Source organism: Urocitellus parryii, chromosome 8, assembly GCF_045843805.1.
Source record: "Urocitellus parryii isolate mUroPar1 chromosome 8, mUroPar1.hap1, whole genome shotgun sequence".
NCBI lineage: Eukaryota > Metazoa > Chordata > Mammalia > Rodentia > Sciuridae > Urocitellus > Urocitellus parryii.
Genome location: NC_135538.1, coordinates 100834566 through 100901227, shown reverse-complemented (window position 1 = coordinate 100901227; position 66662 = coordinate 100834566). Strand labels below are relative to the sequence as shown.

The window sequence follows — 66662 nt, the reverse complement described above, 5'->3', positions numbered from 1 at the left end:
TAAAGAGTCTGTTTAGCTAGAAAATGTTTATGAATTTTATATCAGAATTTATGGATATGTACAAATTTGTGCTTACGTTTATTCATTTAAGTGCATTTTTTCATTCATTAATGCATATTTATATTCCATGTCAAAATATCTTTCTAAAACCTTCAAAATCTCTACAGATGTCACTAAGCAGTCTCCCCTTGAAAGGACAACTCATGTGGAGTAAGTCAATCATAAAGAATAAGGCCATCTCAGGACTCTGTAGGGTCCATGGGTTTCAAGGACTCCTCTCTGGCCAGTATCTTAAGAAAATCAATCAAAGGATGGAAGATATCAAGGAAAAGCATACTTATTTTCCTCAAATAGCTCAAGTACTGCCAGAAAATCTCAGCCAAAGGAAGGACAGATGCATGGGAGATTGGGAGGCTGAGAGGACCAGGAAGGCTCATGAGAGTATGACTGTCTAGCTGGGAGAAAATGAAGTCCCCGTGGAGCACTGGAAAAGACAGAAAAATACCCTCCTCTTCACATGTCTCATGGGTTCCCAGCTTTTCTTTCCTCTCACCTATTCATGACCAGGCTGATCAGATGAAGCACAAAGATGGCTACCTCTTCTTCTACCTAACTGAAATCACCAACCAGAGAGTCATTAAGGTGAAGGTTTTTCTCCCTCACACACCCACATGTTAACCACTGGGGCAGTTCCTTCATCTACCTAGTTTGGATACAGACCACCCTGATTACACTTATTCATTATAATAATTTTCATGTCCCAAAGGCATAGAATGAGTAAAAATCAACTCTTTTCATGGTAACTATTTGGAAGTAATTTAAGAACCAGAGACCAAGGGAGAGATGTAGCATAGATTTCATTCCTGACTTACAGGGCATTCTTGGGCAATATGAGTGCCCTTGTGTCAGTTTCAAAGGTGTTAAAAGAGATATGTTGTTTTTCCTTACAGCATATCTTCAACCCCTCCTAGCTCATTAACCACTCCATAATGTTTCCTCATGTAAAGAATATTTACATCCCTTGGTTGCCGCAGTCCGGCTGCAGCAAAATAACTGGGGGGTGACGAGCAACTTGCATAGATTGATACAGCAGGAGTGGGAGCCGTTTATTGTAGGACAACAGAGGTATTTATACATTCCACACAGCTTATCTTAATTAACATAAACTAGATACAGCAGTCAACCAATAAGGAATCTCCACACTTAATGGCTCGCTGGCTTTACTTCACAAACCACTCCCTCTGGCAAAATGCCAGGCGCCATCCTGACTTGTTTACAGACTCTAACATTAACCACTCCCTCTGGCAAAATGCCAGGTGCCATCCAGACTTGTTTACAGACCTTAACACTTGGTTGCCTCAATTATTTGATGTGTTTCCTCCAAAAGACCAAAATGTTATTTTCAGCTCCTTTTTATGTCTTCTGCTTCAACCTCTTTAAGTAACAAATGGGAAGGCATCATTACTATACATTACTTGTGAGCCACAAAATTATGCAACTCATTCATAGACACTCTGGTAAAATAGGCTTTATGACTTGAAATTGGAAAATTGTAGGGGGTGTCCCGTTAACTTCATATCCGATTCTATGGTACTAATCAGTGTGTTCTGACTGCATGTGATACGTTAATTTAAAAAAAAAAATACACTGAACTCCTATCCCTTTAAATATTTTAATGTAGAAATTCCACCACCTATCAGAAAGAGTGGATTATTAATATATGCAAAATGCTTATGGAAGATTGATAGGTTAAAGATTCTGATCCTCATACCCTTATTATCAGTTTGCTACAATTTAAACAAACCTATCAGGTGAATATAAAAATTTACAAAGCAATAAAGTTATACCACAGAAAATTCTTCATTTCTAAACTATCAGCTTTCCTTTTTAAAAATGAATGTTTTGGGTGTATAAAAAAATGTTTCCTTCCACAAACACAAAAAAATAGCAATTTTACTAACATGTTTATTTAAGGTTCTTTTTTATCTGATAATTAAAAGCATGAAAAAAATTGGTACTTCATGCATATTTATACATATTTCTCTGATGTAAATATCCCTTATATCTGTATTTATTTTCCATGGCCAAATAGAATAAAATTCTCTTGAATCTTCCTTAAAGAGATGAGAAAAGTCAGATTTTATGTTCATCGTCTGATTTAATGAAGAGCAAAATTTAATGTCTCCGCTCCAGATCCCTCATTTAGTTTTTTGATAAACATTAATTTAAGACTTACTGCGTGTCATGCACACTATAGGCATTGTAGATACATTAACAAATTAAAAAACTGAATGCCCCTTACCTCATTGAGCTTACATTCTAACTTAGGTTACCTAACTAGAAGAGGAAGATAAGGAAACAAGAATATTTGGGTTCCAATTTTAATTTTCCAACTTATTCCATAATATTTATTTTGATTTTCTTATGTCTCAGTTTCACAGCTGTCTTTCCTATGTTAATGATGTTTGATTTGGTTTGGTTTGTTTTGGTTTGGTACTGGAGATTGTTTCACCATTGAGCTACATCCTCAGTCCTTTTTATTTTTTTTACCTTGAGAGAAGGTCTCACTATGTTTGTGAGGCTGGTCTCAAACTTGCAATTCTCCTGCCTCAGACTCTGGAGTTGTTGGGATTACAGGTATGTACTACTGCACCCAGCTAACCATTTTTAAAATATCTTTTATCCACCAAATTCCAGTTTTTTGAAATTTGAAAAAATACCATGGATCAGAAAATTATGTACAGAAAAAAAAATATATGACGCCTCTTATATAAGCCTCAAGGATCTTGAAGGAGTTGGCTGTTCTATGAAACATAATGAGGAGAAATTGCTGAGTTGTGTGCTGTTGGCTCTAACTACAAATAGAGAAATCAATAATCACTTGCTTAACTGGGAAAGAATTTAAGGAACAGGTAGAACTTAAGCTGATTCCCAAGTAATATTAAAAGTATGCAGAGTAAGAAAAGTCTAGAGATGGGAATCAAAATCATGAAACAGTTACAAAATTATGAGAAATATAACAAATGGGGGAAATTTTCTCTATCAACTAAGTAAAGGACATGGAAGAACACTGAAATTCAGGCAAGGGTGCAGTGTGACAGAGCAGTGAGGTCTCCCCCATGAAGCAGAGTTGCTAACTGCAGGATGCTGATTTTCTACTGTAAATGTCTCTTCAGACTAAGCATGTCCTGGCATTGTCAGCTTCTCCTGATGATCAGAAGCCTCCCTTTTCTATACCTAGTTAACTCCTAAAGTCTTGGAAAAGGGGAGAACCATGTGTACCTGCTGAAACTTGCCATGACCACCACTCTGGATCCTCTACCTGTATCAATTTGAAAACATCCAAAACGGAAAGAAAAACTTTTGTTTAGACCTTCCTCTCTCAGGCTACCTAGCTTGGTCTAGCTTGAAAATGAGTCACAAAGTATTCTCATAATTCATATCAAACTTGAAAGAACAAGAAAATATATATTTATATAAAATGTGCATATATGTGTGTGTGTGTAATCCCCCAAATATGTGTGTGTTTGTGTGTATATATATATATATTATATACCCACACACACATATTTGGGGGATTAAACACAGGAACTTTCATATGCTAGGCAAACACTGAGCTACATCCCTAATCCTTTTTATTTTATGTTTTAATTTTGAGACAGGGTCTCACTAAGTTGCTGAGTCTGATCTCAAACTTGAGATCCTTCTGCCTCAGTCTCTAAAGTAGCTGGGATAACATGCATGTCCAGCATTAATATATATTTGATACCTTAATATAGTAAGTGCCTGGAGAAACTATCTTTTTGCAACTCTCAGTATAATATGCTCAATGAGAATAGGTTTAAAAGAAAATCCAAAATATCAGTGACTTACATGACAAAAAAGGTGTTTTTTTTCTTTCTCTCTCTTATATAAAAGATTTTGAAGACTGAAGATACAGCTCAGTGGTAGAATGCTTGCCTAGCATTAGTCAAGGTTCAGGGTTCAATCATCACCACTTCAGTAAAGAATAAATATTTTTTAAGTTCAAAAATTAGTCCAGAGTTGTTGATATAGTGGTTCCATTCATCAGTGGCCTATGTTTCTTCTATCCTTCAGCTCTACCATCCAAACTTTGGCTTCCATCTTTAAAGTTTAATAGTCCAAGACTACTGCATCATGCCTGCACTGCAACATAGATAAGAAAAAGAGAAAATACTAAGTGTACCCTTCTCAATTGAGTCCATTCTCATTGAACAGCCTTCCAGAAGCTTGACATTTAGAGTTCACTGGTCAAATAACTTTATGACCATCAGAGACTGGGAAAGATAACCTTTTGGAAAAACTTATTCCCAGTAAAACTGAGCTCACTAAGGATAATAATAAACCACATTTTAAATTCTCAGCATAAAGTCTTTACAAACAGGAACAGAACAAATCGAACAATGGTGAGAGAATTGATAGAACAGGATCTAAATATTTCCCCCAAGATTAGTCAAGAAATCAAAGCAAGAATCAGCTATCAGGACTGCAAATTTTCTCCTGCCTTTTAAGTTGCTGAAGTGTATTATCATATACTTTGCTACAGATTATCTAAATATTAACATTCTACCTCTTTTTATATCCATTTAAGGATCAATTATAGGGCTGGGGATGTGGCTCAAGCGGTAGCGCGCTCGCCTGGCATGCGTGCAGCCCGGGTTCGATCCTCAGCACCACATACCAACAAAGATGTTGTGTCCACCGAGAACTAAAAAATAAATATTAAAAAAAAATTCTCTCTCTCTCTCTCTCTCTCTCTCTCTCTCTCTCTCTCTCTCTCTCCTCTCTCACTCTCTCTAAAAAAATTGAAAAAAAAAAAAAAACAAAAAAGGATCAATTATAGACATCATGCTCCTTTGTCCCCAAAGATTTCACTATATATTTCCTAAATGCAAAAATACAGTTTGCAAAATAATTTACTATTAATAAAATACTACTTATAATCTAAAACCTTATTTATATTTACTCCACTTATACCAATAGCATTTTTTATAGAAAAAAATCAGATTATGTCTTGCATAATTTTTTGGAGGGGGGTTACTAGGTATTGAAGCCAGGAGTGCTTTACCAGTAGCTACATAACCATTCCTTTTTATTTTGAGACAGGATCTCAGAAAGTTGCTGAGGCTAGCTCAGAACTTGAAATCCTCCTGCCTCAGCTTCCTGAGCCACTGGGATTACAGATATACACCACCATGCCAAACTCAGTTATTATATCTCTTTAACCTTCTACAATATGAAAGTTTTCAGCCTTTATGTTATTGACAGCTATTTTGTAGTATATCTCTCAAAATAACATTAGCTCTGTATTCCCTACCCACAAGGGGAGAAAAGAGTTACTTTATAGTGCAAATACATAGCAGACACAATTAAAACCAAGCAATTAATGTTAATTTCATCAAACAAAAGCTCAAACTGACATATTTGCCTTTTTATTTTTATTTTTTTAAAGCCCTCTTCACATTTCTTATTATCTCTGTCATTTTCTTTTTTTTTCTTTTTTTTAATATTTATTTTTTATTTGTAGTTGGACACAATACCTTTATTTTTTTAATTTATTTTTATGTGGTGCTGAGGATTGAACCCAGGGCCTTGCACATGCTAGGTGAGCACTCTACCACTGAGCCACAACCCAAACCCCTTTGCCTTTTTATATGATTCAATATTCCTTTCAGAAATGCTTAACTAAGGGGAGTGGGTATGGGGTAGGAATGATAGTAGAATGAATTGGATATTATTGCCCTTCGTGCATATATGATTACATGACAGGTATAACTCTACATCATGTACAACCAGAAGAATGAGAAGTTATACTCCATTTATGTATGATGTGCTAAAATGCATTCTGCTGGAATGTATAACTAGTTAGAACAAATTTAAAAATTTCCAATCATAACTAAATCTAATTTCATTTTTTATTTTTCATACTTTGCTAAAACCATTCAAGTAAAAAGCCTTCTTTTCAACTATTTTCGTTGTCTATCTTTTAAAATTGAGTGATGAACCATGTGCAATTCTAACAGAAGTAGTGGTTGAACCACCTTATTTAAGAATAAAAAGTAGGCCCTAATCTCCATCATGTGGGATTAGGCCCCAACTTCCCTAATAAGACTCCTATAGCACAAGAATTAAATTCAAGAATCAATAAATGGGATAGATTTAAACTAAAAAGTTTCTTCTGAGAAAAATAAACAATCTGTGAGGTGAATTGAAAGCCTACAGAATGGGAGAATCTTTACCACAAGCACATCAGATAGAGCACTAATCTCTAGGGTATATAAAGAACACAAAAAGCTAAAGCTAAAAACAAAACAAAACAAAAAAAAACCAGTAACCCAATCAATAAATGGGTCAGGGACCTGAACAGATGCTTTTCAGAAGATGATATACAATTAATCAACAAATATAAGCAAAAAATGTTCATCATAACTAGCAATTAGGGAAATGAGTTGTAGCTCAGCAGTAGAGTACTCATCTAGCACGTGCGAGGCCCTGGGTTCGATCCTCAAGCACCGCATAAAAAATAAAATAAAGGTATTGCTCCCAACTACAACTAAAAATAAAACATTTTTTTAAATCTACTCTAAGATTTCATCTCACTCCAGGCAGAATGGCAGCTATTATGAATACAAACAACAATAAGTGTTGGAGAGGATATGGGGATAAAGGTACACTCATACACTGGTAGTGGGACTGCAAATTGGTGCAGCCAATATGGAAAGCAGTATGGAGATTCCTTGGAAAATTGGGAATGGAACCACCATATGACCCAGCTATCCCTCTCCTTGGTCTATACCCAAAGGACTTTAAAATATCATACTACAGAGACACAGCCACATCAATGTTTATAGCAGCACAATTCACAATAGCTAAACTGTGGAACCAACCTAGATGCCCTTCAATAAATGAATGGATTAAAAAATATATGGTATATATACACAAGGGAATATTACTCAGCAATAAAAGAGAATAAAATCATGGCATTTGCAGGTAAATGGATGGAGTTAGAAAAGATAATGTTAAAAGAAGTTAGCCAATCCCAAAAAACCAAATGGTGAATGTTTTCTCTGATAAAAGGAGGTTGATTCATAGTGGGGTAAGAAGGGGGAGCATGGGAGGAATGGACGAAGTCTAGATAGGGTAGAGGGGTGGGAGAGAAAGGGAGGGGGCATGGGATTAGAAATGATGGTGGTGGGCTGGGGATGTGGCTCAAGCGGTAGCGCGCTCGCCTGGCATGCGTGCGGCCCGGGTTCGATCCTCAGCACCACATACCAACAAAGATGTTGTGTCCGCCGAGAACTAAAAAATAAATGTTAAAAAAAATAATAATAAAATAAAAGTTAAATTAAAAAAAATAATAGAAATGATGGTGGAATGTGATGGACATCATTATCCAAAGTACATGTATGAAGACACAAATTGGTGTGAATATACTTAAGTATACAAACAGAGATACAAAAAATTTCTGCTCTATATGTGTAATATAAATTGTAATCCCTTCCATTGTCATATATAAATAAAAAAGATTAATAAAGAAACAGATAAAAAATGTTTTCAAGAGAAAGATCAGTGCTACAAAGAGAATGATTCATGCCAAGTATGTTTTCCACTCATTATCACATCTGAGGTTTCCGGCTTCCCTAATTTCCTGCATTATATCTAGCCAGTTAGGTTCTCATTATTTTATATATATAAATGTAAACCCAAAATTTGAGTAGCTGAAGAGGAAATTTATTCCCCAGCCAATGTTGCAAATTTTTGAAAAAGATAATGTTGCTCACTGTATTATTTTTTTAAAGAAGTTCCTAAAGTTGGATTTTTGACTGTTTCTTAAAATGAAATTTCTGTCTCTTTCCCCAAGAATGCCCAAAGCATACTATTGCTATTATTTGCATAGAAAATAAAAGCTAAAATTTTCCCATTGTCTAATACTAAAATGTGCCAAAATTCAAAATTTCAGAGTCCTATGAAGTCTTATTTCTTATAAAACCCAAGATACATGGTAATGAAAAGAAACATTTTTATCAGCATTTATTATTTATCTTCCTTCAACATATTTCATTCATTTTGTTTCACTATATATCAGGGATTAATCTAGAATTCTGGTTTCAAGAGATCCCATTTATGCAGTTTTTAAAATATGATTTTAACACAACTTATTTGTAACTTCAAATTCTATAGGCAGAAAATGTCAACAGCTTCTAATAATGTCCTTTTAAAGATTCCATGAGTAATGATCCAGTGACAGGGACAGGTAAATCCACTGGGAAAAAAAGTCAAAGAGGTGAAAACACACATAAATCAGCAAGTGGAAACAGAGCCAGACTTGTTTTAAAAATAGTATAGATTACTCCCTAATGACAAGTGATTCTTCTCACTGACTACATAGATCAAGATGTCCCTTCACCATGCCATTCTGCCCGTTTCTCTGCTTTAAGATCATGACCAACTTCTCCTGTTAGTTGAACTAAATGAAGCCTCCAGAAATTATCCTACTAAATAAGTAGAAAATATTTCTTAACATAGTTGTAATGAACTACATATCAGTTCAACTAAATGAAGCCTCCAGAAATTATCCTACTAAATAAGTAGAAAATATTTCGTAACACAGTTGTAATGAACTACATATCAGTTCAACTAAATGAAGCCTCCAGAAATTATCCTACTAAATAAGTAGAAAATATTTCTTAATATAGTTGTAATGAACTACATATCAAATTTTATACCAAGACTTTACAATTTTATTACAATTACTATAAACTATTATATTCAAGTAATTAAGTATTAATACTAAAGCAAAGGTGGTGTTGTTGCTGCTTTTTTAATCACCTGGCTGTAATTGATATATGAGTGAATTTCTCCTCTGAACACAGCATATTTGGCTATATCAAGAAGCTAATTAATCCATAATTCTATGCACATTCCTGGTCATGCAAAGAAATAAATAATGGTTTGTTTTCTTGTTTTTCTTTTTAAATCTCCCACTGAATGAGATTATTGGTAGGCTAAAGAAAACAACAACAACAACAACAACACTATTCCTTCCCATATCCAGAAAGACCTGTTTGAAGGGCCTCTGGTTGAAGCCCCTGATGACTCTGATGGCTCCCTGCTGGGAGCTCATGAAGGCTTCAGGTCCTGTGTTCAGGTGAGTCAAGTTGAATTCAATTCACCTTCAATCATTTCATTAGTTTTAGAACTTTGCCTTTGAATATAACTAAGGGAAAACATCTATCAGCCAAATACATTTCAATAGCATTAATATTGTTTTTCAACTGCAGTTTGGAAGGGATTTCTTGATACTGTTGCAGTATATGGCACCCAAATTCCTTCTGGGTCTCTCTCTCTCTCTCTCTCTCTCTCTCTCTCTCTCTCTCTCTCTCTCTCTCTCTCTCTCTCTCCTCTGCTTCCTTTCAGTTCTAGCAATACATCCACCTTCTTGCACAATCACTCATTCTGTGATTGAGATTGTGATTAAGATCGTGCTCTGAGTAGTACTGGCTTTTTCTCCATCCATTTCTTTTAGACTAGATCAGACATCTTCATGTACAATTGGATTTCAAACTCCCATGCATTGCTTCGCTAATTAAATACATGCTCCCAAAAGACATGTATTCTCATCTCCAGATTCTACGATGCTGATAACAGGGCATGAGTTAATACATCTAACATATGCACTCAGACCATTGCCTAGCACAGAGAAACAATAAATGGTAGTAATTATTTTCACAACATAACATACTCACCACACATGGTGACACATGCCTATAATGCCAATGGTTCGGGAGGTTGAGGCAGGAGGATCACAAGTTCAAAGCCAGCCTCAGCAACTTAGTGAGACCCTGTCTCAAAATAAAAACTAAAAAGGACTGGGGATCTGGCTCAGTGTTAACTACCCCTGGGTTCAATCCCTGGCACCAAAACAAAACAAAACAAAAAGAAATGAGGTGTTCAAAACAATAAGGCATATAAATAAATGTTTGTGTACTAATGCATAGTTCATTCATGTATTTTTTTTTAATGGTTGAGATATTTTCTCCCATGTTTAAGTTATACTGATGAGAGACACATTTAATGCTGCACTAAATGAAAAGAAACATAGAATTCAGTTTTCTACTACATGCAGTTTAATAAATTCACAAACTACCATCATGGCAAATTTACACAGGAATACAATCAAATGCTATACTTCATTATTGATACATTTTTATTTTTTGAAGAAAAAGGAGATATTTCAGCAATCATCACATTTAAGAGAATCTGTGGGGTTTTGGGGGTTTTGTTTTTGTTTTTGAGATAAGCTCTTATTTATTATGTTACCCAGGCTGACCTGAAGCTCTTGAGCTGAAGTGATCTTCTCACTTCAGCCTCCCAGGTGTTAGTATTACAAGTGTGTACCACTGCACCCAGTTCAAAAGTCTAAAATTTCAATGTCTGTATATTAAGATATATGCTTGTGTCCTTGAATGCTTTTAATCAATAGTCTTGAGAAATTAAAGAGAAAGATAAGAAGGGTAACTAAATTTCAGAAGCTAATTTGATGGAAGGGAGAAGCTTAAAATTAGAAAGTGGGACAACAGAAATTTTGTCCCAACACAGCCACTGTGATTTAGGCAAGTTACTTCACTTTTTGTATACTTACTCCCTCCTCTATAAAATGATGAGCCAGCCATAATAATTCATTATGTTCATTGCAGTTCTTATGTTGAGCTTCTAAACTTATTGAGCAAAACATTTACAATTGATTGGTCAGCCCAATTCTGCTTTCTAACAGTTGAGTAAATTTAGTTGAATCCCACTTACATTGTATAATATTATATATATTCAATTTATGTTAAAAATAAATCACATTGCTCTAAAGTTACATTACATGATTTTTTCTTTTAGATATTTTAGGAAAAAATAAATTAACAGTACTAAGTCTTCTTTCATTGTGCATCCTAGATTTATTTGAGGATTATGACTTAAGATCTCTTTAAAAATTATAAAGTTGTCTTAGCAACTTAGCAAGGCCCTGTCTCAAAATGAAAAAAAAAAAAAGTTTAAAAAGGGCTAGGGTTGTGACTCAGTTGTTTATCACTCCTTGGTTAAATCCCTGGTACCAAAAACAAAGAAAAGAAGAAAAGAAAATTATGAAGTTACTCCCCAGTATTCTTTCTTCCCATGTTATATTGGTTCACTATAATTATAGATAATGGTGAAATTCGTTGTTACATATTTGTACATGCATACAATATACCAATATTACTTGGTCAGTATCATTCCCTTTATTGTCCTGTAGTCTTCCTTTTCCCCTCCATTGTCCTTTTCCTCTACTCTACAGATCTCCCTTGGATTTTCATGAGATCACCTACCACATTTCTTTTCCTTTTTCCTTGTTAGCTTCCATATATGAGAGAAAAAAATGACCCTTCACTTTCTGAGCTTGGCTTATTTCACTTAATGTGATATTCCCAAGTTCCATTCACTTTCCTGCAAATGACTTAATTTCACTCATTGTTATGGCTGAGTAGAATCCCATTGTGTTCATATACCTCATTTTCTTTATTCATTCATTGATGGACGCTTATGTTGGTTCTATAGTTGGCTGTTGTGAATTGTGCTGCTATGAACATGTGTATGCATGCATCGCTACACAAAATGTGCTTTCTTAATGATTGGTGTTAGCTAGGGAAGGTTGGACAAACATACCCTAAACCAGGGTTTCTCAAACTTAGCAGAGCTGTCAGGTTGTTAATTCTTTGTTGTGGAAGTTATCTTACCCATCCTTTGATGTTTGGCAGCATCCCTTGCCTCTACTCTCTAGAAGACAGCACCACTACCGCCTCTTGCCCAATTGGGAAATATCTGGGAAATATCTCCAGACATTTCCAAATACCTTCAAGATCCCCACACCCACACTGAAGACTACTGTACAGATGAAAAGTCAACAGATTAACACAGTTCTGTTTTCTTTCTTTTCTTCCAATTTTTATATTTTGTTTGCTTGTTTGTCTTTTTTTCCCTCCATTTTATTTATTTTTCTCCTCCTTCTATTATTCTACTATTTTACTGTCTCTGTTAATGTGAATTATTTTTGCCCTTTTCCAAACCACTAACTCATGGAAATCAGAGAAAATCAGACTCTGTGTCTTGATAAATGCCCATGGTTATAAGGCTAAGAAAGCAGATTTGAAATAAGGTTTTGGCTGAAATACCCCATATACATTCATTACTGACTCTATGCCAACTTTGGGACATTGATTAATTTCTTCCAGCCTTTGCTTCCTCATTTGAGAAACTGAAGTATTCATGCCCTTTTTGTGGAATTTGTGGTTAAAGCTGGGGATGCCGTTTCTTGAGTGAGCACAGACTTAGTATGTATGAGGCCTTGAGTTCAATTCCCAGCATATCACACACACACACACACACACACACACACACAGTGAAAATTAAATTAAACAAGATAAAGTACTTAACTGTGCTTGGCTTAGGGCACAAAACAAGGTACAGTCTCAATAAGTTGCCGCTATTATTTAATGGTGTTAGGTTACTAGAGGGAAGGAAGCTATACTTTAATCACAGTAAAGAGATTTTAAGGGTAGCATGAACCATAGTAGAAATTAAAGCATCATTATTAATTGCTATTAAAGCAGGAAGAATCTAATCAGGCTAAAGAAAATAAATATGGATTAAAAAGAGATAATGCTATTAACTCTTTGTTTCTGTTGGCACAATTAATCCACAAATTGATAGTTTAACAGAAGTGTCTGATAACTGTTTTACATAGAAACTAATGTATTTTTTCAAGTATGAGTTGGTGGTACCAGAGTATATTAAGAATCACTCCAAAAGAAATGACTTCCTTCTTCTATTGGAGACAATAGAATAACTCACCAGATGATAATAATTGTATAAAAATTTTAAAGCACTCTGATTTTAAAAGACCAGAGTTGGCAGAACACCTCTGGCCTCTCTTTCTATTCAGGGTCTTTTTTTTTTTTTATTTCAAGTTGCTTGGGAACAAGGTCACTTTGGAGCCAACACCATCAGCCTGTCTAAAATCATGTTTCTTATTTACTAGTACTGTCCCCATCTCTAGAATTAAAATGAAAAATACTTGCAAAAATAATACCAACATGAGGAAGACCCATTGCTCAAAGATACTAGGTTACGAATTAGCCATTGTCAACCTTTCATTACAGGTTTGTGAGAATGAGAAAAATTTCTAAAGTTGTAAATCCTGAGACATCTCCAAGTAGCTAATAGTTTGCTGCCTGATCCAGTTCTTTCTGTGAGCTCTATTTCCACAGAAAAAGGGCTAAGGAAAGCTGTCATTCAATGTGAAGAAAAATTCAATCACAGAATCTGGCCAGTGGAATCTGAGAACCAAAGAGGTAAAAACACCAGCAAAGGCTAAGATAGTATATTTGAGTCCAGGTCAAGGTGAGCCTTCCCATCAGCTCACAACCAAACATATTTCACGTTCTTTGGACCAAAAGCCACAAAGGTGATAAGTTATATGGCCCTGGAGATAGGGACCAACCAGCAATGGTATCAAGATTTAGAAATTCTCAGAGTGAGAATTTATGGGAGAAAGACAATACTGGCATAGTATGCAAAAAGTCCTCCTAAAAAATGAAGAACCTGGAATCTCTGAATTTATTATGGAACAGGAGGCTCTCCCTCTCCCACACATACACATACATATAATTTACTAGACACAAATCCTGATTTTTATTAAAAGGAAAAAAAAGACTTCTAAGCAAAAAAGTAAAATTTGTGGGAACTGGAACACCTAAGCACTAGATAGAATGTGGTGAATTACTTAAGGCTTTAAGTTAGAAACTATAATACCACTTAATGTAGTTTCATGGTCAGTGTCTAAAACACATCTCATCCTAGAATGTTTCATTTATTTGATTAAGACAGCATATTTCTTATGAATACTTTTTCTTCCTAATTTATCTTTCTATATGTGTAATGCATTAAAAAAATAGGCACTTGAGAAATATGTTAAAAGAACAGGGCTAAGCCACGGGTGGTGTCCCATGCTTATAATCTCAGCTACTCTGGTAGATCATGAGTTGGATGTCAATCTAAGCAACTTAGTGAGATCCCATCACAACAATAAAAAGAACTAGGGGTGTAGTTTAGTGGTAGAGCACTTAGCCTAGCATGACCTAGACTCTGGGCTCCATCCAAAGCACCACTAAAACATGAGGGGTGAGGGGAGAAAAAAGAATGAGCCCCAAGTAGGCATCAAGCTAGAAATATGACCTGACTGAAATTATATCTGAAATATGACCTAATTGAAATCCCAATTTCAACTCATTGAAAGCTTTCAGAAAGTTTTCATGCTGAAAGCTTCATATTTCACATATTGACTCAAATTCTCAAAGCAACCAGTAGGAGAGGATGAAAAACAGACTGGGCCTATGCTTAGTGGAATCTAAAAACGGTTTCTACTCCTTGTTTAGGTTGTGATGCTGGGGTTAATAAAATGTTTTATAAAACATCAGGAAAAGAACATTTTTATACTTTCTTTATAAATACTAGTGAAAGTTTTATGAAGAATCTTGACATTCCTCCACAATTAAGGAAAGACTTGGAAAGGATTCCTACTCTGTTAGACATGTGCTTAAATTCAAATCACTCAAAGATTGTTGAAACTCCCTCAAAGAAGACTGGTTTTGAGTGTGATCATTGGATAAATCTTCTGCAAAGGATTTATGTCTTTCAGAGATCAAACAAATGTTCCTCAAGAATCTCCCTTGAAAATGAAAACCTTAAAGGTCCTTCATCCATGTCCTAAATAAATAAATGTTCTTTTCTCCATTCTAGGCAGCCATCCACAGGAATCTTATTAAATATGGAAAAAAGTGACAATGACAAAAGCAAAACAATCGGAAATTGATAGACCAACAAAGCTAGTGAGTATAATTACTGTGATGTTATTTCTACAAATAGGAATCAGATAACATGCACTACTTGGAAACATGGGCTCAGTAAATGTGTACAATTCCCCAATCCAATAAGACTTATACAGATGCAGAAATAATGGAATCTTCCACATATATTGCTCAATTTGTAGCAGCAATTAATCTGAGGCATTCACAATGCAGTATCAAGCTGAGCACCTCTAGTAATTAGAATCCCAATGTCTTAGTGTGGGTAGGACCACCAGCCCACAGCTAGACAGATTGACTTCCTGCCCAGCATTACTTTATCCTTTACAGAGGTTGTCCAGGCTCTGCTTTTATCCTCCAGGGACTGGCAGTTCACCACAATCAAGTCTGCTTTTCCAATACTTCAAATTTTTATTCTCATACTGAGTTAAATCTGCCTTCTGGTAACACCTCTCTTTATCTTATTTTGTATCTTTAGAGCAAAATAGAATTATTTCACCTAAAATACTTTGAGCACTTTTAGACCAGCTTCTTCACTGTGCACTGGCAATTGAGTTGTGAACAAGACAGGTAACTTTTTCCTCAGTCTACTACTCCTTCCCCAAGACCCCCTCCAGTACTAGCAAGCAGCATTCACATACCCAAGTTCCCATTTCAATTTTTTCAACTCTTTCTCCCCTGGAATGCCTTTAATGACTTGGTTGAATCTGGCTACTATCTTTTAAAGACTTGTTTTTTTATCAATGACAATCTTAAATCAACACATCCTGACTGGATAGAACACCTGAAGTACAGTTTGACCAGCACAGAAAAATGTAGGATTACAATTTCCACATATCTGAACCAGGTTTACTACTTCAACTTGGATTTTCACTTAGTAAAAGGATTTATTCATCCGAACAATTTGTCATCCATTATATTTATATGGCTATTATGTTTAAGATATCATAAGGACCATTACTAGTAAAAAAAAAAAAATTGGGCTTTTTTTTTGTGTGTGTACCAGGAATTAAACCCAAGGGCACATAACCATTGAGACGGGGCCACATTCCCAGCCCTTTTTTCATATTTTATTTTGAGACAGGGTCTCACTAAATTGCTCAGGGCCTCACTAAGTTGCTAAGGCTGGCTTTAAACTCATTATCTTCCTGCCTCAGTTTCTTGAGTCACTGGGATTACGGCGTGCCTCACCATTTGCAGTAAAACTGGGCATTTTTCATGTCTTTTCTTGACAGTCCATGAGCCACCTTGCTCATATTTTTGAGACTTTTAGTTTTGTTTTATTACAGATTTTAGGATTTGTCCTTGAGTATTAGTTGGTCAAAATATTTTTTAAAAAATTTTCATCCTGTAATCCAATTTAGACATTGTTCTCTCCAATGTTTAGCACCTGAAATATAATGAACATGCCTTTTAATTCTTTTTCCAAGTCAACAATTTTGTAAGCAATATTAGAAAGAATAAGACTAAGACAAAGTCCTATTGGCCAACGAGCTATTAAAACTACTGACTCAAATAGTTTTTCATTAATGATCAAACTCATTGGGATAGAATTATTCAAATAGTTACAAATCTAAGATAGAAATAGTATATATAGCTGGGCGTGTTGGCTCTTGCCTGTAATCCAGCAACTTGGGAGACAGAGGCAGAAGGATCACAAGTTGGAAACTAGCCTTGGCAACTTAATGAGACCCTGTTTCAAAATTTAAAAAAAAAAAAAAAAAAAAAGGTCTGGGGATGTAATTCAGCAGTAAAGTACTCCTGGGTTTAATTCCCTGTGCCCCCACAAAAAAAGTACAAGAAAAAATAGTGTATACAATATTCTGAGTGCTTTCTTTATACTTAAGACTTGTATATATTCCATAAAAGGAATATGTTTCATATAAATAAATCAAGGCTCAGGGAAGTTAACCATTATCCTATGACCAAGAGGATGAGTGGCAGATTTCAAATTCACACACATCTGTCCTGCTCCAGATTTCATGTCCTTCATTAAAAGGGGGATTACATCTAAATACCATATCATCAAACAAACTCAGATAAGAGAGCCAATAAGAAAACTTCAAAATGTTTTCATGAGGTTCAGAGACACTGTGTCTCCAATACTCAGCATATAATTTATAACAAAAGGAAAGAACACGTGGAATGGTTCCTGTAGATCTCTTCTTTTCCTTCCAGAGTTCATATTGATGTTGGTGACACACTGACAACCTAAGCTACCGTTTTTCTGGGGAAGACTCTAGGTGAAATTTCTAATATCTACTATCTATTTCTCCCCTTCTGAAAAATGAAGTATTATTCAGTCTTTAGTGTTGAACATTGTTTACATTCTGCACACTTCATCAAATACCACTGCCCATGATTTCAAGATCAAACTTTTAATATGCTAAGACATAATTTTTTCTAGATTTATATTTTTTTTCAAAGTACGTATGAAATACAAACTATTAAAATAATATCCTCTTCCCTCAAGCTCTATGCTTTGGTCTGGATATTTGTGTCCCCCCAAAATTCTTACATTAAAATCTAAACCTGAACATGTACTAAGAGATGAGGCCTTTGGACGGTAACTATATCCCAAGGGATTAGAACATTTATAAGAGAGACTCAAGGGACCTTATTTGCCCTCTTTGCCCTTCTACTATCTGAGGAAATACAGCAGATGCCATCTATGAGGAACGAGACCTCACCAAACACTAAATCTGCTGACATTGTGTTCTTGAACTTTGAAGCCCCTGGAACTATCTGCAATACATTACTGTTGTTTATAAGTGTAAGGTATTTTGTGTTGGGGAAGGTTGGCTATGCATAAGAAATTACAATAACTTCAAACAAACAAAAAAGGAGAGGAAAAAAGAAACAGAAAATGGTCCAAAGCACAACATAAAAACTCTAAAATTGAGGGCTGGAAATGTACCTCAGAGGCAAAGCATGTGCAAGGCCCTGGGTCCAATCTCCAGTACCACAAAAAATAAAGTATAAAAAACAAAAATTTAAAAGTTTGGTTTTTTTTTTGTTTTTTTTTTTTTTTCACATTCTTCCCTAGTAGCAGCGTAATTAAAAGGAATGAATGGCCATCTTTCTTCTACCTAAACTGGAAGGTATTGCAGATCTGTAATGTATTTGGTTAAAGCAGCCCAAACAGACTGAGACACTATATTCTTATCCTTTCATTGTTTACTTTATTCTAAGGTCATATTACTAAAAATTCTTTTGTGATCAGCATTTATCAAAAAATCGGGGACAATTCTGTTAAACTCTTCCACCACATGGTTCTCAAGGAGCTAAGATTTTGCTGCCACAACTTCAGAAAAAAATTTTATTTAAAACTTTTCATTAATTACCAATTGATACTTTCATAAATGTCATGTATATTCATGAATGTCAACTTTAAGGAAGAGATTTAAATTCTCATTTTATAAATAAGAAAACTGTTACCAAAAAAAAAGGCCAAAGGACTTGTCCAAGGAAACATAGCTCATAACTGAAGGGGAAAAAAAAAAACCTGTCTTACACTAAAAAATAAATAAATAAAGTCATAAAATAAGCATTATTCTCTATTTTTATCAAAGTGCGTAAATGTGAATTTTAGGAAGTAGTTCCAATGTAATGCTAATTTCTCCCAAATGTCCCTTTACTTGTAAAATACTTCAGCTCTGATGTTTTACATTGTATGTGTTTATTCATGCTTTAAAGGTTATATTTCTGCTCTGCATCTTTCCAAGCCTTTATTTGCAAATTTTTTTTTTTTACTCACAGATATGTATTGGTCTATTGGTTGCCTTTTGAAACAAAATTGTTTAGTGTTCTCACCCTTCAAGATCACTCCTTCTTAAAGCAATAACATGCAAAATGTCCACAATGGTGGAAGCACCTGTCCTCTTGCATTAGTCATGGCAGAGGAGACACACCTCTCCCATATTTTGTGAAATATCCTTGGTACCAAAAACCACTGTTCTATGGCTGTTTGCATCATTTATTCCAGCCCTCCATCTTATATTCTTTAACCCCTTTATCTCCAGGAGATAAAAACTGAAAAGTATCCCATTGGCCACTTGGCACCCTCACAATTAATCAGAAAAGTCATCAAAATATTTAATAAAATTTTAAATTCTTCTCATAAGTTCAAGAGAACATAATTTTCTCTTGAACAATTATTATTGTCACACTTACAGGCAATTTCAACTCAATGTCACTCTGAAAATTCACAAATATAGCATTGATTAATATTATGATTAAAATATAAAATTTTTCTATTTGGTATTCGCCTCAATCTATATAATCATGAAGAATTAATCTAGAGATAATTTTACCTGTAATTAATTTATTAAATATTGTTATGCAAGTATTAATTGCTCCTATATTTGTTTCGAAAATCACTCAAACCTATTAGTATCAAAGCCCTATAGAGCTGAGGGCAAGGTGCTTGTCATTTCACCCACTCAACAGCAAGTTTTTTAAACTGATGTTAAAATATATAACAGGGCTGGAAGTGTGGCTCAAGTGGTAGCACACTCGCCTGACATGCGTGCGGCCCGGGTTCGATCCTCAGCACCACATACAAAGATATTGTGACCGCCGAAAACTAAAAAATAATAAATATTAAAATTCTCTCTCTCTTAAAAAAAAAAATATATATATATATATATCAGCCAGGCATGGTGGTGCACACTTGTAAACCCAGTGGCCTGGGAGGCTGAGGCAGAAGGATCACAAGTTTGAGGCCAGCCTCACTCAGCAACTTAGCAAGCCTTAAGCAACCTAGTAAGGCCCTGTCTCAAAATTTAAAAAATAAATTAAAAGGGCTGGAAATGTGGCTCAATGGTTAAGCACCTTTGAGTTCAACCTCTGATATATATATATCACATATACACATACATACACACATGCACACACATATGTATATTTGTTTTATATATAAAATACTAATATATATATATATATATATATATAAACAAAGATTCTGTCACAATAAAAATTAGAGTAGTAACATCTTATTGACCAACCCTACAAACATTAATGCTTCTGATGGGTAAGGGCAGAACAATACTGGAGTTAAATTGGAATGAGTCAGTGCTTTTTTTCTTCCTTTTTTTTTTCTTTTTGCCTATTTATAAGTCCAGGGCAAAAAATGACCCTGAAAAACCTTAATAACCTAAAATTACTGTTTTCCTAACTTCAGAAGGAAGAAACAAAGGCAGCATCATGATACTGTGGGAAAAGTACTGAGTATCTGTTTAGAAGACCTAAGTTGGGGCTCCTAACCTCCAGTTTCTAGCCAGAAACAAATGCAAGTTCCTAGCCTAGAAAACCTCCACTTTCCTGAAACCCAACTCAGTGTTTTGATAAGATGTTGTTTATAAAGCTGTTTACAAAGAAATTGCATCGCATATTATTTCTTTCATGAGTGTTATTTTAATCACAATCCTTCCTATTTCATAGATCAGTACACTGAGCTTCAGTCTATTAAATAAATTTTCCCATTATCTAGGATGAAAAGAGTCAGGGCCCAAGTTAGTACTTCTAAGTCGTAGCTTTTCTTACTTTGTTATCTTTGTGTTTGAGAAGATGGAAAAGGGAAACCTGGGGAGACTATGCAATAGAGAAAAAGAAAAAAATGGTCCATCCGTATGTACAAAGGGAAACCGTCATAGATGCCAAGACAAGACGAGTGAACGGGAATTAAAGAGATTCAAATAATTCACAATTACATTTTTAAAAGAAAAAAGGAATGAAAGTGCTAAAAGTTAACTGCGATTTAATGTAATCATATTTTTGCTAACCTTATAGAAAATCATAAACCGACTCCGAAAGCTGCCAGCAGAGGGCTCCACGCTAGGTGGATTTGCTTTCGCTTTTTGGTTCCTACATTTATTGGACAATATTCCGTCTGAGATTGAAAAAAAAAAAGGAGGGTATTATTAACTCTCTGCTGTTATAAACGAAAATAAATATGGATGAAAGGGCTAAATACAGTTATAACTATCTAAGATGTCTCAAGCGCTCTTCCGCCAGGAGAGCGAGCCTGTGCGTGCCCTGAAAAAGAAATTGGAGCGTAAGGCAAGGAGAAATCGTGGTGAAAATGCACATCGTCGTCTTTAACTTCCTTTCGAACTCCAGAGTTGCTTTGCCTTTGCGATTGCATTTACTGTGAACTTGCGGGAATCTTTTTCTACGTCACGTGAATGCATGTTAATAGCGAAATGTAATAGAATGGCACAGCAAGAGAGACCTGTCCAAGTTAGGAGAAATTATCTCAGTAGAGATTGAGATTTTATTTGCAATTTTTTTTAGATATTTGAATTTTTCACATGTTGAAACACGTGAAAATTAGTAGATGCAATAATAAATGAACGTTTGACATACTCGTGGTAATAACGGGTTTAAAAGTCCGAAAAAAAAAAAATCACCGAAAAAGAAATGAGCGACCTTTCAGAGTTTGCGTCTATAAAATCCCGACAGAGGGCGATGTTGCCCGTTCAATGACTTAGGGAACGCACCCGGGGAATGGTTTTCCTTGAAATTTCTAGGATTTTTCGAATAATGCCCACGTCAAAAAATTAACTAGGACTTTTATTATCGATATGTATTTCTTTGAGTGATTCTACATTTATGTGCATGACTGCATATAATTTTATATTTGTGTTTCATTTTTAATAAAATCGGATTTATTCTTTTTAATTGCCTGAAGATTTAAAATAAATATTAGTCAAATGTTTCAAGATTTTTTTACATTTTTAAAAACATACAAAAATTTAAAATTATACATACATAAGGTTATAAATAGTCATACTAACACAATACATTATATTTTAAAGTTTTATATATAAAATTATCTCTAGAGGTTGTTTTGTTTTATTAAACTTTACCGTTTATTTCAGATTAATCAATGACATAAAAAGTGATTAAAATGTGTTAAAGGTATTTAGAAAGATTTAAGATTTTTTCCAAATACTTTTTTTTTTATTTGAGCTGAGATGATCTTTAGATAATATAGAGGATTTGTTGGTTTGAAAGGGAGAAGACATTTTTTCCCCATTAATGAGTTTGTGACTGGTGGATTGGAATTTTCAAGTCTATAGCGTTTGTGTTTCAATATATTGATCTGGGACTGACTTCAGTTCTAGAAAGGTGTGTGGAACTCATTTTAAGTCCCATCACATAATGAGATTAGGAAGAATGTTTTTCCGTCTCCTAACTAGCTCTCCAAGCAAAAAGGAAAGTCTTTGCTTGTGTTCCTAGTGGAAAACCTGTGCAGATTCTGTGTACTTTAACATGTTAATATTTAAAGAAGAAGGAAGGAAGGAGAAAAGAAAGAAGGCATGAAGGAAAGAAAAGAAGGGAGGCAGAAAGAAGGAGAGAGAAAAAGAAAAAAGGAAGAAAGGAAAGAAGGATGTATAGCAGGACAGAGGAAAGAAAGGAATAAGAGAGAAGAAGGAAGAAAAGATAAAACATAAAAATTAGAACTGGAAACGTAGAAAAAGGTTTATTAAGTTCCCGTTGAAGCACCTTTATGTTTCTCTCCTTTGACTTATGGCAAAAATAATCAAAATCTGCAGAATTGTTCATTTTGTCCTACATGAAGCATCTCCTCCGTTTTTATTGAATCCATATTCACTGTGGTTGTCAGGAGCCCTCTGTTTGAGAAGTGTCTGTCTGTGCTGGACCACGGCAGCGCCCAGCAATTGCAGATTTAAAGACAATCACCCTTTGCAGATTCACTCTTATCAGGTTTAATAACTTCCACCTCAAATTGTCCCAACACTCCTTCCCTCCTGCCATTTATTTTCTGCCCCAGGGGCAAAGATCTTCCCCAGTGCCACCCTTCTGGCTGTAGGGAGTCTTCCTGCCGCACCCTGGAAGGCAGTAGAAAAACAGGGGGTGGGAAAAAAGGGATAAGTGAGTATCTATTTCCTGATAAATTAGAAACCAAGTATCTGAAAGAGCACCTATTTATGAGGTTTGGTTAACTTTGTTCTTGTTGTTATTTATGCTTTCCTTTACAAAATATATGAGCCACTTTATTAAGAAAAATATCTTTTAAAAAAATACAACAAAACCTCTTGACAGCCTAAATTTTTTTCATTATATCCTTGAAGAACATACAGCCTAAATCTTCTCAAAGATTTATATGTCGATTTCTTGACTCTTCATGATTAAAACCACTTACAAAGTGATAGACAAGAGATGTAAATATAAAATGTCCTACGCATCTGTGAAGAAGACTCAAAATTAACATTATATGAGCATGTGGATTTGTTGCTTCTAACATCTGAAAACAAAAAGTTCATAAAATGGAGACTCCAGCCAAAAAGAATGATGCATGAAATACGTTGAAAAGACATACTACAAACTCTGAATCAACAAGCAGTATAGACTAAGATATTCAGAAAATTGCTAAAGTTTCCAAATATGTTAAGCAAAATGACAAAAAAAAAAATACTTGAAATGGTCCTTGTGTAGTTAGCTTTTTTGTTCCATAGTGACAGTTAAAAAAAAAAAAAGTTGTATAATCATCAATACAGAGAGCCTTTTTAAAAATCACCAAATCCAGTTTTCAAATACTCTCCTCCTGTACACACAAAGATAAGAGATTTGTGTTTAAAAAGCTCAGTAATGCCCCCCCCCTTTAAAAATCTACATAGAAAATTAGAGGACTGATGGCCTCTGGTTTCTCATTATGAATTGTTGAAGATTTTAGTCAGTGGCTACAATGATTCATCATTTTTAATATAGAGGTTTTAAAATGTATTTATCAATCACCCTGAATAACTATTTCTCTTTTAAATGCACATTTAGGGTCTGTAGACTCTGTGTGACCCATAGGTGCTTATATAACTAAATGTGGGTATCTGAGTGTAAATGCGTGTTTATGATTTTTTATAATATATATATGTCTGTGGGTTGCATCTAACTCCTGTGTGTGCAATAGTGTTTTTCTTTCTGCTGAGGCTTACTTCTCCAGCCTATTGTTTGAGACAACAGATATAAGTTGCGATGGGAGAGGAGCGTCGGATTTGGTGTGTATCCCCCATTTCCAATTATAGATGGATCATTACAGACAGCGGAGTCCTGAGAAGCCAGACATCTGCTCCTCACATGAATGCACTCACCTCCTAGAGACCAGGCTGCCATCATGCTCTGGAAGCTCGTGGAGAATGTCAAGTACGAGGATATCTATGAGGTGAGCCGACACCCCCAGATGCATTTTAGAGCTTTGCAGACAGAGAATTTGAGCTTCTTGACACCCCAACTGATATATATTTTTAAGCGATTTAGTCGTAGATTTCCGGTTGCTTTTCTCAGCGTTCTTTAACTTTTAGAAAGACTGACTCTGGGAGACTTCGCTATTCTGAAAAAGAACTTTTAAGTTTGAAGTCTGGCAACTTTAATTTAGGAACTTTTTTTTTTTTCTTTTCTTTTTCTCTCTTCTCCTCCTCCCCCTAGGTTATGATGGGGAATGTGGTGCTACTTGATGTGGGTAAACTGTCAGAGAAAAACAGATTCAGTTGAAGGCAGGCGCTCTTCTCGTTTTGAGTATGGGAGAGAATTGGGTTTTCAAGCCTCTTTCATAACAGACTCAGGCTTTTAAGTTTTATTTTCAATAAAATTTCTGAAATTGTAACAAGCAAATCCAAGTGCAGGACTGAAAATTAGAGGGGGAGAGATAAAACAGACGGATACATGGATGGATAGATCACAGTATAAGGAGCCGTAGCCGACAATTTTTTATTATTATTATTATTATTATTATTGTTTTGTTTTCTTGTGTTTTGCTTATTTGCTGGTCAGTGGATCCAAAAAGAGATTGCAGATTCACTATGTTTGGGCACTTTTAACGAAATCTTCTGGCCAGGTTCTGTGCACTCGATTCTCCTGCGAGGCTAGCGCAACGCCTCTCGGGCTGGAGAAGTTGCGCGCCGCAGAGCCGGAGCCTGACGCCTCCGCGGGGCCCGACCGCGCTCACCCATGCCCTTTTCCATCTCGGGCTAGGGTTGACGCGGCGACAGCGAAGCTCCACGGCTAACGGGAGAGGCGGGCGTCCGGGCGGGACGCAGGGCGCGAGGCGGGACGGGGAGGGACGGCAGGCCGGGCCCGCGGAACCTTGTTCGGGGGAGGAATAGCTTGGGAGACCTCCAGTTGGGAGCGAGGGAAAAGGCCGAAGCGAAAGCTCGGAGGAGACGTCGAATGAGGGAAGAAGCAAGGCAGTAAAGCCTCCAAAAGGGCTTTTAGGGAACGGCCAACCGGAGTTAGGGAAGGGTGGGGGAGGTCGAAGCGGACGAGCGAGGCAGTGGAGATTTTAAAGAGGAAAAAGTTGGAGAGAAGAAGGCAGAAGAGAAGCACATTCCCAGGCAACAGGAACTGGGCAAAGCCCGGTTGGACCAAGCGTTTGTGTCGGGACGCAGAGGCTCCTAAAGGGCCGGGCAAGAAACCTGCAGCTCCAGGATGACTCTTGAAAGACCGGCCGGGAATCGCCTTGCGGATGTTAAAAGTGGGCGACTCGTCCAAGCCGCCGGCCGGCTTCTTTCCGAAGCCGCTTGCCCAGGGCTAACAAGACAGACTGGGGCTCCGACGAGAGTCCCGCGAGCAGCGCCCAGCGCCCGCGCCCAGTGTCCCTCAGTTCCTGCCATCCCTAAATCCTAATTTGGGTTGTGTTGTGAGAGACAGAGCGAGGGAGAAGAGAGAGGAAGAAAGAGATTCTTCTTTCTGTTGAATGATGATTGGGTTTTCCCTTTCCTCGTTATGATTGTGTATTGACTGTAGCAAAGAGACGCGCCTCTGCGCCTGGTGGGGTTTGTTTCGGTTCTGCCTCCTTTTCTTTCCTTAACAGGCGGGATAATAGTAAAGTCCAGGGCATTAGAACCATGAACACCCAAAGTAGACGTGATATTGGCAGGGCTGGGGCCACCGTGTAAATAGCTCTGGGTATAGGCAGAGGGATTAAAGTAATCAGAGTAACACTCGTTCTTTGATTATGAAAAATAAAAGGCTAAATGGGAAAGGAGGGAGGGAGAGAAGAAAAAAGGGAGGGAGAGAGGAAGAGGGAGGGGTGACATGAAGGGGGGAAAGAGGAGAGAAAGGGGGAGGGAGAAAAGAGAGGAGGAGAGAAAGAATATCGAGGGTGTTCCTGGGTGCCTAAATTTTATACTCAAAAACCAGGAGAACCCTCCGTTTGTTGGAAGGAGCCTATTTAAGTCTGGACTAGGGTTGAACTTTAACAGAAATGGCAGTCTGGCCAGTTGAACGGGTTCTTGAAACATCCAAAAAGGTTTTCTGTTGCCCCTGGCTTTGCCTTGAAAGGATAAGTTTAGTATACTTGAAGATTGATCGTGTATATTTTAAATGGAGGTAAAAATTGCAGGCTATCTGAACACTAAAGAGGAAAAGTCTGCCCAAGGATTAAAAGCCCCCATCCTTACCTCTGTTTAAAAAAAAAAAAAAAAACTCAGCATAATCTTTCACATTCAGTGAAAGTCTGCAAATGTCACCGTAAATAACTGTGCCCACCAATTTACTTCCCTCCAAATGAGGAGTCGATGCCTTTTTATTTTGGTTTTTAATCTGCTTCACACAAAGCATCCAGGGCGATCACTTCTTCCCATTAGGAAAGTCTCTCTGCTTATACAAGGATACCTACATTCTGAACAAGCCCTCAGTGCTGCTTTCTCTCACTGGCTTGTCCAAAGGAGCAGAGGCTGCCTTGCGCGTGTCCCGGCTCAGTTAATTGAAGTTCTGCCTCTTTCCTGCTAAACTTTTTCCCCAGTCTGCCTTTGCCAGCCCCCTCGTCTGATTACATCTAGTAATTCTCCACTGAATGAACGTCATTTACAATAGTAGGGGAGCTCTGCGCTCGCTGCTGCTTCACGCTCCATTTGTCCTCCATTCTCCCTTTAAAGTACTCGTGTAATATTAATAGTCATGAATATCAATTATTATGAGGCGGTGTAGGCAAGCGGAGGGAGGAAGGGGCGCCGGAGCAGTCTGAGCCCAGCTTCGGGTGGAAGAGGACTGCATCCCAAGCCCCGAAGAACCGCAGAAGAAAAGAGGCCAAAAACACAGCAAGACACAGATGAACGATTCTATCTGTGTGTGACAGGCATCGCGAATCTTGTTGGAGGGGGGTATTTTTTTTTTTTTTTTTTTGATGGCTTGTCCTGGAAACACCTCAAGCTCGGCTCTTGTGTCCAGTTTACTTCTCTACCGGACTCCTTGATTTAAAAAAAAAAAAAATCATTGTTTGATTTTGAGCAGTAACCAGGCTTTTTTTTCCAGATGTTAGTCCACACCTATTCATCCATGGTGAGTTTGGATTCACGTTGTACCAGAATTGCATGCTCTTTCCTCTCACTGTCTGTCTCTGCATCTCTGTATGTGTGTGTGTGTGTGTGTGTGTGTGTGTGTGTGTGTGTATCTCACTTTCTATCCCTCTGTCTTCCTTTGAGCGCCTTTGGCTTGGTAATTTAGCACCATAATTGGACGAGGCTGCAGCTGCTTCTCTCTGCATTGTGTGTTCTCCGTCTGAGCTCCATGAGTCAGCTGGGAGGGGGGGAGGCTGAACCAAAAACTTTTTATTTGCCATTGCAGTTTGGAAATTTAGGTGGCCCTTTCTGCAAAAAGAATCATGGGGACTTTACCATGGTATTAACACAAAGAAGAGGGAGAATCTTAAAGTGACCCCAATACGCCTCCCCCTTCTCTTTCACTTGGTTTACACTCCAAAAAAGAACCAAGAATAAGTTGTCTGGGTTTTTCCCCCCTCCCAACTTCAGGTTCTTCATTTTAACACCCTGAAGTATAATAATATTCAATATAGAAAAGCAAGCTAAGAAATAACTCCTGCAAACCACAACTCAACTTAATTTAACATGGGCTTAGGATATGATTTCAAATGAGATCCGTTTCAATCAAACAGTATTTAAGTTATTTAATTCCTCCTGGGGAGGGAGGGGTGATTGAGAACTCAGATCAGGCAGATTCTTCAGAGGTCTTGGAATCACCAGGTTGGGAAAGGGATTCCTGATCAGCCAGCTGCATTGCCAGTGATGGCAGAAGTTGGTTTTTAAACAGGGGAGCAGCACAGACATTTGAATTTCTATTTTGTTATGTTTGGATCTCTGGGAGAGTTAGGAAAAAAATAGCTTAAAACATGCAGAAGAGCAAACACTATATATGTAAGTCTCCTACTTTTAAAATTAAGACATTTAACTAATGTTCACACAGTTCCTTTACTCTCACCCCTCTGCCTGCTTTGCACTCCCAAAAGAAGGCTCAAATGTTGGTTAGTGGGTGATCCTCCTTTTCTTTCCTCCCCAAAGCCTCCCATTTGGAATTGCTGAAATCATGTGGCCCAGAGTCAACTTAGGGTCCAAGTTTCAGACTCCTGCTTCCCCTGTCCCTGGAAGGCTTACAGGAGTAGCCAGGCTTCTCCATTTGTCCCTTGTATTTTTTTTTCCTTTCTTTCTCTTTCTCTCTCTCTTCCTCTCTTCGCTCCCAGGACCGGCACGATGGCGTCCCGAGCCACAGCTCGAGGCTCTCTCAGCTGGGCTCGGTGTCCCAAGGACCTTACTCAAGCGCCCCGCCGCTGTCCCACACCCCGTCATCGGACTTCCAGCCGCCCTACTTCCCGCCTCCCTACCAGCCGCTCCCCTACCACCAGAGCCAGGATCCTTACTCCCACGTCAACGACCCCTACTCCCTGAACCCACTGCATCAACCCCAGCAGCACCCCTGGGGGCAACGGCAGCGGCAAGAAGTGGGTTCGGAAGCCGGCTCTCTCCTGCCTCAGCCTCGGGCCGCCTTGCCCCAACTCTCGGGCCTTGATCCTCGGAGGGACTACCACTCGGTCCGCCGGCCGGACGTGCTGCTTCATTCGGCTCACCACGGCCTGGATGCGGGCATGGGTGACAGCCTCTCCTTGCACGGCCTCGGCCATCCCGGTATGGAAGACGTCCAGGTAATTACAAACAAACAAGACAATAATAAATAACGAATGCCTCGGGACGGGGTAAGAGCAGGGGAGGGGCAGCTTTGTCTCCTTTGAAGGAAGTTGTTTTCATCTTTAGAACAGGACAAGCTGGACAGGACATATATAACCATGCACGTGTATATGTATATACACAGACAGCAGCAGTTTCTGGAGGTCTGTTTGTGAAAGCCAGAATCACTTGGAACTTAAATCAGGAAAGAGACAAAATATATGAGTTTTTATAGTTTAGGATCATTAAAATCAAAACTAATGTTCTTCTCTTGCCTCAGCTGCCCAACTCCTGCAAATTCTCTTCTTGCTTTGTGTGAGCAAGCTTGGCACACTACTTACCCCACCCCCACTATCACACCACTATGCACACCCCATAGTGGGCCTGTCCACTGACTTAGCAGGTGAAGACCTGGCTGCCTAGCATGAAAGTGCAAGGACTCCTTCTCTGTAGGGTCCAGAAGTTCCTGCTGGATTTGCAAAGATTTAACTCAGCATGACAATTCACATTGGAAGAAAGTCAGGAGCTGTTTGGTTAAGCCAGGTCTTGCTTTGAATTTCCCACAAAGTGCAGAGTCCTTTCCCAAGATAAGATTTCAGAGTCCTTATCCAAGGATTGAATATTTGTAGGGGACAGACACAGAAAGCCACAAATTGGTTTGGGAGTCTATGAGGACAGATACCATTTTGGAGATTCTTTTCACTTCTTGGTCCATTAAATGACTGTGACACAATATAATCCACCTTCCTCTTGGGTCCCGTTCCCCATTAATACTCTTCTCTCCCGAATGCCAATATCCCAGTTGAAAGGGTATCACGTGTTTATTTCTTAAAACAAAAGACTCAAAACACTCCCCCACCCACCATTCCATATGCAACCTACACAATGGAAACTGATTTGCAAATACTTGTTAAACTAAACAAAGAAACATCAAAGAAATGATTCCTAAAAACTGGGTGATTCTGAGAAGGTTCCCCTCCCCCATTTAAATAATCTACAGAAAAGATAAATATAGCTGAAGGGTATTTAATTGACACTTGGATCTCATTGGCATAGTTGTATATATTATACATCATTTTATACTTACATCTGAAGTAGACCAAAATGAAAAGGGAAAAAGAATAGGGTATGCCAATAGTTCTTTGCCTCATTGAAAACAATACAAAATGTGACAGCAACAAATGCTGTCTCTGTATGGTCTATGATGGCTTATTGTTTTAAAAGAAACTCGGTTATTTATTATTTAAGAAAAAAATTACCTGATTTATGGCTGGATTTACCCACTGTAATAAGAGTGATAGTTTGTTAATTTAACCAAGCTTGTCTATCCCTGTTTGGAGATATTGCTCATTTTGGAATATCACACGAGAAAGGAAATATATCATAGTTTTTTTTTTTTTAATGCATTGGGGTAACGTGTGTCTCAGGGGGAAAAGTTTTTAAATTAACCTTTCTGAGTATGGTTCAAAGTGCTGAATAATGAAAGTGGATCAACTCATCACCATTACTCTTGGTGGTGCTAACACCAGCCATGTTACTTCCACCCTGCTGGCCAAGGGGATTGGGCTCAGGCAATTGAATTTTTTTCCTCTAAAGAGGGAGCAGATTTCTTTGGAGTTACTTTTTTAGGGCCAGAATTGGGAGGTGTTTTGAGTATTTTTCAGAATATAAAGAGTGAGTGCAAAACAGAGTCAGATACATGAGCATTTCAGAAAATATCCTTATCAAAGCATGGGAAAGGATTTAGAGTGTTTGGGTGAACAGATCATTGTTGCTGTCTAGAATGGAGACTGCAGAGGTGGAGAAAGCTTAGAAAAGAGTCCTCTTATGCTCTCTGCTCCACCTGATTCCCTACCTGTTCCTTCTCCAGCTTCATCCCAGTCCATGGCCTGCAAGGTGTCCTGCAAGACCTTCTCAGGACAGCTCTCAGTACAGAGAAATTGCAGGGAATACACCCAGTGCTTGTCCTAAGGAAAATAAACAATCTGTGCAGGGATGGTCCCTATCTCATTCTCCATGACAGACCTCCTGTCTGAGATTGGCACAACACAGGGAAGGTGAAAAAGACAGAAGAGGCTGGGTACATAGGATCAGACACCCAAATCGAGACTGCAATTTGTCTGCTCCACTTCCAAGTTAGGGATCTGGAGTTTGGGAGCTTAAGTTCCACAGGCCTATCTGGATTTCAATATTCCTTGAAGCTACCTTCAGAATGGGTTGACTGCACCAGTCTGGTCTGTATTCCTCTAGTACTTAAAAGGGACAAGAGAATTCCTTGGCCTGTACCTCAGAGTCACTTGTTCTGTCTCAAAAGCCTGATGTTTATGTGTGTGCATGCCTCTGTGTGTGTGTGTGGGGGGGGCGGTTTATGGATACTTCCAGCCAAAGACCAGACAGACCTGGAGGGTATTGCCCAGGCCTGTGGGTCGAGGGTTGGGGGATGTTGTGTGACCCAAAGGCACACACGCAGGGCCACCGCCCTGTGAGAGAAGAGAAGGAGAGCTAATTAACCAAATGCTTCTAATATTTTTTTAAATGAAACTATAAAACCCTGTCAATTTCTATTTCAATTTACTCACTGGGGCTATTAAACTAGCAAATCGCTGTTTGGGTTCTGGGTATGCTACATTTCACCCATTGTGTGTGGGGAGGGTAGTGTTAAAAAAAAAAAAAACTCAAGAAAAATGGCTACAGAAAGACAGAAAAGGAGCAAGATGACACTTAGTTTTGGATTTGTTCAGTTGCCATGTACGCTCCTTCATCTTCACTTCTTTGCTCTCTACCCTTCAATCACCTCTACCACCCATGAACATAAACATAAAAAGATGTTACGTCAACCCCCCAACACACACACACACACACACACACACACACACACACACACACACACACACCCTTGTGTCTTAAAGCAACCCCTGGTATCACTTTTAACTAAAGAAGTCTAGTAATTACGAGTCTGAGTTGTTTTTCTGCGCTTCCGCATGCAGTCCTAATTAAATCTTTACGATCCTCCCTGTGACGATTAAGCGCCAGCATGCTGCGTGAATATCCTGTACAAAAACCCAGCAGGCGGCCGTAATTAGATAGAAAATCAGACAAGAGCCTTCTCATTAACTACCACAACTACCCCACGTCGCTGATGAGGCATATATACATATTTACGTACTAACGTGAGGGTGAGGTGTGGGGCTCACAGGTCCAGGCCCGTGAAAGCGAGGGTCTGCTCACACACAGAACAGGAGAGCGTCTCTGTCATGTGTGAACCCATCGATAGTGTAGACACTGTGCACATAGTAAACGGGGAAACGGGTATGGATGCGAGTCAGAGTGGCCAGGTCGCCTGAAGAGCTATGAACAAGTTATGCGATTTTTTTTTAACAGCATACTATTTCTTAAGTTGCACATGGCATGTTGCAACACGGAAAACAGTTCTTACAGAAAAATAACAATTTTCCTCACCTTTCTAAAAGCAGAAAGGTGACCATTAAAAATGAAAAGAAACAAATGACCCCCGATGATGAAATCATCCCATTTCCCAAGTGTTGCTTATTGGGGGTAGACAGTCTTTCTTATGGTGAATACACACCCTGTCTGGAGATGCAGGTGGGTGGGAGGTGCTGTGAAAAACAAAAACAAAAACAAAAACAAAAAATACCTCACTCCCAAGCCCTTTTCTTTATACTTCTCTATGAGTGGGTGACAAATTGGTCCAAACTTAGTTGAACATTTCAAAACGATCAAGCATTTATTTTCACTGGTATGCAGTTTGGGAGGAAACCTACTTTGGGACACTGGGATGTACAGCCAGACTCAGTTGCTGTACATCCTGACAGTAAGAAACTTGCTCCAACAACTATTTTTCCTCAGAAGTGCTGCCAATCCTCAGAGTTGGAACTTTCCTTTTCTGGGATAATACTGTGGCACAGAAGATGAATGCTCCTTGTGATTACCTAGGTGCTGACTGGGAGGATCCTGCACTTTATGTGTGTCTGTAGTTACTGTCTTCCTACCAGGTGTGCTACATGCTGGGAAGCAGCATCAGCAGAGTTGGGAGGGGGGAGTACATGGTGCAGGCTCCTTCAGGGATTGTCATTGTGCAGCAAGAATCTTACAGCTCACAGGAACATGTATAGACTGCCTTGGGTGTGCGGTCCTGGAGGCTTCCAAACATGTTCTTATGTGTTACTGTTTGCATTCCATTTCAAATTGCTCAGACTTTAATTAAAATCCCATAATGTAAACTATTATGTATTTGTAAAATACCTCGGGGTTAAGATGCACTGGGATAGAATGGAAAACAGAAATTGCTTTTAACTAATATTGGTGAAAATCTTTCAGCTGTTGCCAAATTTTCACACTTCATAAGAGCAAATAATATAAAGGTTTACATGTCTATGTAATATCTATGTTTTATATAATAACCAATGTTGCATCCCAGATGTCTCTCATAGTCTCCTTTTTCCTTTTCTTCCATTGGAAGAATTTATAATTTGGTGAATTTCATTTCTATGTCGATTTGGAGGTAATAATGATAATAATAAAACCTCCCTTTGTGTATTAATATAAATGGAAATATAAAAATTCCAGTTTAGAGTGACATGATTTATGTGTGCAATTCTTTAATATCCAGTCAATTTGAATAGTGATGTTTTTATATTCACAGTCAGTTGAAGATGCCAATAACAGCGGCATGAATCTATTGGACCAGTCTGTCATTAAAAAAGGTATGGAATATTCCTCCCAAAAGTAAGCAAAGTTTTCCTGTGCTTTAATGTCTTTATGATGAGCTTTCACTTTGGAGAAACTCAATATTTTATAAAATACAAATGTTTGTTCAGAATTATAGTACAATTTCAGGGAGTCTTCTTCCTTGAAATGTGGCCAGGAGGAGTGAAAACCACAGACACAAACCCCAATGAGAGAAACAGAGGGACATACAATTGCTATTTTTCTCATAATACATACAGTAGCCTTTCTAGATTTATCTTAAATAATTGAACTATCATAGTTTGTGGAATTGGCTAGGAAACACTGGTTTCAAGAATATACTATAATTGTTTCATCGATAACTGGAGTTTGCTGAGCTTAACTCTGCATCATTGAGGCAGCTTCTTTTTTCCTTGTTTTTGTTTTGATTTTTTTTTGTGGTAATTTTGTTCCCAGTTCTCTGTATTTTATTAGTTGTTTCTTATTATTATTCTTAATTGTGCCAAATGTGTTGCTAAATGTGCGCATCCTGAAAAGCTGAGACAGCCTATGCACGTATCTAAATCTTCCTACATATGCACTCATGATTTAGTGTGACTGTGGAATCACCCCATACTGTTAAAGGGCATGTGATATTAACAAATGTTTGCAGTCTCTTGTACAGCTGTAAGCAAAATAATTAACTAATTAAACTAATTAAATGTAATTACAATAACTCATTTCAGGCGTATTGCAGCTGCTTAATTTTTTCCCCTCTTCTCTGACAGTCACTGAGAGAATGCTTGGCGATTAGTGTGGCTGCCGAAAGGCCTGAATGTCACTCACATGCCACAAATTTAGGAGTTTGAATGTGTAAACAGTGCAATCTTTAATTATCACAGGAACTGGTATTTGGAAACAGTTTTAACTACTGTAACCCTTTCTTATGGATGCTCCAGAAAGCCTGCCTTATGTTTCATGTTAACATCCCCAGTTTCAAGTCATTTATGATTTACTTGGAGTCATCTGACATTCACAAAAATAGTTAAAAGGAGAGATGCTCTAGAAAGTAATCAATCCATCTAGTCAAATTGGGAAAATAGAAGGATTGCAGGATAAAGGGGAGGTATTCTGTTTTCTTTTACAAAGGTAATAACTATATAGCTCTGAGAGGTAGGCAAAGGAAGCAATATTTGATATGATGCCATTTGGCTTGGGAATGGATATCCTGAAGAATTGTAATGTGTGTGTGTGTGTGTGTGTGTGTGTGTGTGTGTGTGTGTGTTTTGGGGGGGGGGTAGTGGTGGCTATTTCAGAGTTGCTCCAAGCATCTCTTTTTTTGTTGTTTAGATAATATCATTTCAGTTTTTAATGCCAGCTTTTGGGTTCACTAAGGTATTCAGCATTGGTGCTTAGACTTGCAACTGTGCTGACAGCTCACTTTCACCATTTCCTCTTGGGTCCTCTCTTTTGGTTAATTGCTGGTTGATTGGGGTGGGTTAAAGGAGGAGTTTCTTCATTGCCTTTTTTTTTTTTAAATTTCCATTTTGTTTTCTTTTATTTCCCCCTCCCTTTTCATGGAAAGTTAGAACCACTGAGCTCAGGGTTCTGTATCCTAGCAACATCATTTGGCTGGCAGTGGGACATGCCCAGCATATGACCAATCAGAAATGTTATTAATAATCAGGCCAATAAAAATATTTGAAACATAGCTTGTCTAACAAAATGAAGCTGAAAATATTCTAAAATGTATGATGCTTTGGTTGCATACTTGTATATGTTTTTTAGGGAAATGTGAATATTTATGTAGAAGATTATCTACATAAGAATAAGAAAAGAAAATATTGACAAAAGTTGCTGGTTATGTTTTTGGAAACACTGGAGTACTTTTTATATCCCCCAAAAGATTTAAAAAAGGTACAACTTAAAACATTGAAGTAGCACCCAGTTATTTTAATTGATTCAGGGGGAATGTTATGAATGTGAATGTTAGGTCAATTCCATTATTTGATATTTGAGATATTTGCTTTATTACTTGAAGAAAATATCCTAATAACTTTTTATCTTTGAAGAGCCATAGGCAAAATAGGAATAAGTGGTTTGTTTATTTTTCTAACTCACCACGAGCCACTTAAAATAAACTTGTGGATTCATTAGCCCCTTCCCTGCCCTCTGGTCTTCTAATATTGCCTACCCTCCTCCTCATACCCACCTGAGTAAGGGATGTCTCTATAAGATTAATTGTATAAAAAAAAGGTGAGGAAGTTTTCTGAACCGAATATTCTAAATTTCAACAACTGGCAGGGGACTTAGTTGCTTAATTTATTTTCTAATGGGCTTTTAGATTTAAAAAAAATCTACCTCATTAATAAAAGGGCAGCAACTGGTCTGGGTTTGAGTGTTTCTGCCTGTTTATGAAGCCATAAGACTTGGGCATAAAGGATGTATTTCTCTATTTTTATGTCTCTCTCTCTCTCATTCCAATTATGGCAAAGCACCTACTAAAATTTAAGCAGTCTTTTTTTTTTTTTTTTAAACCTGTGTTGATATCACCCCGTAGATTATAGGCTCCCTCTCTTGTTATGTTTGCTATCTGGGCTTAGCTGACATTTCTGAAGTAATTTAGTTAAGAGGAAATGAGTTGTTCCCAGTAGAGAGAGCAAACGAGTGGAGTGAAGGTAGCCAGCGTGATAAATGGCTCTTTCATTTGAAGATCTCCAGAGCTCGTTTACGGCTAATTTTCTGTATTGGCCCCCTTTGAGCTATTAATGCAATCGGCAGGGACCGTGGCCCCTCTCCTCTTAGCTGCCCCATTAGAGCTCCCATTAAGCTGCCTAGTCTCAACTCCATGGCAGGAGTGGGGGGGGGGGGAGTAATGAAAGGTGCTTTTTAAACTCTCCTAATCTAAACCGGCAGAGGGTGGTTAATACGATTTGAAGGGGGCTGGTCAATGAGCAATCAATAAAGTAATAATGAGAAGGATTCGCTACATTAACAGTCTAAAAATCCAACGAGACATTAAAAAATCATTCTTAACTCTCAGTTCCATTAAGATTAGGAATGGGTGGGGTACCCAGCTAATATAAATGATCATTGCCACCATAATATAACTTAACTAAAAAAGACTTACTTACATTTTAAGAAAAAGTTTTGGTAGAGAAACAGATTTTTTGACACCTTAGACAGCAGAAAATATGCTGGAGATTTCTTGGAAAGGCTAGTGTGGCTGGAGTCCAAGGTTCAAATGCTGTGACTGTGGGGCATTTTTATTGGTCTTAGGGATATCCTGTTTGGTTAGTTTCAGTTCAACCTCCATTCTATCCTATTTTTCCCCGTTAGTTCTGGCCCCTTCCCCACATAAACACTTTGATTCGTGTGGATTTTCTTAGGGAGGAGGGACAAGAGAAACTGCCAAATCTGAATTCCAATGGAGTTTTTAGAGATTATTCCTTCTTGCCTAGAAGGTAAAAATCACAAAAGTCTGTCAGAGTCCCTTAAAGATTTGAATTTTCCCTCAAATAAAGAGGTTTGCATTTCCGGGGCTGACTTTGGATCCCTATAATAGCTATGTATCAAACAGAGACCCTGAGATACATTTCAGTCGCCCATGGAGGAACAGAGTTCCTAGAATTTCAAAACTGAAAAGGTAAGACACTCTTGTGCTCTCCTCCAAGTGTGGAAACCCCACAAATACAGAGACAGAAAGAAGAAAAATTACTGTCTAAAGGTTCTACACATCAAGTAAGTGAAGAGACCCAACTCAGTTTTCAGCTTCATAGATTCTGTCCCAAAATCTTGCCAGCACTGGATGTTTGTAGGTTTTTATATTACAGCTTTTTTGGCAGGAGAATTCTTTCTTTTCTTTTTCTTTCCATGATTTCAGTGCTCACATTTATACAAGTGCTATACATGTGGAGTAAAATTTAGTGCTCAGGTGATGGGTAGTGATGTAAATGTGAAGAAAGGATTCTCTGCTGGCATGAAGTAATTATTTCACTTTTAGGGGCCATGATAAACCAATGCTAAGCCTCTTGGTTGCTTTCCAAGGTAGTTTACATACCTAAGTCAGAGCCCTTTTCAAAGCAAATCAACCCTTCAATCTGTAAAATAGGTTAATTTCTTCTCTTCTTCCCACCAGTGGATCTTGAGAAACAAAGTTCTCAAAGCTATAATTTCATACTTGTTTAAAAACTTGAGATTAAGAGCTAACCCATTGACACTTTAGCTCTGTATAGTCCACTAATGAAGAATATTTCCTCTATAATCATTTTACTTTCCTCTATCTTAAAACTTTGTAGTCACTCTAAGGAAGCACTGAGCTGTTTTTAACCTTATTTTTTTCTTCTTCCCAGCATAATGCAGAGGAAGAAGGAGGGGAATGACTTTTGTGTGTGTAAAATCCAGAAGTTGGCCTTGCCATCCAACTGAGAACTGAAGAGGGAAAAACCCTACTTTTAATGTATGCACAGAAAATTGTAAACATGTAAAGAACCTAAAGCTTCATGCTGAGTTTTGCTATGCTCCATTTCCTTACCATTTCCTGCTGTCGCTTTAAACCTATCTCAGTCATCACTAGGTTCTGTGAGCAGGAACAGTGTGCTCATAATTACTAACAAATCAACCGGGCCCTGTTGCTCTCTGGGTTTATTGATAAGCTGGAGAAAAGCAGAAGAAAAAGAGCAAAAATAATAAAATACTGGGTTAATCAGCTGAGGTACACAGGTGTGAGAGTGGAGAAGAAAGTAGAAAATTGTGGAACTATGGACATAGATGAAAATTGTGACAAGGAATGTATAGAATCTAGCCCAGAGGAGCAATAGTATGCCAGGATAGGAGAGAGGTTTAGAACCTGAGGATACAGAGTAGAGTGTAGGAATATAATTTGTAAACTTAAATCAGAAAATGGAAATATAATCTAATCACATTTGCTCACATTTTAATTTGTGTGGAGGGGGGCAGGGAGAAGCTCCTCTAAGACTGCATATGGTGATAGAAACTGGCTGGATTAGGGGTATTTACCTGATAATATATATGCAGAGAGGTATAGCCCAAGGGAGGGAGTAATATACATTCCCCAAAGGAAACTGGTCTTGTCAGGTTAGTCAGGCAATTAACAATAGTGAAATTAGAGGGCAGGTTATAAAGTGTCTCTAAAGTCTTGGTTTTTCAAGAAATCTGTCATCTGGGGCTTCAAGAAGTAGGTACAGTTCCAGTGTTCAGGAGATATTTGGTTATCCAATGCAGAAGCAGGAATTGCACTGCGTGTTTTCAGTTTAGTGGAGATTTCTTTGTTGTTAAAATATCCTAAGTAATATTTAGGGATGAAAATATTGCTGAATATCAAAGGTGAGCTTTTTATAAAATTTATTTTTAAAGTTCTCATCATGTTAAAACTACAAAGAATCATATATATTGGGGGGTCAATTTTTTCCAGCTATAACTTATGTTAATTCCCATAATTGCAATTTTTTCTAGTACCTTTAAATATGAATCCAAAATATAGGAATCATCAATGCTATGAAAAATAAGATTAAAACAGATGTGGATATTGTGTAGAAGAATTAATGGCAGGGTGTTTCCAGCTCAAACATCCATCTATGTTAAACGACTTTAATTTCAGATTTTATTCAAATCTGATAAATACACTTTGACTTTTTGTTGCTTCACTCTCAACCAAGAAGCAGATTCACTAATGAGAACATATGGGAAATCACAAAGAAGAAAGTCCCCTTTGTAGTGTTTCCACTACTCCGTGACAGGGCAGAAGATGCACCCTGGTACCTAACATCATTCATCCATCTGGAACAAGGTTTTGGGCACTGTGGACAGGCCAAGAGATCTTATATGTCTGCCAAGAAGTAGCAATTCAGAGCTTTCATCTACCCACCATAGGAAAACTCTTTTCCACAAGGTATTTGTAAAAGGCCAAATGCAATTCATAGTATATAACAGAAATGGGACCTGCCTATTTCTAGGAGTCTCTAAACAATCATGAAAGTCTGAATAGTGGAATCTGTGGTAGAAAGAATACACTGTTACAAAAACACTGTCTTCATTAGTGTATTTCATACAAGGGAAGTTATACATTTTGTTTGATATATGGAGTTCTAGACTGTAGCTGGTATAAAAAATGTATATTTTTACCCTGTCAGTGTTACAGGGTGAGCTTTATCAAAAAGGTAGAGTGGAAACAACTTTTTTTTTCCATACTAGATGCATGTTTCAATACCTTCCCTAAACTAGTGAACCAAAAATATTATGCAGATTTGTATTATATCTTCCACTGGGGCTTCACATCCCAATGGAAGAAGCTAAGGTGTAGGGCAGATCAGAAAACCCTTGCCCAGTGGCTCCTGGGGTTCCTGAAAGAAAATGGGCTGGAGTAGTGTAGAAGTCCAAAGGGCAAGACTTTCAGGCAACTGGGAGGTTGGCTATTCACTGCTTCTCATTCCCCACTTTCTAATCCCACTGAGCTCAGCCTCTTCCTGACGTGCAGATGACAATGAAACACAATTAAACAGAAATACAGGCTGGAGAGGCTGAATGCACCAGCGTAGCAGTGGCAACCAGCTGTCAGCTCTTATTAACTTCTGCATAAAACATACCTTGAGTGCGGTTTGTTATCAATTACTTGCCGAAATGAAACAACTGGGGCAAGGCAAGACCGCTGCTCATATGAATTACAGTGATTGGTTGATTGATCAGGGCACCTGTTGTAAATCATAAGTGCCTCAAACAATCACCAGCCAGTGCTTTAATTTGTAAACAAAATTCATGTCACTTTGGAATTGCTTTCACTGGAGATGAGCATTTGGGTTCATTTCTAAATGAATCTGTGGCTGTTATTATATAGGAAAGAATGGGGCCCACTTTTGAGATGAGCAGCTCTTTGGGGCCTAACTTCTCAGCTCAGTGGAATTGCCTGTCTTTTCTTGGGGATAGCATCTGACAGATCCATTCTCCTGATTCTACTTGGTTATGACCATTGATTTGGGACCTATAAGAGAGGAGGAAGGAGTTTCCATAAAGACCATTTGTATTACCATTTTATATCATTGAATTGCCATAATATCTTCAGCTTTAGCGCCAAATGAATTAGGCGTTATTATTCTCAGGTGACAGATGAGGAAACAGAGAAGTTTAGTGAGGTGTCCACAGTCACACCACTAGCACTGGACAGAATAGGTTTTGCTTCGTTTCACACCAGATCCAAGCACTGAGTTGAGTATTTTCCCTGATACACGTGGTAAGCGGGGCTATAGTAAGCGAGTCAGGTGTCTACACACTTGGGGGTAAGTTTACAAGGAGAGAAGGCTTTTCTGTTTGTTCCTAGCACACTGAATGCACCGCAGCCCCACTGGAACAAACATTTCCTCCCCCAGAGTTTCACCTGTGTTCTTATGCAATGTGTTCTCATGCAATGACACATTCTATCAACCGGTCACCAGGATTGAAACCCGGTCACCTTTATGGCATTTTTTTTTTTCTTTCTTTCTAGTTCCGGTTCCTCCCAAATCTGTGACTTCTCTAATGATGAATAAAGATGGCTTCTTGGGAGGCATGTCTGTCAACACCGGCGAGGTGTTTTGCTCTGTCCCGGGTCGCTTGTCTCTCCTCAGTTCAACTTCAAAGTACAAAGTAACTGTGGGAGAAGTTCAGAGGCGGCTCTCCCCCCCTGAATGCCTCAATGCATCTCTCCTGGGCGGCGTCCTCAGAAGGTAAAAAAAAAAAAAAAAAAAAAATACCAGTGTCTATTGGGGTGTGGGAGAGAAGGCTCCTGTGAAACCGCGGGGCAGGCCAACGCGGTTGCCTAGCAACTGGGCGATCGGAGTGTAGTCCCTGCGTGGAGCGTGCGGAGAGCTCTGGCCGCCACGTGCTCCTAGTTGCGCGCATTGACGCCGCCGCCCTCCCCACCACGCTGCCCCCACCTTCGGGGCGCACCGCGCACGCGCAGCGTCGCTCTCCCGCCGATTTTTCCGCCCAGGGAACCTTCCACTTTCCCTGCTGGAGCCTGGCTCCGCCCCCTCCTGTCCGAGCCGCTAGGACCTCCAGAGTGCTCTCTATTAGGAGAATGACACCGCCACACACACACTCTCACACTCAACCTACACAAACACACTGATGTAAAACGGAAGTTTCATAAAGAAACTCTCTTCATACTTTCCCTATACTCTTGATATTTCTGTTTTGTTGTAAAATACAGTTAGCTACCAGCTACGTTTCGTTTCACAGCCCACTAATGCATTGTGCTCCGCAGATTGAAAAAAAAAAAAAAACTCTTTGAGATTCTTGACTCCTTACTTTAATAACTCCACCGTCAATAATAACCACTTTAGACGTATTCATACTGTAACTTGCGCCATTTAGGGGCTTCCCAATATTCCAACCCATAAACTGAATCCTTCTTGTAGAAATAGAAGAGATAGATGGCTTAAAGATTTAAAGTCTTCCCTAAAGGCCTTGCTAGTGCCTAAACTCTTTGGCACTGTCACCCACTTGAAAGTGACTTTGTAAGACACAAAACTTTCGCTGTATTGGGAATTGACCCCAGGGGCGCTTATCTGAGCTAGATCCCCACCTTTTTTTTTTATTATTTTATTTTATTTATTTATTGAGACAGGAGCTTGCTAAATTGTTAAGGCCTCACTAAGTTGCTGAAACTGGCCTTTAATTTACCATTTTCCCGCTTCAGCCTCCTGAGTTGCTGGGATTACAGGCATGGGCCACCAAGCCTGCTTAATGAGACAAAACCTTCCTAGTGAGCCCATTTTAGGGGTTGACAGTTCCTTTCTTTTGTAAAGTGACTGTGTGAGTAGTACATCAAGGGGCAGTCCGTGGTGACTGGGGTTTTTCTTTTATTTTTGCCCAGTCTTTAGCACATACAAGCCTCGGGAGATATTAAGGAAGGCCAGTGTGGGACCCAAGAACTTTCTTATTTCTTGCTCTGGTTCAATTTTCAAAAATGAGTCCTTTGACCTTCAGACTGGGGAAGTTTTCATCACCCCCAAATGTGTGTATGAAACAGATGCACAAAGAGACAATATAAAGTGCTTGTCATACAACAAACTCTGAAAAGTGTTACTTTTTCTGTTGTTATAATGATCATCATCATTATTTACATCAGTCTTCCTCCTAAAACAACTTTGTTTTACTGAAACTTTTGACTCTTCCTTAGAGAGCTCACTGTGCCTTCACCTTCCTGAACCACCTGACACTTCTCAGGAAGGTTGCTCTTGCTCCTGAACTGCTCTCCTCACTGACTCCTTGACAATAAATGAACCTGTGTGTGTGTGTGTGTATGTGTGTGCACTCGCATGTGCAATTTTTACCTTCTCTGGACCCACAACCTACATCTTAATTATTCCCATCTGGTATCATTTTTTCCTCACAAGATAAAAAAAGCGAGAAAATGAGTCTTTTTTTATACTCTGTATTGCAGAAATTAAGCAAACCTCAGCAAACTATCAGCAAATAAGCAAAAGAAAGGGGGTGGGTGCTAACCTCAAGTTAAAACCTCTTCAAGCTCCACTGGGCTTTAGATTGCTAAGTCTAAACTTTGTTTCAGGAACACTCTGAGGTTAATCAGAATGTTAATTCTTGCAATTTCAGAGCCAAATCGAAAAATGGGGGGAGATCTTTGCGAGAAAGGCTAGAAAAAATCGGTTTGAATTTACCCGCGGGCAGGCGCAAAGCAGCAAATGTCACGTTACTCACCTCCCTGGTGGAAGGTAAGCAAGATGTGTGGCCATTTCAAGAAGTGACTGAGCTTAACTGTCGACTGGAGGTTGACATTTTACATGTTTCATGATTAACTGGAAATCATTGCGATCGTTGTGCCCTTATGAGTTGGATGTCAAGCGGCTGCTTGAGAGAAGTTCAAAGGTCCTTTTACTTAGAGGGCACCAGCAGTTGCAGAGAGGCCAAGGGACATATATATAAAGGTCCCTGTGCTCTTAAGAGTGATCAGATCCAGCCTCCAAGACACCACAGGAATCTCCTTGGTTGCCACTGGTGTCTGAAACACCTTCTGTATGAACTCCTGAAAGAGTAACTCTGAATGCAGCAATCCATAGCCCTTCTTCTTTTCCAGATATACCTCTGTATTGTCACTGCTAGAAAACACATTGCATACATGATCCCTAATGGTTATTTGAAACTTCATGTCACTCCCAAGACTCCATCTCTTACTTACCACCTGGGACTTATTGAAATATTGATAGCTTAATAAAGCCAATGATGCCCAAGATAAAATTAGGAAGGGGCATTGAGAAAACACAGAGGAGAGTCAGCGTGATCTTCCATGTAGATTTGTTAATTGAGAAGTAAATAGCCATAAGTGTAGAAGACATCTCTAATTTGCTCATAGGTTTACTTTGGGGATGATATTTATGGTATGATATTATGGTATATGATCATCTACATAGTCTAGAACAAGAATATCTGCATTTGAATTTATGAGATGGAAAACAGGAAATATAGCCAGATGATCTTAACAGAGGAAGAAGTAGACTTTTCTCTAGAATCTAGCTTTTTGGTCATTTTTTCCTCCATTTTTTTATTGATAAAATCTTATGACACTCCTGTAGTGAGTTGATTTTTGGAGGAGGGAATCTTAGAATATTTAAACAGCAACCATAAAGTCATCAAGGCTGTAGGCCTTGCACTTTGCCATCTTTAAGGCAAAGTAGCTTGGCCCAGACAAACCCTCCAGAGGCAGTAGTCACCAAATTCCAAGCCACACTTATTAGCAGTTGACTCTTAGCCTGGGGGTTTCACATTTTGCCCTTCAGGGAATTGCTAGTATCACTATCTTCATTTTGAAAAACAGTCAAATACCCTTTGCCCAAGACAGAGATTTTCAAGAAGGGAGGAAACTGGAAATCCCACTGAAATTTCAGTACTTGGTTGGCAGTTTTCAGTTTGAATCCTGGTAAGCACCATGCCTGAAGTCCTTTGTTGTTATTATGATAATGATGATTAAAAGTAAGTCGTGCTCCTTAAAAATAATGTAGCTATGGGATCATGTTTGTGATCTTTCCTGCTTGAACCCCTAAGGCTATGATTTAAAGGGTAATAATGCCTTATTCGAAAGGGACTTTCTTATAAGCTCTGGAATACTTTAGATGTCCTGGTTTTCTCTATTTGCATCCGTGTGCAATAGAAAGTCTTTAAGCTGGAATATATGATGACGGAAACCTCTAAAGGCAAGAAACCTGAAGGCTATATTCTTTAATATTTGCGAATATTTACACACGTGGATTTGTTTATACATATTAGTTTTTAATAAGGAATTTTCCTAATACAATTATAGGAGATGGTGGTAACTTAAATTTTATTTAAAGTAGGTGTGACTGATGCTTTAGAAAGAAGGCAGGGGAGGGGAATCTGGCTTGTATATTCAACCAATTGTCTATAGATTGAGTTGGAAGGTGGCTCTTGAATTTATTGACATACCTTTCTTTTAAGACTAAATGAGTAGGAGACCCCATAGCTATTCAGGGAATGTCTGCCTAGGATTTGGCTCAGGAAAAGCAGGAAAGATTGCCAAGTGTAAAGTTTGTACTCTCAACTTTCATTACAACTGGAGAATCCTCTTTGCTTTGGGCATCTTGTCTCTTGATTGCCTTTGCTCCTAACACCTGGCCTCTACTGGCCATACTAACAGTTGACTAGGGTGTGGCTTCTGCCCTTGAGATGTTTAGGAACTGGCTGCTAATTCTCTGCTACTATGTTTTCAGGAGAAGCTGTTCATTTAGCTCGGGATTTTGGGTACATTTGCGAAACAGAGTTTCCTGCTAAAGCTGTCTCTGAGTATTTGAATCGGCAGCACACCGACCCCAGTGACCTGCACTCCCGAAAGAACATGCTGCTGGCCACCAAGTGAGTGTCCCAAATGCTTTCTATCCCGTTGACTTCTACCCTGCTGGGCCACCAGCTTGGGAAGAGGCAGTAGGGAGCTGCGCAGACCTTCCTCTATGGGGCCATAATGGAGCTCCTTGAAGGCTGTGGTGAGCTGTAGCTGGCTAGGAAGCTGTCCCAGCCTCCACCAGGTGGACAGAGTTGATGAGCTATCTCTCCTCAATCCTCTTCTTTATATCCAAGTCCGGCTTTTAACAATTCTCTTCTACAAGCCTGGGGATGTCAGGCAGACCTTTGTCAGCTGGGTCTTTTTTCAGTTCTTCCCTGCATCCCTGGGTGCATATTTCTCCCTGGGTTTCACATCTATCTCCCTGTCATACCCGTATAGCCATGTGTGCTTGCTTAGGGTGTCTATGTGTCACCCACGTGTAACCATCTCTACCCACAGCTCTAATTACTACGTTTCCAACGTTGCTGTTTGTCATCTTCCAGACTTGTAAAATTTACTACAACTCCAGAGGGGAAAATAGTAAATCTCTGGCTAAATTTAGGTCTAGAGCTCATTTGAACTTTTACAGTGGGTTTTCTATTTATTTGATTTACTCCTGTCTTTGGCTTCGGTGTCATATTGTCGGTGTTTTATGGCCAGCTCAGGCCTGCAGTGGGCGGCGCTGCGTGTGCCCGCCCGAACGTTTCTCTAGCAGGCGCGGCCTAAACAGCGGCGCTCATTTATTTAGTGCTCGAGGACGCGGTTTGTTCCGTTGACAGCGTAATTTAAAGAAATATATGGAAGGCTGAAAAATCATTTGCTCAAATTTGTCCAGATGTTTTTGAGACGTGATTGGAATTTGATTGCCCCTTTCCGCAGGGTCAAAAAATATTAATGTCCCAGAACTTTAATTGCTTACAGACCCTGGTTTGGGGCTTTGAAGATTTAAAATGTTTGACTCTAAGCATTTGTTCTTCCCAGTACAGAATTTCCTTTTTGGCACTTTGGTAATGAGTACAAACTTAAGGAAAGACTTTAACCATCTCTCCCAATGATCAAAACTTGGCACCCACCCTCTTTTTATAAGGTTTTCCTCTGATGTACCAACTAACAATGTATAGATATTTGCCAGTAGATTGCCCTGCTACCCCTTGCCTGGTGTCTGGTTGTGTGTGTGTTTGGGGGGGGGGAGTTGTTCTTGATTTTTTTTTTTTAAGGAAGGACACTTTTAGGGGAAAATAAAACTCAAACCAAAATATGCAAGTCAGATAATGGGATTCCACAAAAGACTCTATTTCCCTAAGGGATGTTTGTGACTCTTCCTCTCTTGAAATCTTGTGGCTTTCTTAGGCCTAGGGTGCTTTTTAACCTGGGGCATCATGGACTCGCCTAGGGATCTTTTCCAAGCTATGTATGCATGGAATCACTGGATGGGGACTAGGAGCCTGTAGTTGAACCCCACACGTGATTCCAAGGAATCTCTGGCTTAAGAACTGCTCCACTCAGGAGGGAGGAGTTACCTATTTCTTACTAGTTATAAGGAGTTATGGGTACATTTCCCATGGAGGCATCAGAGGGTGTTCTCTATCCACCAGCCTAAAACCAGTGTTTTAGCTACTTCCAGTGGATGAGATAGGAGGTCACCTGCAAAAGTGACAACACTCTGGGAAAATGATACCTCAGGATCCTTCAAACCCAATAGCCTGCCCTGTTTACCTACTGTCTAGGTCAGGTGTATCTCTCAGGTCATCCCAGTGGGGGTCTAGGAGTAGATTTGCTGTAGATTTGTTTCTCTTGAGACCCCCACAGACCCATAGGCTGGGTGGAGGCAAGTTGCCAAGAGAAGTCAAGCAATCTGTGAAAGGCTGTGGCCTGTGGGATGCTGTGCTTCTGCCTGCCAGCAGAGCCAAGCCATATGACTTCAGGGCTAATACCCTCCCTTCCACCTCTTATATTAAAAATTTCTCAAATAAGCTCAATCTATAGTTAGGCACGCAGGATTTCTAAGACTAGGAGACTTCTCAAAATTGTAGGTGCCTTAAGGAAATAAAAACCTTCAACAAATAAAAATCTATTCTCCCTAGTGTCTTAGTCTACCTTTCGGTTTTATTTAAACTATGTGTGAATCCTTTTATATTGACAACAATCCTGTTATACAGAGATTTTTAGTAGCCCACACTTGCAGAAAAGAAAAGGGAACAAACAATTTTTAAAAAGAGGGAAGAAAATATTCTGCTCCTTAAATACTGCAGGTAAACAAGTTTGTGCTTTGAATGAAATCAGCATTCTCTCCTAGAATAAACAGTTTCTTGCCCTGGGCCATGCAAGGCTCTAGCAATCTGCTTCAGTGCCAGGGACAGGCTTGTGGCCAGGGGCCTAAATCTTTCAGGGCTTTTTGTGCCTGATCACCAAGAGGTTGGAGAGGCAGGAGAGAGGAGGGGAAAATGGCTTAAAAGAAATACCAGGTAAAAGCTCAAAAGTATTGAATATTCAAAATCCAAAGCTAAAGCACACAGAATTTCCCACAGCAGAATCTGTGCGGTCCTGGAGTGGAGAAAGACTGAAAAAGTGTGTGTGTGTGTGGGGGGGGGGAGGCAAAGCTTGGTGGTGGAAGGGGTGCATTACCTCCTCACCCCCGCTTTCCTTCCAGTCCCAGCTGCTCAACAAGGGAGTGCACTGGGAAAGGAAACAGAGCGGAATCGCACACATTAGCCTCGCTCTTTGGTGACCGGACGCCTCTGGGCTTGTGTGAGCGTCTCCTTTCTAATGCCAATGACAACGACACTGAGGGTGATTTTCTGTTCCTCCCCCTACCCCTCTGCAGGCAACTTTGTAAAGAATTTACGGATCTGCTGGCACAAGACCGGACGCCAATAGGGAACAGCCGGCCCAGTCCCATCCTGGAACCGGGCATCCAGAGCTGCCTCACGCACTTCAGCCTCATCACGCACGGTTTCGGCGCCCCGGCCATTTGCGCGGCGCTCACGGCCCTTCAGAACTATCTCACCGAGGCGCTCAAAGGCATGGACAAGATGTTCTTGAACAACACCACAACTAACAGGCACACGTCTGGGGAAGGCCCAGGTAGTAAAACTGGCGACAAGGAGGAGAAACACAGGAAATGAAAAAAAAAAAATTAAAAAAGAAGGAAAAAATGTTTTAAATACAAAAGGAAAACAAAAAATTAATTTTAGCTTTAAAATATTGGATTGGCTTTGGAAGAATTATATTAGGTAGAATACACATACAATCAAAATTAAAAAAAAAAAGAAAGCTAAATAACTTAAAAAAAAACTGAGGCATACAACGGAGCAACAATATCGGTTCTCAGTGTCAATTTCAAGATATACACTTGGAGACAACCGTCCGGATTTTCCACTTCGGTTCTTTCGAGCTTAGTAATACTGATAATAAAACTATGATTTTACACCCCCTCCCTTTGGAAAATAAACATAAGACTAAACACGAGAAACGCTAACTTATTGGAAGAAAATCGGAGAAACGTTGGTGTCAGAGCTTTGAGAGCTGGTTGACTGAGACGCACGAACTTTTTAATTTTTAATTTTTTTTTTTTAAGGAAACTTGCAGTCCCCGCCCTCCATCTCACCTGATCCCTTTTCTACGTTGCCCTCCCTTCCTCACACAGTTACGGGAATTTTCTGGGATGGAAATGAGTGTGATTAACCCTTTTGAGTTGTTTCAGTCCCTTTAATACCCCAGCCCCACCCCGCGTTCTTAAGGGTGCCCAACTCCCTGTCGGTTGGCATAACTAGGGAGGGCATGGGCGGGCGGGGCGGGCAGCCTGCCCAGATGCAGGCGGAGGCTGCAGCTTTTGGTACCGGCCGGCAGAGTAGATTTTCCGCGCCTGAGGAAAATCCGGACCAAAAAGTTGATTCAGACTCATCATCAGTTCCTTTCAGAAATGTTACTAGTTCCCAGCCTTGCCAGCATCTGCATACAGAGAATCTTGCATTTGTTATAATATTTGTGTCATCTACCAATTTTAAGAACTATAGTAAAAAATATGAATACTTTGATTAGTATGTAATTCCTTCGGAGGGGTATGTACCATTTCATTCTCTTCTGTTTTCCAAAGCTTTGCCCGCATGGTTTATGAGCTTCTTCAAAGAGGACTTGGGCTTCCTACACAATCTATAAGGTACTGAGAAAAAAAATCCGATCCCTTTTTAATCAAAGCCTGTATGTCAGAATTCTGCACTTCTTTAAAGAAGCTCAAAGGGAATACTTTAGAAAGTGGCCAATATGATGGAAGCAGCTTTGAATCTCCTTGTTAACATACCTCAACACTAGAATTCCTGCGCGGGGAGGGGGGTGCAAAACGAATTTTAAGGGAAAAGAGTAAGGGTTCTTGCAAAACCTTATATTCTAACAGTATTGACCTCACTTAAAATGGATTCGATCTCCCTGGGCTCTTTGGTGATTGCTGTTTTAGTGGGGAAAAGAAATAGTTTTGCACGCAGAGGTGAGAAAGAGGGTGGTACAAGCTCCCGTGTTACTGCAACAATTGCTTTCTTACAAGATGCTTTATGAATGAGGCATTTTCCCTCCCAGACGTGCACTTGTTTTGGCATATGATGATAAAATAATGCAGAATGAAAGGAGATGTATTTCAGCTTCGAATTTTACCGTCTGGATACACTGTGACTATTCCCAGTGGATAAAGTTTCATGCATTTAATGTTTCTCAATTCTAGCAGCCCAGCTCCTTTCTCCAGCTCTATCTTAGTATTATCATTAAATAAAATCTGGAATCCATTGTTGCATCTTCCTAAAAGCAGTGAAAAATCCCCTGGGGATAGTAGTGGATGAGATAGGTCTCTAAATTTAGTGAAGGTACAAGCTCCTCGTTTAAACAAAGTAGTTAGGACCTTTGCAACAGCCCTGGAAGATAAAGATCCAGATGTTATTCTGAGGGACTTACAAATAGGATCCATTCAAATCTCTTGGACTCTTCAGTTTTGCAACTCTCTACCCTGCCTTGGGGCCAGTGGGAAGGGTTGGGATCTTAGAAACCTGCGGAGAGCTTAGTTCAGAGTGAGGTGGAGATTTAGGGAGCTGGCCCAAGCAACGGGTACACACCCCAGCTCCTACCCCTTGCTCCTTTTGGGGCCTGTGGGTCTGCAGTGCCCAGTCCTAGACTGAGTTGAAAGGAGCACAAAGGCCGGGAACAAGACCATATGGAAAGTGTAGACACTCATCTTTGCCCTGTTCAGAAGCCCGTGCCTTTGACTGAGAGCCTGGACACTTGCATTAGATGTGTTCTGATTGCACAAGGCCGGGAGAAATCACACTGAAAACCATCGTCTCCTTTCCTTGCAGGGCAACGCGCCCCACGCGTGTGACGTTCGAGAGACGCGATGGATGCGCCTTGCTCTTACTGTGCAGGTCCTGAGAGCATGTGGGCCACTCGCGCCCAGTCGTTTTGAGGACATAGAAATCAGCCGCTGCCGGCAGCAACGGCCCTTCTCGCTCTCGGTCTCACCCTAAGGGCTAAGGAGACCGAGAAAGCCCCCGTTCTCCAGTAGGTAAAGAGGCGGCGCCCCGCGGCCTGCAGGGGGGGTGGGGGCCCGGCGCTGCGTAAGCCCTTTGCTACCAGCAGCCACCCTGGGCGCCCACACCCAGAGGGAAGTGGCTTAGAAATGTCCAGGGAATGGAAGCTTCCCTCTCTTCTCCTCTGCCAGGAAGGAAACTCTCCCCACCTCACGCTCCTGAAGGGGGCGGGGGTTGGAATGAGCCCACTACCCCCTCTCCTTCCCTCACTTCTTTCATGTAGGACCCCAGCCCCCATGCTTTCGTTAGGCAGGCCTGCTACGTTTATCTGATAATTGAGTTATTAAAAGATTTGGTTTCCTTGGGCTTATAAATCAATAAACAGTAGGATTAACGCAAGAGTTTGCCTTTTAAGTCAAGGAAAACGTTTAAGGCAAGACCCTTTGAGCTTTGTTTTTTAAAAAAACAGGTGAGTTGCAGCTCTCTGCCCCACCCCGGCACTCCTTAAACATTTTAGCTCTGCCCGCATGCCCCCTTCTAAATGCTTGGTCCCAAATCAAAATAGGTCAAGATAGAAAGGAATCAGGATGTGTCAGCGGAGCTCTCTCACTTCCACTCTGCAAGTTCTTTTAGAGGTTCTGAACATCTCCAGATCATTGTCTGCCCAATCCTACCTCCTTCCTATATGTAGTTGGTCTCTGGGGGTCAAGGAAAAGGCTGTTCTGGGTGAGGATTTAATCATGAAAGGTCTCCTTTTTAACTTCTACCCCTAAATGGGAAGTAAATCTGTCTCCTCCTCTCCCCACCCCCGAATTAACTTGCCTTTTCTTTCCTTCTTTCTGGCCTCCACATCCTTAGCTTTCTCCACCCCCACATAAAGAACCGAAGAGGCTTTCAAAGGCCTGATTTGTTTTCTTTGGCCAAGGAAAGCACTTTCTCTCAAGCAATTATATCATATCCTATGAAAACTTGGGTAGAATGGAAAACCCGAAACCCCGAACTCATCAACACACTGTTCTACTGGTACAACGCGTTCCTAGTTAGAGTGTTTATAGAAAATTTGTCATCACATCTGATACCCTGTACGTGTAATACATTATGTGGAAAGGAAATAATAATCTTAAACCATCTGATGTTGCCTCAAGAGCCCAGTGTTCTCCCTCCTTTGCTGATGTATATTAAATTATTGGCATAGAGAAATACTGAAATTTGTTTTTTTTTTTAAACGGAGTGAATACTATCCTTTAAATGCCCAAATCAACTCCTCTTTTGAGTTGGTCTTAATTCGCTATCACTGTTTTTTGCCACACAATCAAGAAATATCAATCTATTGACTCTTCATGAGAAGAGCTCTGGAGGGTATCCATGTTAAGTTTGTATATATTTATTTATGCTTAATTTAATGGGAATGTGTAAATATGGCGAGCAAGTAGTTTGGGATTATTTATCTGTGAATCTATACCTCTGTGAATGGGTGGTTAAAAAAAAAAAAACCGCTTGATCCTAGGTAGAATCTTATCTGACTTTTTCTGTTCTTTATAGACAAGCTGTTATGGTACTGGGTAGAAATTGATTTATTGTTCAGTGTTGACCTGATTTACATAAATAAAAAGATTGTTGTGTTTTTGTTGTGTTCTCATCTTCAGTTTCTTAAATATGGATATTGTTTAATTCTACAGACTGAAAAGACATATATAGAAAGAAGCTTTCTTTTTGCTCCCCCCTTAATGAAGCACATACAGCATTTTTGCTATAACAGAAATACAATAAATAAATTTTGCTAATCAGAAAAACAAACACTTTTGTTTTCACTAGGTGTTTTTTATTTTTTAAAATTCCAAATTGATACTTCTCTCTCATTATCAACCAGATTTGTAATAAAAGCTCACGTTAACTGCATCTTTTGGTTTGTTTTGCCCTCTGATAAATGAAAAGTCAAATTTACTTCCCAGGTAACTGAAGAATTCTGGGTTCAAGTTAAAGATGACCTGCCTTCTTCCCCTGGTAGTGGGGTGGCAGATTGGTATAATATTCTTAGAAGATGGTGCAGGAAAGTAATCTCCTAGGTGTGGTGTGGGCTTTTATACCCCACTACCTGGGATCTAGAAGAGTCAGCTGTGCCATTTCAGGTCTCAATCTAACCCTGACTTCATCAGCAAAACAAGGCCCTCCAAAAATAAACAAAAAGACTCCCTTCACCAGGAAAAGAGTTGTATATGTCTTAGGAGGTTGTCTCTTACCTCAGGCCCAGAGGCTGCCTAGGGAAGTCAACTTTTCTCATTTGACTTAATGGGCTTCAGTCCAGTTCCGATAAGCCACATGACTATATATTTCAATCTGTATTTTATCCTAAGGCTGGGATATCTTTCCCGAGGCCAGGAAAGGAGACTCATCCGAGATGTTATGCTGTTTGGGCAAGTCCCCGCTGCTATTAGGGTCTAGTGGTCTTTATCTGTAAAATTTGGGCCTTTTAAGGTTCTTTCCTTCAACATTGCATACTTTAATTATAAAAAGCAGAAAGAGCAACATGTATATACACTTAAGGAGAATCGGAAACATTAGATCATGATCTCAAACTATATGGCAGTGCTTAGTATATAGCTGGCACTCAATAGTGTATATCCCATACAAATTTTCTGTTTTTCAAGTTTATCTTTTTCATTTGGACTCCCCTATAACAAAACCAGAAGCACAATGGGATCTGTTATGTGAGATTTTCCTCTTCTTATTAATTTAAAAGGGGGCATTATTATGGCTAGAATTATAAACAATGAAATAAAAGAAAACATGAAAAAGGAAGGAAAATGGAAAGTAGCAAGGAAGCAAAGAAAACCAAGGGAAGTGCAATTATAAGAGTGCATGCAGTTCATTTAGCTTAACAGAAAATATGTATATGCCTTAGTCTCGGCTCAATTGTGTTACACTGAGTTTCCTTTTCATTTGCTTTGCAGAGTGTGGGGTTGGATACCACTGGGATTATACAAAGGAAATTGTGGGTAATTTTCATATCCTATGAAGGAAGACTAGCAGTAGTCCTAAATAAACAGACAAGTAGTTTATTATCCCACAAGTAAACTCCAGACCACCACTCCACTCCCACCACCACTTAGCACTGAGAATGTTCAAGACATTCCTTTAGTAGGTAAAACCCAAGGTCCTGAGGAGGTCGAACTCTAGGAAAAGAACTGGAGAAAAAAAAAAAAAACCTAGAAGGAAAAATTGGAAAAGGGAATAATAAGGGGTTGGAAGTTGGAGACATCCTTGTCCAACAAAAGGGCCCTGGGCTGCATGTCACAGATCTCCAGTCACTCTCTTATGAGGTTATGGAAACAACAAGGAAAGAGATATAGGTAGAAAAGCCAGGCGGCTGACTAGTCCTGCAAGGGGTCTCTAGGTGATCCTTCGGGAGCTGTCACCTCACTGCGGCCCCTGTCGGCCAGGAACGTGCCAGCCCAGGTGAGCGGCTTACAGTGACCCAGAAGAACCACCTGACGCCCAGTATTAACAGTTTAAGAGCTTGATTAAAAATAATGGTAAGAAGAAGATTCTTTTTTTTTTTTTTTTTATGAGACCACATTATTTTTCCTCATTTGCAAACAGCTCCATGGATTCTTCCCCCAGGGACCCAGGCGCAAGAAGTAGGAATCACCAGAGAGTTGCTGGCCTGGGGACAGGCTCCTTCTAGAGGACGTTTTTGGCTCCCCAGCGCAAGCTGTCTTCCATGCTTGGACTTTAAGGCGCAGTTGCCTGTCATGTTGAAACCTCAGAAATTAAACGTGCAGCTCACAAGTCCATTAATTTTAGCTTCCCATTAATCTATTTATAAGTGAGCCAGCGCTGGCTCTATAAATACAGTCCTGTAAAACTCAACTCTTTCTCATAAATCTTCCATGTTGTTTATTTATATGTATTCCCTGGTCCTCTAAAGATCCTCGTGCAAACTTGAAGAAGACTCGGGCAAACTCGACCTGCGGCGGGGTGCGCTTATCCCTTCTCTCCCTTCCCACTAAAATTGTGGCCTTCTAAGGAAAGGAAAGAACTGCGCGCAAATGGGAGGATGGGATAGAAAAGGGAAAGTGAAAACTATCTTTTCTTCTTGAGTCTCTGTCTTGTTTTTATCCCAAACTTGCACTCTCCATATTCCCCATCACAAGTTTCACGTTGATTTATATCGTCATAAACAGCATTCTTGCGATTGTAGCTTCTCTCATAGCTTGGGGTGAGTTCCCTGGCAGTCCGTACTTTAAAATCAGACCTCATAAATAATCTCATGGGCTTCTTCAAGATGAGATCAAATGTCTTTCCCTGTTCACTTTCCTAGTTTGGGACCCTCCACGTCTTTCCCCGAGGTCCTGGGTTGGCTTTCTCCCAGATTTACAGAAACACCGCCAACGGCAATTTGGGCGCTCCGCAGGAGAGCAGTGACATACCCCGAGGAGCGTCTGCGGGTGCGCGTACCACGTGTGCACCGCCTCAACCTCGGTGGAGCCCACGCACACCACGCTGGCTGCGGCATCGATGCAGGCTCTGGGGCTTGTCCATCAGGGTGTAGACAATAGCGCACGCGCGGACGCCCACGCACGCGCACATACGCACGCGCCACGGCGCCTCGGGGCGTAACCCCAGCTACCGCGACTGCTCTGGGCGCTGCCCGAGCTCCAGGGTTTCTGTTGTGCGACCCCGGGGATCAAGGTTAGGGGTCTGCAAATCGCAATGGCGTGGGCAGCCTCCCTACCCTCCTTTTCCAAAGCTTCTTATGCTCAGCTTGAGGGAGCAGTTTTGTCACAGAAGTTCAACATTTCATGCTGGGCACAATCCAGTAAGGTCAGGCGGCGATTTTTCGCCCACTTGTTGAAAACCTATCGGTTCTTGCCCACCTTGTTTTTCGCTTTTTATCTTTTCTCTGAGGGGCTGCAGCTTTCTGGAGCAGACTCAGGCGAAAGGCATCCAGGCCCAACTAGGGATCACACCTGCTGCCCAGAGAAGCCTTTGCATAAAAATGCTCTTTAAATTTCTAAAAAAGCAGCATAATGGCCGGTGGACTTACCAAAGCATGACTAGCCCACACCGCAAGGAAGGCAGCTATGGCAGTCATCTGTAACTCGACCAGTCAACGTTAACATGTCTGTTCGTAAAGATATTAGCAAACGTTTCGAGAAGGTGTCCGATGTCATTAGCCAATTCACCGAACCATTTGCTTTTTTTTTAAGGAGCACATTGTCATGGGATGTATGCATGGAATATTTTGGGGTGCATGTGTCAGGGTTTGTCTCCTTTCACGGCCAAATGTTCCAAGTTGTACAGACACTTATAAAAGGGCTAGCAAAAATAAGCTGACACATGAGCAGTGGCATACGGAGACGTGGGAAGAGGAGGTTTCCTGGGACTGAGAGTGTACATGCAAGTCAAGTTAGTCTTCTATAGGGTGGAAATTTCCCAGTTTTTAGGGTTCAATTATGGTGACTGGTATGACGATCTAGCCGACCCAAGGAGCCCTTGCGCTCACTGAGTGAACCCTGGGGTCCTGAGGTCTGGAATTCAGAGCCTCAATTAGAGGCCAGACACACCTGATTGAGCAGAAGAGCTGGTGGCTGTTGGTTGGGGCAAAGAAAGAGCGATGTGTAAATCGAGTTTCTGAGGAAATGGGATTTTAGTTAGTTTCTGCACAGTGATAGATTTCACTTCTAAGCTGTCGACTGCTTATTCCAGATTTGGAAAGGGGCAAGAAGAGTAGAATGAAGTAGATGGAAAAATCCAAGCCCAAGCCAAGAAAACAAGCATAAAACCAAACCAAACCCATTTCTCCATTGGATAGTTCTCATTGAACAAACAAAGAATAAACACATACAAAAAAAAATGTCAGTGTTAATTTTGAGATGAAAGCATCTCTGTTTTGGACCAAGATGAGTTTTGTGTGAATGTAACCATCTTTGATTTTGTCAAGTGATTAGGTGAGAGACCTTTTTGGGTGATTGTAGTTAAGATAGCTTACTGCCCAAGCAACACACATACACAACACACACACACACAATCACAATGTAGGAACTCACCACTATTCAGACTAAACAAAAAACAGCCACAGTAAAGCAGTGTTTACCAATGGGAATTTTCTTTGGCTGGGGAGTCCCATGTGTTAAGAAGGAATTTTTTCTTCATTTCTTCATTTCTTAGATGTTAAGCGTCTTTCCTTCTATATAGAATTCTTTTGGCTAGATATTCTTAAAAATAGGAATTACCAAGATTTGAGGCAACACTTATTCTTTCTTGTAGGTTGTTACACACTATCTCTTATCCTGATTTTAGGAACTCAGTAGGTGGGGCCTGCATTAGACCTGTCAACCAAATGGGTCCCCTAAATAATACATTCACTTTTATGTTCAGTATGAATATTCTTTTCTTCTTCAATGATAAGGCCCAGTCAAGACAATGGGGCCAAATAATCCAGAGAAGGATCAAACTGATCTGGGTCCTTGTGACCTTTTACCCTTCCTTTAATTCTCAATAGTGAACATCTGTGTTTGGTGGCCAATGTCTGAAAGTAATAAAGACAATTAGAGCATTTTATTTTTTCTTGAAGGGGGTTGGGTGTGAGTGCAGAGAGGTTAAATCTCTGTCGATGACACTGCTTTGCAAGATGAAACTGAGGAATAACTTCCACTAAGCCTTGCATTTCACAAGGAGTAGAGTGTAGTAAGTGTGTACACTGAAGCTCCAGATAATCCATATTGCTCCTTTCTTCCTCATCTTTATTAGTCTGTGGGCATTTTTTTTTCATTTGTTACCTTTATACTAGGAAAAGAAGGTGAAGTCCACTTCTCTCTAGAATATTCTGGGTTTTCTTCTAGCTATAAAGACTGCTGAATTAGGTTCTTCAATATGTTATCACTCTCCCATCAATTTTGTGAAGACCCTCTCTCTCTCTCCCATCAGAAACAAATCTCAAACCAAATCCAAACAACTGAATAAAACACAAACACCCACAACATATTAATTTATTGAAAAGTACTTCAGCCTTCAGTGTGTAAAACTGCAAAATCAACTATCTTGAGTCCAGTTGAAAGGGTCAAAGATCTGAAGGAATAAGATATTCCAGAGATAACCAACTAGAGAAATTTATGTCCAAAACAAATGTCAGAAGAGGAGTGAAATGACACTTTTTCTCCGTACGTGTTGTCCCTTTGGCCTCTGCTGAGGGGTTTTGATGATCCAGGGTTTGCTTCTTATAAAGGACACACCTCTAATTCTAAGTGAGCAAAGTTATCACATATGCATGCATGAAACTATATAATGATTTGAAACTCTTGGGTGAAATTAAAGGTTGAAAAGTGACAAAATATCTCAAGCACTGTATCTCTATTGTCACCTCCTAGAATCTCACTCCTAGTGAGTGTTTTTTTTTTTTTTTTCCTAATGAAGATTATTTGGGAAAGCCATCTTATTTTTAATGTTCTAGAACTTGTAGATAGGGCCGTATCTAAGAAGCAGAGCATGAAAACAGAGCATGAAACCTTAAAAAACGAGAGTAGAGTTTTCCTGTCACTTGAATACCGGATGGCTTCCCTGTATGTCATCACTTTAATGTGTACATGGAAACATGAGTTTGCAGCTGAATGGTTCTACATTTAATCACATATGTGCACAAGCACATGCAGATGACTGTTTTCACTCATCATTTCTCCCTGATGTTAAACATGTGTTGGGAATTTTGGAACTCTGACTTCTCCAGATCATATTTGTGACTTTGTTCTTACACATGCAGTTTAGAAACCTACAAGGTGATAACTAGGTTATTCTCCCCCCCCCTTTTGCTGTTAATAACTCTGTCCTTCTTTCCTCTTCCCCACTGACTCCCCCCTCCCCAGCATTCTGTCAAGCAATAGGCTGTAAAATAGTTATCCAGACCAGCAGCCAGGCAAGTGCCGTTTGAGAGTAATTTCTGCCCCAAGCATTTAGCCCAGGGCAAAGCAAGCGTGCTCTCTAACTGATCAACCTGGATATTTCATTATTCATTAATTTACTGTTTAACCAAATCCCACTCATTATCAGAGGCAACGCTTGGCAGAGCCCAGCGAACAGTAGCAGTTGGTGTCAGGCGTGGAGAATTGGCCCATTTGATCCTGGGCTGTTTTATTATTCAACACCACTGACTGAGAAAAAGGTCCATGAATAATAAAGAGCCAAAGCGTGTTTGAACTGAGAAGCATGACACAGCCTTACAAAACAGCAGTTAGAAAATTAAAGGCAAGGTGGCCCAGACTTTGCATTTTTTATCTTGGCTGTGGGCACAGACATTTATATCCCTACATTGTTTTCAATGATTTTTTTTTTTTTAAGTCCTTAAGACAGAGGCATTTGTTTCAGTGGCACTCTTTCAAAAACAGACCATTGAAGAACTCAGGAGCAAACTTACACAGCAAGAAACAAACATGCCTCCAGATGGGAACTTGAAAACATAATTTCTAACCTTATAATCAGTTAGGTCCTTTGTGGCCCTTCTCAGCTAAGGGGAAGATGTGGGTGATTTTAATTCTTTGGACCTGCCATCATCTATACCCTATTTGGTTTAATAATATAATTTAGGATGCCAATCAAACACATGTTATATTTCTTTTCTGTTTCTTGACAAATCTTTGGGTCCAAAAGCACCTGGCCACAAAGGGCATAAACAAGAGTTTATGGGCCATGTAGATAATATTTAAAATCTTATTAACTTCAGAGAAGGAATTATGAAATACCTATGGATGGAGGGACAATTTACACTACTTCAGTAGCAACTTTTCTGAGTTTACACAGGTAATAATGGTCATAAATTCTCTCATGCTTCCTTTAAGTTTGTAAGTAGGCAATTGAATTGAATATACCTGTTAGATTCCTTGATGGTGGGCTTCAAAGTACCCTGTCTTTAGAACTAAACTGTTCTGTCAATTTACCCATGCATTTTTTTTAATCCTCTGATTTATAGTACTTGAATAAGTATGATGGGACCTACAACAGCAATAATATGGTATCTTTTGTATGTTGCTTTCTACTGCCTAGTAACCTATTTTATGCACATGCAGCTTTATTTAGGCAGAGGTATAGCATGTGCTGTGGCCTTTTAATTCAAATAAAAAATAGTTATAGAGGAAAGAAGTTTAGGGATTAATAAAATCTATGTTGACTGCCTATACTCATCAAAATTTTGTATATATATATATATATATATATATATGTGTGTGTGTGTGTGTGTATAACTCTTATATATGTATATATAAATAACTTTTGTATATATACATATGCATATATATACATATATATACATATGTGTGTGTGAAACTTTTTTCAGGATTATTTGTAACTTATCCAGGTAGAACTTCCTCATTGCTAATATATTTAGAGTGACATGTGAAAAGGTGGTATAGGAAGATTGAACTTGAAATGATTTTTATATATTAATTTTTTGTGGCACTGAGGATCAAACCCAGGGCCTTGTACATACTAGGCATTAACTATATCACTGATCTACATACCCAGTCTCACCTCAAGTGATTTTTAATGTTAGCATTGGTAAACGTAGTTTGGAAATATCAGGTAGATGCTTAGTGTTGTCTTACCTCATGACATTCTTTGGCTTGCTTTGGATGCATTGGGAAACTATTGCTAATATGCTGAATTTATTGTTAGCTTGGAAAGCGTTTTTTTAACATTACCATTCCAACCTCTTCATCTTAAAGTAACTTAGAGAATTTCATATCCAACTTCATGTCTGTACCTCCTGACAGAACTGCAATTAGAACTCTGAATCTGAAGTGCCCTTTCCTCTTAGAGCTTCAGTTTTTATTTTAGATATCAGTGTCAATTTTTCTACATATGTTTCTGTAGTTTTGAAGAAAGAAAGCTTAAAAGTATTCAGATCTCATAGGACTGAAATTCAGTATTTTAAAAACAGATATTGGTATCACAATTTTTGGCGTACTAAGGAGAGGATGAAAATAGTTTTTCTAATTTGGTTGGGATTGTAAGGTCAGGGTAATAAGATAATAACCCCATGGTTTCCCTTTCCAATATGGTAGACCAGGATGTCCACTTATTATTATAAATTAAAGTAAACATAAGTTACTGTAACTGTGAATGTGGTTGAAAATTATGACCAATAAATATAATGTTTTTACTTTTAGGATCATGCTATCCTTCGTGGAATCATGAGAACTCCACTTTTAAGTATGGCCATATATGAACAATTCCCAAAGTGAATATTATTGAATAATATCAAGCAATCTGTTCACTTGAGAACCACATGGTCCCCGTTCTTTCTCTCCTCACCTTGTTTCAGATTGAGATATTGAATTTTTTCTCCAAGTGCAGTGAGATATGGGACTCTCAAATTCTTTGATACCATTTTCAGTTCTTGGGATTTAGAACTTCAAATGGTTGGGAAGAGCAGTGCATGAGAAGAACTCATCTTCATAGACACTGAAAAACAGACACACTTGGAAAGTTGGATGGGAAAAAAAATAGTGTTTTTCTAGGGACAAACAGGCCCAGTGTAAATGTCATATCACCCTAGAAAACTTTCCTTTCTAACTTCTTTACCTCCTATTATTATTATTTATTTTTAATTTCCTGCCCATGGTTTTTGATCCCGACTATGTATTAGAATAATCTAGGGAGATTTTATAAAAAGATCAGTGTTGAGGTCCCATCCGCTGATTTATTTGATCTGAGACATGGGTATTGCTTCAAAAGAATCCCAGGTGATTCTGATGTGCAACTGAGATAGCAAAACAAGTTTTCATGTTCTCAGAGCTTATTGCATAATGTGGCACTTGTTCATTTGTTCTACAGTGTTATAATGTCTCTGGCCACTTTGTATTATAAATTTCAAATTTAAAAACTACATCTTAACCAACTTACATAAAACATGACATACAGTAGTTGCTTATTCATTCAACAGATTCTTCTCTCTCCCCAACATAGTTTTACCTAGCAGTCACTAAATTCTAGAATCTAAAGATATATCTATAAACAGGATGGACCTGGTTTTTACCTTGTAAAATTTACAGTATTTTTGTCCTTAAGGACAAGGATGTTGTTTGTGCATTTCCAAGTATACCTAAGGTTAGCTGATTGTTCACCAAGAGGCATAATAGCACAACAAATAATTCTTGGGTACCACCTCTGTGTCATTCAACAGACTAGGCTTTGGCTGCATTTAGGGAGATGAACCAGGTAGCAGGGGTGTTGGTTTGGGAATATTGTTTCTGTTCTTAGGACTGGCCCATGCCATGTTTCCTAAATCCTGTACAGTTGTGAAAGTTTCATTAAACTTCACTTACTGATACACACATACACATACCACAAAGGTTTGTAAATCTAAAAGATTTCTAAAATATGGTTTCAAATCCTAACTCTGTACTCTTGATAAGCAGGCATTTATAGATTCCTTTATTTTACTTAGCTTGGTTTCCTAGGACACAATATATTTTTCAGGTAATGATTATTCAAGTTGATTAACTTGAAACCTGGATGTTTTAGTATAGTATGCCTCATTAACATTTCCTTTCAAATCAAAGGTAAGTATCCATTATATAGAGAAGATAATTATAAAAAATTTGCATTTCATTTTATGAAGTACTTCCTTTAGCTTTAAAAAAAAAAACATCATCTGTTTTGATTCTTGCAACAAGTCTGAGATGGAAAATCACCTCCCTTGATTTTACAGAGGAAGAAGTCTAAGCTCAAGTTGAAAGTCAACCTCAACTTTTAGGATATGGCAGAGCTGATAAGATCCTTAGTTCTCCTATCATTTCAAATTTCTGTAATTACAATTTAAATGTAGGCATGTGTCTATACACTTCATGTGAGTATAAAGTACTAAGTTTTTCAAAGTACTTGAAAGGCAAAAACAACAAAGACAGCATAAATGATAAACAGCTTATTAATTTACCTTATCTAAACAAAGATGTGCATACATTTGTGAAAGTTTGAACTATAGAATATTAAAAAATGATGCAGCCTTTCCCTTTTCAAGTATAAAAATAAATGGGTCTGCAATAATTAAAGATTCCTTTCAGAGGATTTTATTTTATTTTATTTTCTTTCTTTCTTTTTTTGAAAGGAACGAACTTGACTTTAATATATTTTCAGCGGATTTTAGAGTGCCTACTTTGATTAATATATAAGAATGCTGTTAAGTATACTTACAATTATCCGTGTATAAAGGGTGCTCCCCACGTGCTTGAGGATACTAAAAACAGTATGTTCTCTTTAAGAGTTTATACATTCTCTCTGTAATCTTTATTTGTACTACTGATTTCTCAGTAAGTTTTTTCTACATTGATATGGTAAAGGCAAGCTTCTGCTTAGTCAGACTTTTAGTAGATCAGAAATTCCAGTGTGAGTGAATGTAAATTAACAAGATTTTATATTATTTGCAACTTAATAGGTTTTACACCATATATCTGCCCTTACATACATGTATAACTTTTTTAATATATATGTTTTATACATTTAAAAGTATCTGTAGAGCTACTGATTTGATTTATCAATGAACCTAAGATGTTTCAAATTATTTTATAGCTTCTTAGCATAGATTTGCCTTAGTCCATCTGTAGCAGGGGAAAAAAAATTCTGTTTCCTTAAGTCCTTTTATGAGGGTGCCAAAAGGTATAAAAATATGAAGCCATTTTAATAGCCAGGCTCTTTGAAACTACCAAGCACACACAGTGTGCATGCTAAGTTCAATCACACTGATGGATTTACATGTAATGTCTCAATTCCAGACTCCCTCATTAGTGCAGTCAATCTTGAAGTTCTCCCCGGTGAGAAGGGTGAAGGTGACTTCAACACCCGTGAGAGGATGGCTGGATATTGCCAACACCCAGAAAAAGACAGTGGGAAAAAGCTCTACCATATGAGGCTATAATCCTAGCTGTGGTCAATGTGTTGAAAGCTTTATATTTCCTGACCACAGGATCTTTCTATAAAATGAACAGGGAGGAGGGATATTCCCAGGATTAGCCAGCTGGCTATTTCTATATGCTTATTAAAATTTCTGGAAGAAATAGTGGGGCCTTTAAAACCCTTTTAAAATAAGATGACTATATCCATTTGAGAAATCACAAGCTTGCTCCTTTCCTGAACTGTTTATCACAAAAAGGCAGGATAAATATTTTCAAACTTAAATTTTGACAGTTGCAGCAAAGAAATGGGAATATAGAAAATAGTGGTAAAAACAGCAGTAGTAGCAGAAGCAAGGAGAGAATCCAGATGTCACCTTCACAGGAAATCTTTTTCTCCTTTGAGGACCCGCAGGTCAGGCTTTTTAATTTTGGACAAAACACAGTTTCATTCCATCCCATGCAGAGTGTGGAGACAGCCTTGTCTTTCAGATGCTGCATTTGGAAACTGCTGCCTCTTTGTGTTCAGTACCCACACGCTATTTCCCTAGCTTGCTGAGTGAATTCATGCACAATAGTGGCATTAAAGAAAACAAAGCACAGGCGTTGCATTCGGGCTCTTTGTTTAGGGAAGAAAAACAAGCACCTAAACACCAAATATTGGTCAAAAGACACTGGGTCATCAGAAATACTGTAGAAGTAGCATTAAAGTTGGTCCCTCAGGATGAAAAATCTTCAGAGTTCTTCATTAGAACTATAAGATCTAAGAATATATCTGTTTTTTCATAGTCCTCCTCTTCTTCATACAGAGACTTAAGTAAAAATCAAAATCAATCTGTCTCTCTCTCCTCTCTCTCTCTCTCTCTCTCTTTCTCATTCTCTCTCCATGTTCTCTTTTCCCCTTTATATAGATCCCTGAGCCAATCACATCTTCATTTACAGATTAGGACTTCCATGAAATACATAGAGGAAATCTAATATACTTTCGGTATCACAAAATTCTACTTTAGATATTGTCCTTCTAATTGGTATTTTCAGAACTAGTGCATAAGTGAACTCAAAGAATTTTTAAAAATATTTAGTTTTTAGTTTTAGGTGGATACAATATCTTTATTTTATTTTTATGTGGTGCTGAGGATGGAATCCAGTACCTCAAACGTGCTAAGTGAGCACTCTACCACTTGAAAAAATTTTTTGGTTAAAAAGTATAATAAGGGCTGGGGATGTAGCTCAAGCCGTAGCACACTCGCCTGGCATGTGTGGGGCGCTGAGTTTGATCCTCAGCACCACATAAAAATAAAATAAAGATGTTGTGTCCACCGAAAACTAAAAAATAAATATTAAAAAATTCTCTCTCTCTCTCTCTCTCTCTCTCTCTCTCTCTCTCTCTCTCTCTCAGAAAAAAAGTATAATAAATGAAGGGAGGAACAAAGGATAGAAAAAAAAAAGGATGACATTGACCAAATTATACTATGAAACATGTTCAAATACAGCACAGTGAATTCTACCTTTCTATTTACCTATAAATCAAAAATTAAAAAATAACAAAAGGAAGACCAGTAGAGTGGAGCAAGGAGAGCAGGGGGGAAGGTGAGGGTGATGGAAGTAATAGGGATTGCAATGGAGCAAATTATATTACGTGCATATATGAATATGTCAAAGTGAACCCTGCTATTGCTTATAAATATAATTCCCTAATAAAACATTAAAAAGTATAATAAAACAATGGTTTGTATTTGTTTAGCTTTTAATAGCTTATAGTGTGCCTTCACATATTTTGATTCATTTATTCCCTACAATGAATTCTGTGGACTATTATGGACTGCATGGGTTTAGTTGAGCAAAGGGAAGTTGAGGAAAGTGCAGTGTCAAGCAATTAAAAAGAGATTTTAAACTGACTCTTTGGAAGTCTTTTAATTGCTAGTGAACATTTTGCCATATCAAAGTCTTCAAAATTATAATAGAAATTGCACTTACTAATTTGGCTCCGATAATTGAGATAGACAATAAGATAAAGAATTAGATTATTTTTAAAGGTGTGTGTGTGTGTTTCAACTCCTCTGGTACCTAAGGGACAATACATATCCAGACGGAGGGTGAAAGTACAGGAGGAAGAGAGGGCACTGAGCTTTTTTTTAAAAAAATCTCTGCTTTCTAATATTTGATATCAAGATTTAGAACATAGGAAGATAGAGATGTTAAATCATTGCCAAAAAAAGATATGAATTAAGAAAATATAAAGTTGTAAAGGACAGCAAGAATAAAGAACAGAATGAGAAAATAGGGAAGAGTGATCTGAAGAGTTTGCCATTAAGTAAAATAGTTGGTAATACCTCTTTCTGATTGAAAATGTGATGTTTGAGGCCCTAAATAATTATATTTAAATTAAATCATCCAGATATTTAATAAGATTTTTTTAAAAAAGAAAGACTACTTTCTCCTAAGATATCTCTTCTACTTGATTTCCTTGACATGATATGGTTCTCAATTTTCTATTATAATTTAAAGATTTTTTAAAATCCAAATATACAGGTAAAATAAGCATATTAGTATGGATGATTTTCAGTTGTTGTCTAATTGATAATTGCAGCTTATTTTCTGTTTAGCTATAAGGGTAGTATTCATAATAAAATATTACTTGTGCTTTGGATGATGGAGTGGAATTACTACAAAAGTGAAAGTGGGTGTAGAAAATCATTGGAGTTTAAAGATACTGTTTATTGATTTCACAATTCACATCAGGTTACTTACATACCTGCAATTACTTACGGACAGGCAGTATACGCTTAGATCTTAGTGAATGTGACATATGACAAACTCTACTCTCAAGTAGCCTTCTGATTTCTCTCAGAGGT

At 38.8% G+C, this 66662-nt stretch overlaps 1 protein-coding gene across 5 annotated transcripts; it reads left to right on the top strand.

The window, feature by feature from the left end:
* The first annotated feature begins 24012 nt into the window (after window positions 1-24012).
* Window positions 24013-50781, top strand: Tfap2b (transcription factor AP-2 beta). 5 transcript variants are annotated; one of them, XM_026400891.2, is made up of 8 exons: window positions 24013-24093; window positions 28405-28863; window positions 33549-33609; window positions 41070-41289; window positions 43181-43299; window positions 45310-45451; window positions 48244-48503; window positions 50759-50781. In XM_026400891.2, the coding sequence occupies exons 1-8, from the start codon at window positions 24013-24015 to the stop codon at window positions 50779-50781; spliced, it is 1365 nt and encodes a 454-aa protein (XP_026256676.1). The 5 variants fall into 5 exon arrangements, with proteins under 5 accessions (XP_026256676.1, XP_026256675.1, XP_026256677.1 ...); XM_026400892.2 differs by lacking the exon at window positions 50759-50781 and adding an exon at window positions 29688-29702 and having other exon boundaries at window positions 24046-24093; window positions 28405-28846; window positions 33559-33609; window positions 48244-48544; XM_026400895.2 differs by lacking the exons at window positions 24013-24093; window positions 50759-50781 and adding exons at window positions 27183-27209; window positions 29688-29702 and having other exon boundaries at window positions 28405-28846; window positions 33559-33609; window positions 48244-48544.
* Window positions 50782-66662: the final 15881 nt, after the last annotated feature.

What these genes read in the sequence shown, in the direction of transcription:
- Tfap2b (XM_026400890.2), top strand. Translation starts at nt 24,013, where the DNA reads ATGCACTCACCTCCTAGAGACCAGGCTGCCATCATGCTCTGGAAGCTC. An exon ending in CCAGTCTGTCATTAAAAAAG is followed by an intron (nt 33,610 to 41,069) that starts GTATGGAATATT and finishes CTTTCTTTCTAG; the next exon opens with TTCCGGTTCCTCCCAAATCT. An exon ending in AACATGCTGCTGGCCACCAA is followed by an intron (nt 45,452 to 48,243) that starts GTGAGTGTCCCA and finishes ACCCCTCTGCAG; the next exon opens with GCAACTTTGTAAAGAATTTA.